Source organism: Lepidochelys kempii, chromosome 6 (assembly GCF_965140265.1).
Source record: "Lepidochelys kempii isolate rLepKem1 chromosome 6, rLepKem1.hap2, whole genome shotgun sequence".
Lineage (NCBI taxonomy): Eukaryota > Metazoa > Chordata > Testudines > Cheloniidae > Lepidochelys > Lepidochelys kempii.
In genome coordinates this window covers 18,709,219-18,781,307 of record NC_133261.1, presented here as the reverse complement: position 1 = coordinate 18,781,307, position 72,089 = coordinate 18,709,219, and the positions used below count along the sequence as shown (strand labels likewise).

At 47.3% G+C, this 72,089-nt stretch overlaps 1 pseudogene; it reads left to right on the top strand.

The window, feature by feature from the left end:
* Nucleotides 1–33,795: 33,795 nt before the first annotated feature.
* On the top strand, nucleotides 33,796–37,056 carry LOC140913582 (up-regulator of cell proliferation-like; annotated as a pseudogene).
* The last annotated feature ends 35,033 nt before the right edge of the window (nucleotides 37,057–72,089 follow it).

The window sequence follows — 72,089 nt, the reverse complement described above, 5'->3', positions numbered from 1 at the left end:
ACCTCCCTCTCTGGATTTGACGTAAGTGACCTTTGACCCCAGCATCCTGCAGAGCCAGGGCTTGAGTCAAGTTCCTCATCCCCTGGTTAAGTGGTCCCCCCTGGCTCCGTAAGGGACTGCGACATTCCATAGGCCACTGGCTGGCAGGGTCGTGCCTGGCCTCAGTGCCCTTGTTACTCTGGAGAAGCCTGGCAGCTGGTGCTCATAGAGGGCCCAGGCCGTGGGTCCCTTTGCTTCAAGCTCCCTTGGGGGCAGAGAGAAAGAGGGCTCTAGTTCCTCTCCCCCAGTGCCTCCTGCAGATGGATGGGAGCAGAGCTCTAGCCCAGGAGAGCTGGGGAGCTGAAGGCAGAATGTTGATGGATTCCCCCCTTCTCCTCCTCCACCAGACCTCCTCCGATTTCCCCAAGGCGGGCAACTTTGTGCTGCGGCTGGGTCTCTACATCTCTGACCCAGCCGATGACATCAGCCGGCAAGCCAGGGATGGGATCTATTGGCTGCAGAGGCTCCTGCTGCAGAGGAGGGGTAAGAAACCCAGCTGGGCAATGGGACCCCATAGAAATGAGTCCCTTGGAGACTAGCTCCAGCTGGCCATTGGGACACCAATAGAACTAAGGCCTCTGCTCTTAGACCACCTGCAGCAGGGCAGAGGGCCCCCAATGGAAAGAAGGCCCCTGTTTTGGGCCCCCCACTTACTGGCCAAGGGACCCTACAGAAAGAAGCTCCCTCCTCTGAGACTGACCCCAGCTTAGATGATGACTCACACTCATCTCCCTAATTCAGGGAGAGAGGAAGGGGACAAAGATGCCAGGGAAGTTGGCTGCTTTACCTCATAGCCTGGCTCTGCCCTCCAGTCCAGAGAAATCAGCCCCCCCCAGGGGGCTGCCAGCTGGTGGGGGGACAGGAACGGACCTATTGAGACACATGGAGGGAAAGAGCCCATCATGAAGGCAGGGGCAGGGACCACAGGGGATGGACACAAAGCTTGTAGAATGTCACCAGTTGGGTAGCTAGGGCCAGATCCTGAAGTCAGTGGCTGTGGGGCGTTTTCAGCATTAGCAGCCACCATTAACAGGCACCCATGCCCAGAGCACAATGACCCTAAGGGTCACCTGATTACTGTGATGAATGAGACAAATCCCCCTTCAGGTACTAAACCACCTGGTGGGGACCCTGCGAGTCCATTGGGCCGTGGATGCCATGAGAACCCCAGCCAGTGTTCACCCAGCAAAGGGAACAGAAGGAAACAGGCACTAAAGCCAGATGCCAAACCTCCCCAATGGGTGTGTCTTTCTCCCCCAGGGCTGAACATCAGAGAGGAGAGCGATCTGTGGTGTCGGGACGGGCTCCAGGACACCGAGCGCCTGGCGTACAGGAACATGGCCAGGGTGGGGGAGGTAAGGACTCTCCGCCAGGGCATTGCAGTAGCTCAGGTGTGGAGCTGTCTCCCCCTGCAGTGAGTGTGTCCTGTAGGGGGAGGGATAGCTCAGTGGTTTGAGCATTGGCCTGCTAAACCTAGGGTTATGAGTTCAATCCTTGAGGGGGCTATTTAGGGACCTGGGACAAAAATCTGTTGGATGATTTAGTTGGGGATTGGTCCTGCTTTGAGCAGGGGGTTGGACTAGATGAACTCCTGAGGTCCCATCCAAACCTGATATTCTATGATACTTATTTCCAGCAGACAGTGTTTGGCTGCAAGAGGCCGAGGAGCCTGGGCTGGACCCGTGCGAACGGTCCAGGCTTGTGTGTGTTGCATGGATCCATGGTTACATGGCATAAAAGGGATCCTCTGGTGGGTTGAGTTAATGAAGGATTGTATCTCCAGGAATCTGGCTCTGCTCACTGCCTCCCTGGCTGACACCCTGGTGCCTGAGAGGTGAGCCCCTGGGTCAGTGAGTTGGGAAGCTCACACCAGCAATTGCTGGACCAGATCCTTGTTGGATTCCCTGCACCTCTGGAAGCACAGGCAGGGTGTGGGGTTTGCCGAGCACCAGGGCGAGTCAGGAAGCAGAACCTGCCCCTGCCCTGGGCGTTGTGTGAGGGACACTGAGCTTCTTTCCTGGGCTGAGTCACTGCAGCATATGTGACGCTCGTGGGATTGTCGGTGGGATGGGGAGCAGGAACGGAAGAAGATGGAAAAGGCCCCTAACCTCTAGCGGGTGAGCTGCAGGAAATAGCGCTGCTGGGAGCAGTAGCGGGTCCTTTTTTGTCTTTGTGAGCTGGGTTCCAGAGCGCGCAGACACGTTCCCAGCATGTCATGGCACCTGTGGTGACTCCTGCTCCAGAAAGAGCTATTCCTCAGTGCCTGCAACCTCTTCCTGAAGGGGGTTCCTTGGTCCATGGGACCCCAAAAGTTGGCTGCCCCAGGACTCTTGTCCACCTTGTGAGATCCTAGAGGGATTTGGAGCCTGGTTCTGGACAATTGACAAGGGCTCTGGTGCTGTTGGTTTTAGGTCTTTGGAGAGATCTTCACGGAAGGCCAGAAAAGATCTTTCCTCCAGGCAGCGCTTCTGGCCATACATGACCCCCAGCTCCGTGTCAGCCAGGCTGGGCTTGTGCTGACATATTCTATCCTGGGGGAAGCCGGCCAGCTGATCGGGAATGAGGTAACCAAAGAAGGATCAATTGGGGAGGGACACCCAGGGCCTTTCACCTCCAGGCCATTGACAGTCACTCCCATCCCATCCCATCCCCTTGCACTGACCTGGGAGCAAGGAGAGGATGAACCCGGGCAGGTGCCATTGGTAGGTGTCAGCTTCTCCCCTGAGCAGCTCAAAACAGAGCAGACCCAGCTCAGCTATTTCCTAACAGGTGTCACATCAACATGACACGCTGCTATTGCTCATGCTCGGGGCTGCCAACTCCCACTGTTAGAGTTTCATACGCCTCCGGGCCTCAGGCTGCTTCCTAGGGCCCTAGTATCATGTTATCCCAGCCACCACCTGCTCTGGGAGAACTGGAGGAGTCAGTCAGCAGAGGCTGCTGAAGTGCCCCATTCCCCAGAGCTACTGTCCATGGCATCATCTTAATAACGGGGGGTGGGGGTCCCTTGAGAAAGGTTTCCACCTCCTCTCACCCCACAGCACTGCTGCCCAGAGCCTTCCAGCCCCTCAGCTGGAGCGGGAGAGGGTGGATAAGGGGATTCTGGGGAGTGGAGCTTAATCCCTGGCTGGGTTGGGAGGTAGAATAGCTCTCACAGGGGGACTGAGAGGAAGGGGACAGGAGTTCATTCCACAGTGGTGGGAGTGGGGTTGGAGGTCACTCGAGAGGAGACAAGATTTCGTCTCAGAGGGTTGGGTGCGGGTATCTGTCCCTTGAATGTGGGGAGGGGTGGGGAGGAAATGTTGCTGGCTCCCAGTGCCGTTCATGCCCTTCATTGCCATGGGTGTCGGAGGCTCTGACCGATCCTTGTTCCCTTGCAGCAGGAGGACGTGACAGCGGCGATCATGGCGCACCTGTTCTACATCCGGTGCTTGCGCCAGGTGCCCAAAGCGCTGCAGGGGCTGTGCTCCGTGGGACAGCCTTGAAGGGCCCCCCCTTCCCATGCCCAGAAGCTCCCACTCCCTGCCGCAGGTAATGCTCTTTCTTGCTGTGCCTGAGGGAGAAGGGCTAGGGGGAGGGGCCATAAACCCCACAGCACTGAGAGAAACCCAGGCCGAGCAGCTCGCTCTCACCAACCTGCCCCACTCTGACCCCTGGAGCTGGGGCCAGGCCACATACGGTCCCTGCCCCCATGCCCAGAGGCCAGTTTCAGAAGCATCAGGCTTTCAGGGCCATGGGACTGGCCCAGAAATGGGAGCATCCAGAGCCAGGGTTTATCCTCAGGAACCATTGCAGTCTGGGAGGGGTGGCCCGATGTGGAGCCCTCCCCTGTCGTCACTGCTCAGACCTCCACATAGCCCATGTTACCCCGTCGCAGTGAATGTCTGACCATCCCCCACCTGGCTCCCAAGCCACACACATGGTATCTGAACCCTTCCCAGACAGGAATGAAACTCCCCCCTAACACCCTGGGGCAAGGAAGGATCCTCCCCATCTGGCAGGTGGGGATTGAGACACAGAAGAAGGGCTGCGAACCTGGTCACACACTCCTGGGGGTAGATCTGGGAACTGGAGTGGATCCCAGGCTAGACCCTTTCCCCAAGAGGCAACTTCACTTTCTGCCCTTTATTCTCCCCTCCTGCTGGGGGGGGGCGGATCTCTGAGTGTGAAATGAACCAGGAGGGTGATGGGGTCCTGGCACAATGCTTGGGTGGGAGCTCCCCTTGGCTTGGAGCCCAGGGTCAGAGACATCTTTGTCATCTTGCTCTCCTTCTTTTATTCCTAGGAAGGGAGTCCCCCGATGAGGGGTCTCTAGGGATCCAGCTGGGCAGTGCCTAGGAGAACCTGTAAGTCATCCTGGTTCCCGCCTGCATGCACCACCCTGTCCTGCCCTGCCCTCCGGTTCTTCATTGTTGACTCTGGTTTGACCCTTGGCTCCGGTCTCTGATTATGACTTTGGCGTGACCCTTCTTGGCTCCAGATGTTGCCTGCCCACCTTGATTCCATATCTCCTTGCCCTTCTTTAGCCCCGCTCCAGGCCCTCCACTGACCCGCTCCAGCATTGCCGTCTCCTCCTGATCTTCCCCAACCACTCGGACGTTGACTACCCGGCTTTGACCCTCGGCCTGTATCTGGACTCTGGCTTGACATTGACTTGGCTGACCTTTGCTCTTTGACTACCCGGCTATGACCTTTGGCATGGATTTAGACTCTGGCCCTGGTTCTACTTCTGCTTTGTCGATGGACTCTGATCTCGGTTTTGACCCTGCTGTGTCCCTGGACCTTGATTCTAGTACCACTCTTAGCCTCGGCACAATCCTGCACCTTGCTGCGACCTGTGCTCCCACCCCTGGGCATCATTATCAGATGCAGTACGTGACATTAGGTGGTGCAACTTTTTGGAGAAAAGCAGGATCTCTGCAAGTCAGTGGCCTGTATGCAACAGGGACACACCACACCAGGTGTGAACCAGGGCCTCACTACATGAGCCTGGCCCGATGAGGTCCCTGCTGGAGCTGCACAATGGAAATGACTGAAAATAATGTCGGGGTTCCTTGAACCAGCCTCTGCCTCTGGACCTACTCCACCTTCTTGACTCGGACACCCGGCATTCCTGATCAATACCCGGATTACATGGATACCTTTGAAAGAAATGGGGACTCGTTGCCTCTGCACCCAGGACTATGACTGCCCTCTTGACCTGCAACCTTGGTTGAAAGTTGCCTTCACCAGTATTTACACATTGGTGGAACCAGAATTAGTGGCTCTCCCTGTGTACAGGCTTGAAAACCGGTCCTAAGAGTTTCTGAGCAAATTAGCGTTTCCCACGGGTGCCCAGGACCTTTTGGGGAAGAAGAAATGTGGGACTCTACTATGTCTCTCTTTAGACAATCAGCCCCTGAAAAAAAGGATCATTTGGAACCATAACCCCCTGTTGGGAATCCCACAATTGTTGGCTCGCAGGAAATCTGCAAAGTTGTTCATCAAACTTCATCTGTGAGGATTTCCAATCTAACACTCATTTGGGCAGGGGACAAATGGAAGGCAGATTTCAAAGCACACTATGGACATTTTAACTGTCAGACATGCCATTTGAGCTAACTAACGGTCCCCTGCCCTTGCAACACTTCATCAGTGATGTATTTGGGGCCATTGTGGATCTGCACAGTGTCATCTATTCAGGTGACAGACTTCTTTTTTTTGGAGAACCAAGAGCAGCATGCGCACCACACCTGAACCTGGAGAGGTTTCGGCAGCATGGTCTCAGCACAGAATTGGAAAAGCGTTCCTCCGTCCAACTCTCCGCAGAGTTTTTGGGGTACATCCTCTCCCCGGAAAATGTTACGATTGATCCAAATAAGGTGGAAGCCTTTCATAGATGGGACAAAGTTTGAAGTCCTCAAGAAGAGCAGCGCTTCCTTGACTTCACCCGCTTTACTGCTGCTTCGGCCCAGGGTTCTCAGAGCCAATAACCCCCACGAGAGCTCTCCTCCACATAATGGACACGTTTGTTTGGTCACCCAAGTTCCAAAAAGCCCACAAACAGCTCACAACTGCCTTCACTACTGCACCTATTTGGAGGCTCAGTGCTCATCCTGGAAGTAGACGCATCTACTATGACCACCAGGGCCTGCTTCATTTGCTGGTGCCAGATGTGGGCTGAAATTCAGACTTAGCTTGACTGATGTGACTTCTGCGCTTTCACCAAGGCACCACGCACCAAACTCCTTGGCATTTCAGGCCTCCGGAGACCCTGCCCCGGCCATGGGCAGCCATTGCCAGGAATTTTACCTAATCAAATGGCCACATGATGGAACTGACTCTCATAGATCACCTGACCATGATGGCGTGCTTCATCCTCTTCTGAACATGTACCGTTGATTGATAGGACAGATCAGTTCCAAATTTGCAAAGGCCAATGAAACCTTTATTTTGCTAAATGTAGATTTCCCACTGATTTCATGTCATGCTATAAATGACGTCTCCGAAATTCCCACCTATCGACCTGGGTCAACGAATCCATCACCTGCAAGAAGAATGAAGGGAGCCCCTTCAGGACACTTGGAAGGAGTTCAGATACTGCATGGACTGCTGATGACAAGAGGGAAGCCATTTGCTGAAGGGAGGTACAAAGTCCCTGGCACTGACCAAATCCCTAAGCTCTGTCCATGGCAGCAGTTCCTGGCCCATCCCCTTTGCTGACCTTCTGATAACATCTTCCTCCCCTGGGTCTAGGGAGCAAACTCTGGGTCCCTTCCCTCACTCTGGCACAATCTGTGCCCAGAGTGTCTGAGTCCCTCACCGAAAATGGGTCTCTCCTCCCTTCTCCTCCCTGTGTGTGGGGGGGGGGCGGACTTGTACCCCCATTTTACAGACAGGGAATGAAGGTGAGGAAGTAACCTCTCCAAGGTCACACCGAGCAATGTGGGGGAGAGCTGGGAACTGACTGGGCTCTACAGGAGTGCTCTCGCCACAGGAGCGGCTTCACTTTCTGCCCTTCGTCCTCTCCTTTCCTCTTGGCCCATCTTCGAAGGGGGCTCTGAAAGAGAAATGAGCAAGGGTTTCCTCCCCACTCTGTCTTCCAGGCTCTGGGATCTGTCCATGTCGCCAACAGCAATGCAGCCTGCAGCTGGCCCGGCTTGGGGAGCCATGACCTCATCCTGTGAAATCGAGAAGTACTGGCTCTCAGTGATGCTGAGATGGAAAACCACACACCCCACCCGGAGGTAGGAGCCACCCATTCCCAGGTTGTCCTGAGGAGCCACAATTCCTCCAGGAGCTGGGGAAGGGCACAGTGATCAGTTTATCAAAAGGTAGGGAAGGATCGTGTAAGAAGAAGGTCTAAGAGAGAAGGAGCATGAGCTACTCTCTGTATTTGGGCATGGCAGGGATCAAGAGAAGGGACAGGGGCTGTTAGAGGGCAATGGTGAGGTACAAGGGGTGTCAGAGGTGGGGGCAAGGCCTGAAAAGTTCAGATACATTAGAACAATTGTGCCAGAGAATCACCGGTTGAGGTGACTGAAAGCTCTGAACTAGGGCTGCCCAAAATCATCCTCCTCAGATGGGAACATCCCAAAAGTCTGCAGAAGCTCAGCCTCTGAGGTGAACGTTGTGGCCCCAACCTCTCTCTGCTCTGTACCTCACAGGATTCCCACTGGCTGTTCCAATCCAGGATGAAAACTATGCCACCGAAGACTCACAGCACCTGGGCAGTGAAGGGGCCACTTAAACCCACTGTGATGCACAGACCTTGCCCTGGCTGTCTGCACAGGGCTGAATTTCACCCATTCAGAGTGTAAGGAAATAATTGGCTGAAGGCCTTTTTCTGCTCGGATGTGGTTCTAGGGGGAAAGAACCATGGAGATTTTTAACCTGTATTGCTCCCGGGCTGGTGCTGCAGTGATGCAGAGAAGTGCTGATGCACTGGATTTTTTTGGATTCCCCCCCCCCACTATTAATCCACTCTCTTCCTCTCTTTTAACTGGTATTCTAAGGGCACCCCAGGCTTCATGTGGGTATTCTTGGGTGGGCAGATTGCATCAGACTTGCACCACAATAAATACTAGTGAATGACATATGCAGACACTAAAGTTCTGCAGCCAAATTCTCAGAAACTTACCTCTTCAGTGTAGAATCAGGATTTTGTTTTTAATTTATTTTTGAAGGTGCTAAGCAGATGCTACCCTGTAATAAGAGGAAACAGAAGCAAAAACTGAAAGAATGTTACTTAAACCAATGAACAGATGCAGAGAGTGGAAACACAGGAAAGCAAATGAATGAATCCTGTGAGTAAATAACCTGGAAGCAAATGGGGGAGAAAACTTCATCCGGATAATTGTGGTTCTTGGGAGAAAGATCAGGTTCCTGGTGTGTAATCTGGCTGAGATCCTGCCTTTTCCCTGGATCCCAGACCTGGGCTTCACACGTCATTCTCCTTATTTTATTCTGAGGGAAAAGGATCCCCAAAGGAGGTGTGAGGATCTTCGACTCTAATGTCTGCAAGAAGCTTCAGCCACCTTCACTGGTAGAAGTCACTTTCTTTCCTACAAAGCCACTAGTGCCCTTTCTGCTCTCCAGGCCTGCTCCCTGCAGCAGGACAGAGACACCCCTTAACTCCCCGATTCCTGATTTCCTGCCATTCAAGGGGCTGGGGGATTGCATTTCCCCCCCTCCCCCGCCATCAGATACTTTTCCGATGGGAATCTCCCTAGAGCAGGAGAGAAATCTGTTCTTCCCTTAGAACCAGTCTGCTCAGTAAGTCAAGCCACACTGACCTCATCTTGGCTGCTTTGTTTATCCACGATTAGTGGTATCTTTGGAAATTCCTTCGCGTGCGGGGGAGTGAGGTGGAGTGGGGGACACGGGAGCTCCAGCAGATTCCCCTGAAGAACACCACCCTGTCTTTCTCTGGTCAGGGTCGGACTAGCCGTCCATTGCAGAAGTGAAGACCAGATGGGAGCTGCTGGATTGACCTTGATATGCCATGTCCTTGTGTGGATGAAGGACCTACATCTCAGGGATGGCCAGCAGCAGATGTACCATGTGTCCAGGAATAGTCTGAACAACCTACACTGACAGGTAAGTAAAGTCATGGCCACATGCAGTGGTGAGCTGGAGCCGGTTCGCACGAACCGGTTGTTACATTTTGAAGCCATTTTAGAACCAGTTGTTAACCCGCTTCCCTGCAGGGGGCGCTGAGGCTTTGATGGGCTCCGGCCGGGAAGTGATGTAATTCCTCCTCCGGCCGCCGGGGGCGCTGCACTGTGGGAGCCATGTAGGCTGCCGCCTGGCCCTGGGCACGAGCCCTGGGGCTGCTGATGCTCCCCTGGCCCTGGGGCTCCCACTACTGCCTGCTGGGTCCCTGGCTGCTCTGCTGGGCCTGGGCTACGTCCTGCTGCTCTCCCTGTGAACACCCACCACCCTGCCCACAGCCAGGCCCTGCCTGCAGCCACCCCCTGCCGCACCCCCTGCTTGCAGCCACCCCCTGCCGCACCCCCTGCCCGCAGCCAGCCCCTGTCTCCAGCCACCCCCTGCTGATCCCACCCCACATCCACTGGTGCCCTGCTGTTCCCAGGGCAGTAACCCTGCACACCTGCTTCAATGAGGGGGGCAGGGAGCAGCTGGGACCCACACATGTGCACACCCTAGGGTGACCAGACAGCAAGTGTGAAAAATCAGGACATGGGGTGGGGGGTAATAGGAGCCTATATAAGTAAAAGACCTCAAAATCGGGACTGTCCCTATAAAATCAGGACATCTGGTCACCCTAGCACACCCCCAGGGAGTGGCGGGGACCCGCACATGTGAAATGGAGCTCATTTCTAGTACAGGCCCATCTTTTTTAAAAAAGAACTTTACGCAGGGTTAATATAAATCCATATTTTCCCAGACAGGTCAGGCTTTTTGGTTCTGAAATCGCCGTCTAGGAGGAATTTTTAAATTTTAAAAATTAGTCCCGGGAAAATACAGACATTTGGTAACCCTGCTGGTACAAAAAATGCATACTGGGGCACATCCCTTAAATCAGAACTTTTTATAGGGAACCGGTTGTTAAGATTTTGGCAGCTCATCACTGGCCACATGTAACCAGGGTCCTTCAGCACAAGCTCTGCTCACTCATTGTCAACCAATCCAGCTCTACCCACTAGACCTCGCCCCCCTTCCAGAGTCACAGAATCCAGGAGCCCTAAGTCTCAGATCCATGCCTCACATCACAAGGCCAAACCTCTGTAGAAGGGTACCATCCGCAGAGACCCCTCTACATTCCCCATCAGAGACTGCAGCCACGGGTGACCAGTGAATGAGCAGAGATCTCCCCTGTGGGAATCAGAGGGGCTGCACATTTGGGGTTTCACAGGGAAGGCGTCTGGCAGCCATTAACAGAGTGACCCTGTGAAGAGATTTTCCATCTCTAACAAAGGGTTTCTGTTCCCCCAGATCTCAGCCGCTCAGCAGAATGCAGGCGAGCTGAGTGCTGATGGGCTAGAGGGGTCACAGGAGTCACCGTGCAGCAGCTGTGGTGTCTACAGTCAGCATGGGCCAAACCCTGTACTCCAGGCTGTTTCTCTGGATTGCGAAGGGGAGTTTGGCTTGGGGAATCGGTTGCTGGTGCCTGTGTCCACAACTGGGATGTTTTCAGGAGGCTACTCAATGGTCCATGAAGCGCCATCCAAGCAAGTGGAGAGTGGACATTAAAGAGCAAGGCTGGGACCTCCGCAGAGCTGCTGCAGTCCAGCATCCACAGCCCGAAGAGAGACAATGGGAAAGGTACTGAGATGGCTGGCCACAGCAGTAGCCGCCATCTCATAAACCTCTGCTCATGCTCTACACAACAGAGGCAGGACAAAAAGCCACACAGTGAGAGCTTGGGTTGCAATGAGCAATACATGGTTTTTCAGTAGATTATGCTGCCCTGACAGTCTACTGCCTGTAATGTGCACATCCAGCCTCCCAGGCTGACCTCAGTGGGAGTTAGGTGCTCTGTGCCCACAGGAGGTGGACTTACTAGGAGGTGAACTGAGGTGGCCGCCTCAGGTGCCAGACTGTGGGAGGCGCCACTAGGACCCAGAGTGTAGAAAAGTGTGTCTGCTGCTGGCGCATGTGGATTCTCTCTGCTCGAGATGCACAGAGAGGGTGGAGTGCTGTGCTGGAGGAAGGAGGGCACAAGAGACATAACAGGCAGGCAGGAGAAAAGGTGCGAGAGAATGACAGCAAGCAGCAGGAGCTGCAGGGAGACAGAGGAGGAGGAGCCTCTTATGTACCTCTCTAGCATCCCCAGGAGCCTGGACTGATTAACCCCAGCTTCTCAGGGAGCTTCCTGTTTCCTGCTGCTTCCCTGAACCCACCTGAGGAGAACAGGAAGTCAGCTAAGGTAGTAGGAGCCAGTTAGGCCCTTAAGACGCTGATATCTTCCTTCACTCAGGCCCTGCTACCAGCCTGCTTATTTGTCCCCTTCCACTGAGTGTTGAGAGCCACTATAGCTGGTACAGAACAGCAGTCGTGAGTGAAAGAAGAAAACGTCCCTCTGAGGCAGCATTCAGAAAAAGAGAAATGCTTCTTTTGCTTTCTTCATCGAAGCAGGAAGGAGCTCTCCTGAGATACGTAGACACAAATGTTCACGGTGAGCCTTCCAGCCCAGTGAGGATGTGAGTGGTGAGGAGATGCCTGATCTTCCAGTTAGTCAGTGTGCAGGTGACCTGGCAGTTACTGCAGCATCCATATCTGCATCTCCAATGGATGTAACCATGCACGTTCCTGAAGAAAAGTGTAGATCAGAGAAGAGTGTGCTGGAGGCGCAAGAAACTGCTGCTGCTGAGTTGAATTCCTTGAGTCTAGATGATCCAGGACTGTGGACCCACTTGAGCAGTAGCCTGAGGGACTTCCTTGTACTGCATGGGCCACAGCAAGTGAAAAACTTCATGTTCCCCAAAGACAATGAAAAGAGTAGTTCCCATCCAACACATTACTGGCGTGAAATCCCCAATGGTGAGAAAGTGGAGAGGCCACGGCTTATGTATTCAAAAATTGAGAATACTGCATTCTAATGTTCCAGCCTCTTTGGGCTCTACAGAAACAAAGGACTGGAAAAATCTGGCTAGAAATCTGGCATGCCATGAGAAGGCAGCAAATCACCAGAGAGCATTCCATAGGTGGAAAGAGCTTGAGATGAGACTAAGGTTAAAGGCCTCCATAGATGATCAGCATCAAGAGAAGATTGCATCAGAGTCTCTTTCCTGGCAAAATGTTCGGAAAAGGCTCCTTGCCATTGTGAGAATGCTTGCTACCCAAAACCTAGCACTGCGTGGCATTTCAGATCAGCTGTATGTGCCAAACAATGGAAACTTCCTTAAAATTGTGGAGCTGATGGCTGAGTTTGGTGCTGTACTCCAGGAGCTTCTAAGAAGTGTCATCACCCAAGAAATGTATACACACTACTACCTTGGAAAACCATTCAAAATGAGATCATTCAGTTACTGGCAACAAAAGTCAAATGGATGATTGTGGGAGATCTTACGGCAGCAAGATATTACCCTGTTATTCTGGACTGCACACCTGACATCAGCCACACGGAACACACGCCTTTAATGGCGAGTGTTGTGTGCAGGCCACAGAATCTCACCCACCCACTCCCACAAGAAACCTCTCACCTGTGTCTGAGCTATTGAAGTCCTCAAATCATGGTTTAAAGACTTCAAGGTGCAGAGAATCCTCCAGCAAGTGACCCGTGCCCTATGCTGCAGAGGAAGGCAAAAGAACCCCAGAGCTTCTGCCAGTCTGCCCTGGGGGAAAATTCCTTCCTGACCCCAAATATGGCAATCAGCTGAACCCTGAGCATGTGGGCAAGATTCACCAGCCAGATACTACAGAGAATTCTTTTCTGGGTAACTCAGATCCCATTCCATCCAACATCCCGTCCCAGGCCACTAGGCCCCATCTACCACAAATAGTCAAAGATCAATTAATTGCCAAAATCATGTTAACCCATCATACTATCTCCTCCACAAATTTGTCAAGCTTAATCTTGAAACCAGCTAGGTCTTTTGCCCCCACTGCTTCCCTTGGAAGGCTGTTCCAGAACTTCACTCCTCTGATGGTTAGAAACCTTCATCTAATTTCAAGTCTAAACTTCCTGTGGAAGTAACAAAAAGGGATTTAAGTGCAGCCATCTTAGTTCTGTTGAAAAGAAAGCAAAAGTCAGGCTAACTCTAATGCAAAACTTGTAAAGGCAAAACTGGTAAGCGTATAAAAATTGCAAAGCAAAGCTGGTTTTAACCTTGCCTTACAAGAACAATAAAATGTAATTGTTTAACATTTTTTGCTACAAATAAAATATAAAAAAGTATAAACAAAACAAAGCTTTATTATTACATAAATAATAAAAAGCTATAAATACTTGCTTTACATTTTTTATACTTTAAAAATTTGCGTAAGGACACTCTGTCCAAACAGACGTCTTCCTTCTTGCAATTGGCTAAAAATAAAACGGTCTCTAACTTGTTGCATCCAAACTAAAAGTAAGAACTTGTTTTCTTCCACAATTTGGTGCCGTGACTCGGATAACGATGCGCGGCTAAAACAGCAGCAACTACTGCAAACCTTTCCCCTTCAAAGCCCAAAGCACCAAACAAAAGGTAAAAAAAAACCTATAAAAATCGATACTGGGGTATCAAAAAAAAAAAATCCTAACCATGGGACTGTCTGTCCCTTTGGGCTCACGCCATGCAAACTTATTTATTATGCAACAAGGCCAAATGCAAAGTGGTGCTGAAAAACTTTTTTCTGCACCCCCAATATGAGGTTGAGGTCAAACCTCATCAAAGCTAAAAATTTTTGCTGCCTCAATAAGGGTGTATTACGTCCAAACATAAAACATTAAGGTTATAGATTAAAAAAATGCATCTAAAGATAAAAGTAAATAAAATAAAAGTAAATAATAAATGTGTAAAAAGTAAGTGCCGTTATCGAGGTCTGGGACTTAAGCTAACTTCAGGCACACCAGGGCCCTCACTCTCTAAGTTAAAAAGTTCTAAACATAAGGGGGGAGGGGTCAGCCAAACCTCATGACCCAGCAAACAGTGCAAAAAAGTAAAAGCCTTTCCTACTTATAAGCTGCTACCCCGCAAACCCTTTCCCTAAAGTATTTAAAAATCTTTTTCGCTTTTAAGCAGCTAACACAGCAAACAAAATAAACTGGGGAAACTATTTGATAAGCCGCTAAGTGAACAAAATACTCCCTTGTGTAATTAAAATTTTTACATAATAATCCCTCTAAACAATTCCCACTAAAAGGTACCTTCAATTTAAATAAAATCATACACGTCAAAAAAAAAAAAAGCTACAAAAACCTCCATAAGTATCAAGTGCAAAAGCCAAAAAACTCCCTCCCCAAATTAAAAACTCAAGTACAAAATTTAAAAACTAAATGTAATGCAACCAAATGCCTCCCTACCCAAACTATATTGTTAACCCTCTCAGCTCTTTCATATCCCCAATTAGTTAAAGCTAAATGAAAAAAAAATAAAGGGGGGGAGGGTTAATTTAAAAGTCAGTTTGGCATAAAAATAAAAAAAGCTGCCCTGCATTCAAAAATCAAAAAACAGAGACCAAGCCAAGTAGAAAAAAACTGCTTTCACACCCAGCTGGCTGTAAAAAAAATATAAACACACATAAAACAAAAAGCAAATAAGTTGCAAAACTAAAATTACATTTGCAAAGATTGGCTGCCCGGTAAAACCCAACAGTCTGCCTTTGCAACCCTAAAGCCAGAATGGTTTGAAAACGCTAAAAAGGCCACAAACAGCCGGCCTAAACTAAAATACCAAGCAAAGATCCCTAAAAGGAACGCCCCAAAAAAACCAGGGCATAAAAATCCCTCCCCAAAGGAAAAGCAAGTTACAAAATTTTGCAGCGTACCTCTAAACAATCTATACACAAAACAACCTACCATCACCTCTCTCTCTCTATCTCTCTCTCTCCTACCCCCAAGGCTGGCTAGCCCGGGCAGCGTGTGTACATGTATAAAAGTGGGTCAAGGTTTAAGTATTAACATTTTTTCTTCCTTTAAGTAATGTAAAAGCAGTTTCTACACTCACCACTGTGTTAGTTTATTAATAAAGATTTAAAATTCAGTCACATGGTGTGTGCTCTTCATCTCTGCCCCTGCGATCCTGTGGTCTTAGCCTAATTAACTAAGGCACAGGCAAATTGGTAACAAAAAATCGGAGACAGTTTAAGAAAAAATTGCAAAGGGAAAAAGCCCTGAACAGTGCACACCATCTATCTGTTTTATCCTTGTTATTTTACGTTTGCTTTGTTTGGCACTGTTGGTATTATAGGTTAAAAATTGCATAATTAAAAATAAGCCCCACTCTCCATTGTAGTATGCCTAAAAACCAAAAAATGGTTTAGCATTCCTCTCTCCACCCCGGGCTGCAAACAAAGGGTGCAGGTGGGTCTACCCCAAGTCATAGCAAAACTAAGCAATAAAAAAAAATTAAAAAATATGTGTACCCAACAGCTCAAAAAATGAAGCAACTAAAAGCATAAATCACTCTCCAAGCAGCAACTCAAACCTCCGCCCAAAACAAGTTGCAAGCCTAAAAACAAAACTTCCAGGCAAAAAAAGCGGAACGCACACGCCTGAAGCCCTGGCTAAGCAAGTACCAGCCCTTCAGGAACATGTGAAAATTTAACCATGTGTGCTCAGCATATGCTGCAATGGCCGTGTGTCTGCCGTAAAAAACATGAAACAGTGAGAACGCCAATTGGCCATGCATTCTGCCCAGGTGGCCAGCCTCACACGCCACCACCCGGGTAGCCCTTGGAAATAAAAATGTTTCCAAAAAAATAACCCAAAGGGGTGGGGGCTAGTTAAAAAGCCCACCCTCCTTGCTAAAGTGGTAATAAAACAAGGATTGTACCCATAAAAAGGAACGGTTCCGCAAAAAAAGCAAAATCGGGCCCAAGCAAGCAACACACAATTTTTTTTTAAAGTTAAAAACTTTAAAAGCATAGCTAATTACAAGCATCAAAAATTTAAATCCCTAAAACAATTAATTAACTTAGATTTTACTATTTTAAGTGTCATTTTAAAAAATAAGTAATTTAAAAAAAACTAAAGTTAACTCTATAATTGCTAAAAAAATTAAGTAGTTAAATTTTACAAAATGCTGGGAAAAAAAAGAAATTCTTGGTTTCTTTGCAGCCAGTCAAAAGGAAAAAAAAGGGCCCTTTTCCAAAAAAAGGTCTGCAAATAAATCCAGGCAAAAAAATGATTTAATTAAAATCATTTGGCCATAAACATTTTAGTCAAATGAGCTAAAAATACATAAGGTGTTTTATTAAAACCTAACTGCCCCAAGAAAAAAACAGGGGCTTAAAATGGGTCCAAGCAGCCGTAAAATCTGCAGAACACTGCCAGGCATTAATAAAATGTGTTAGGTCTCTGTAGTCACAGGTAAGACAAGTCCTGCTCCAAGAAACCTCAACCAACCTGCCATTGGTTAAAAAACAGGTAACTGGGTCTACGTACAGGTCCATCAACACAAAACTGCTCTGGCCCCACACTAAAAAGGCCCTTAGCAAGTCCTGCTAACTACCAACACTGCTGTAAAGTGCCAAGAGCTCACTGCCTGAACCCATGCTTCTTTCTGCAAAAAAGTCCCTCGGCCTCAAAATAACTCTACTTCAACTACTAATCAGCCTGTCCCTCCTTCTGGTATTGCTTTTCCTCCTTCTGGACAGCAAAACTAACAAACAAACAAACTGAAGTGCTAGTAACCGCTCACTTGTCCAGTAATGAAATTACCACACAGCCAGCATTTGCCAAAAAAAACCCAGACCACTGCAGGGTAACGTGCTGGTCACTTCTCCCCTACATGGTACTAAACCACAACTGCTTCAAACAAAAAAACCCCGCTCTCTCTGCTAAAACTGCCAAAGTCCAAAAATTCCTAACTACAAAAAATATTAAAAACTAACCCTGGTAAAAAAACAAAAAATTATACACTGGCCAAAAAAGCCTTGTAAAACCCATGCTTAACAAAGTGGTATTAATTAAACGTGGGGCTTTATTCCACAGGCTGCGCCCTGTGTTTTTAAATCAGTATCTTCAGCATGTATTGTCCTTTCTGATTGGCTGTTAAATAACAAATACCAGAAAAGCCTTGTTGCCACTGCCCCCGCCATTTTCTCCACTATACTATCCCCCCACTATACTATCAGTGCCATCTGATCTGTGGCCGTAAAAACAAACTTAAACGTTTTCAGGGTAAAGTTGCAGGCACTCGCAGTGCTCCTTCCAAGCCTACGGGCCGGTGAAAGGGGTGTGGGCTCCCACATACCAAATCCTGCAGGTCCGTAAAAAAAATGCATAGAACATGAAACAATTCACGGGAACATTAAAAAAATTCATTCCCCTGGTATGCCTAGCCAATTTATAGTCAGTGCTCCTAAAATAACACCTAATGTTTAAGTAAAAATAAAAAATTAATAAACACTTTGGCCTTTAAAGCTCCCACAGCTTCAGTGCGTACAAAAGCGAAAGCCAAAAAAAGTTGTCACTGTTTATAACAATGGTTGTTAAAAAGGTAGAAAACAGAAAACCATCCGAACAAAACACCTAATTTCCCAGTTAGTAACAGCCGTGTAAATGTTGAGGCCACCACTTTGTAAAATATACATTTTAATCTCATCACTGCTGCCAACAATTCCATTATTGGCCTGCAAATAAAGTCCTACAATTACATCTTAGCTTTCAAATACCTTTGAATTAAACTACCTTAATACCAAACCAATTCCAAAACCTACACTCACTCCCACCAAAGGTTCAAAAAATCTCTAAATTACAATGTCAAATTTATGTACTTCAAGTTATATTGTATTTATGTACTTCATTGATGTACATATATATTTATGTACTTCAAAGTATATTATATTATACTTCAAATTATATATTCAATTAAAAACCATGCATTCCACAGTTTATAAAGTGCCTATCATAATGTAATGTGTTATGTAACTAAGGCTATAAATCAACCCCAGCAGATTGTTACAATAAAAACAGTAATGTTTATATTGTTTTTCTGTAGTTTAAAAATATGTTGTTGTAAAAAATGTAATAACAAAAATACCTTTCATGTTCAAACAGTGTGCTTTGTTCTTATATCCAGTCACAGTTGATAAGGCTAACCATTTAATCTAAAATCAAAAATACAAAATCTAATAAAAATAAAAAATTTAAAATGGTAGTTGTGCTAAAAAATGCACAAAAGTGGGGGGGGGAGAGTGTAAAAACAAAATTAAAAAACATTAAATGTCGGCCTCTCAGTTGATTGAAAAACAAAGCAACAGTCAGGCTAACGCAGAACCATAATAACGCAAAATTTGTAAAGGCAGACCTGGTAAAGCGTATAAAAAACTGCAAGCAAAGCTGTTTAACCTTGCCTTAAAATAAAAATAAAATGTAATTGTTAACAAAAAATTTGAAAAACAAATAAAATCTCAAAAAAAGTATAAACAAAGACACCATCTTATATAATAAAAGGGTATAAATACTGCTTTATATTGTTTATACTTTAAAAAACCACTAAGGCAAAAGGTATTCTCCGTCCATTATATTTCTTCCCTTGCAATTGCTTAAAAATAAACGCTTTTTGGCTTGTTGCATTCAAACTAAAAATATAAATATATTTTTTTTCCACAGTACTAAACCACAATTGCTCCAAACCAACCAACCAAACAAAGCCGCTCACTCTGCTAAAACCGCCAAAGTCCAAAAATTCCTAACTACAAAGAACATTAAAAACTGGCCCTGGTAAACAAGGCGTAGCGTTATACACTGGCAAAAAAAAACCCTTGTAAAATCCATGCTTAAAAGTGTGGTATTAATTGGGTTTGGGGGTTTATTCCAAGGCTGCGCCCTGTGTTTTTCAATAAGTACCTTCAGCATGTATTGCCCTCCCTACTTCGCTTTCAAATAACAAATACCAAAGGTGCCTTGTTGCCGATGCCCCCGCCATTCCCTCCATGATGCTTCTACCCCCGTAACGCATCCAAATACAAACAACACCAGATATTCTAATAAAACCCAATGGCCAAGGCCTTCACATTTTAATAATGTCTTTAAATATTGTTTAAAAAATTAGGTTTAAGGTTCAAAATATCCTATCTAAGAAAACAATTAAATAAAAAACAAACTAGTCCATAAAAAGAAAAGTATACAATATCACTACAAATAAGCCTCAAGAATCTAACATTAAAATTAGTGGATTTTATAGCGGGGTTAATATAAAAGCCATCTTAGGGGTCTATAATATGTCATAAAAAAGGTCCTTACTGGTTTTGGTTGCCCAATTAGTAAATAATCAAATTCATATTTAAAAAAGGGTGTGTTCTGCCACCAAAAATTTACCTGTACTAAAATAGTCCCAGTAATTAATAACCTAATCTGTACCATATTGCAATATACCCCTCCTATGCTATTCATGTCAATGCTTCTTAAAAGTATTTTAAACTATATAAACAACAAATGTGGTATGGTACTTTACTAAAAGAAATGTGTTAAAGGAATAGTAATTAATGCTATATTAAAAATGATCAAATTTACCCTCGCCCTATTTAGCTTTCAGGTCACGTATATCTATCCCAACTGCTCCAAAAAAGCTGCCATTCGGTTAGCAGAGCAAAGCGCCCATGTCTCCTCTAAAAAAAGATTTGGTCAAACACCTGTCAAGTGGGGCCAATAGTGCAGCAGCAATTGAAAACATTTATAAAAGCCAACAACATAATAAAAAATCAGGGCAGCTAAAAAAGGCCACTAGTCTTATTACTAAAGCACAGTTAACCCAAGTGCAAGCTGAAATGGGTAAATTACATGTTATCTCCGCCCTTAGGTTAATAACCCAAAAGCTGTTAATAAAAATGGTATTAAATATCACTAAGGCAAAAAAAATTGCAGTAAAATCTGGCATGTTCAAAATTTCCTAAATAACCAGCTAACGGCCATTCACAGTGACCTTAAGCACCAGGCCTGGCCCACTGCCCTTACTAGTGCTTCCAAAGTGCCATCTGATCTGTGGCCGTAAAAATAAACTTAAACGTTTTCAGGGTAAAGTTGCAGGCACTCACAGTGCTCCTTCCAAGCCTACGGGCCGGTGAAAGGGGTGTGGGCTCCCACATACCAAATCCTGCAGGTCCGTAAAAAAAATGCATAGAACATGAAACAATTCACGGTAATATTAAAAAAATTAATTCCCCTGGTATGCCTAGCCAATTTATAGTCAGTGCTCCTAAAATAACACCCAATGTTTACACAAAAATAAAAAGCCAATAAACATTTTTGGCCTTTAAAGCCCCCACAGCCTCCATGCATACAAAAGCTAAAGCCAAAATAAAATGTGTCACTGTTTCTAACAGCATTTGTCAAAAAAGTAGAAAACAAACACCGACCCTAACAAAACACCTGTTCTTCCAAGCTAGTTACAGCTGTGTAAACGTTAAGGTCACCATTTGCAAAACATACATTTTAATTTCACCATTGCTGCAAAAAATCCTTATCTATTGGCCTGCAAATAAAATCCTATAATTAAATCTTAGGCTTCAAATACCCTTTAATTAAACCACCTTAATACCCGACCAATTCCAAAACCTACACTCACTCCTACCAAAGGTTCAAAAAATCTCTAAATTACAAGGCCAAATCTATGTGCTTCAAAATATATATCAAATTAAAAAACATGCCTTTCATACCATCTATAAAGCATTTATCTTATGGACTAATTATAATTATATTGTGCTATGTAACTAAGGCTACAAAATAACTCCAGCATATTATTACACTAAACACATTAATGTTTGTATTGTTTTTGTTTAATTAAAAAATATGGTATTGTTGTTATAAAAAACAGAATAACAAAAATACTTTTCATGTTCATACTAATTATGCATTATCGCTACATCCAACCAAAAGTTATGGGGCTGATCCTTTTAATCTAATATCAAAAATACAAGCTCTAATAAAAATAAAAGTTTAAAAATGATGGTTGTGCTCAAAGCACTGAAGAGGGGAGTGGGAAAGTAAAAAAGGGCATTGAAGTGCAGCCATCTTAGTTCTGTTTAAAAAAAAAAAAAAAAAGCAAAAGTTAGGCTAACTCTAACCCCTAAGAACTCAAAACTTCTAAAGTCAAAACAGGTGTAAGCGTACAAAAATTGCAAAGCAAAAACCTTACCTTAAAATAACAATAAAATGTAATTGTAGCAAAAACATGTTACAAACAAATAAAATATAAAAAATGTATAGACAAAGCAGAGCTTTATGTAAAAAAAAGGTATAAATACTTGCTTTACATTGTTTATACTTTAAAAATTTGCATAAAAACAGACACCCTGTCCAAACGGCTGTCTTCCTTCTTGCAATTGCCTAAAAATAAAACTGTATCTAACTTGTTGCATGCAAACTAAAAGTAAGAACTTGTCTTCTTCCACAGTATCCATTTGTTCTTGTTTCCACATTGGTACTGAGCTTAAAGAATTCCTCTCCCTCCATGGTATTTATCCCTCTGATGTATTTCTAGAGAGCAATCACATGTTCCCTCAGCCTTCTTTTGGTTAGGCTAAAGAAGCTAAGCTCCTTGAGTCTCCTTTCATAAGACAGGTTTTCCATTTCTCGGATCATCCTAGTAGCTCTTCTCTGTACCTGTTCCTGTATCCTTCTTAAACGTGGGAGACCAGAACTGCACACAGTCTTCCAGATGAGGTCTCACCAGTGCCTTGCAGAACGGTACTAACACCTCCTTATCTCTACTGGAAATACCTCACCTGATGCATGCCAAAACCGCATTAGCTTTCTTCACGGCCATATCACATTGGTGGCCATAGTCATCCTGCGGTAAACCAATCCTCCAAGGTCCTTCTCCTCCTCTGTTACTTCCAATTGATGCATCTCCAGCTTATAACTAGAATTCTTGTTATTAATCCCTAAATGCATGACCTTACACTTCTCACTATTAATTTTCATCCTATTACTATTACCCCAGTTTACAAGGTCATTCAGGTCTTCCTGTATGATATCCCGGTCCTTCTCTGAATTGGCAATACCTCCCAGCTTTGTGTCATACACAAACATTATTAGTGTACACTCACTTTTTGTGCCGAGGTCAGTAATAAAAAGATTAAATAAGATTGCTCCCAAAACCGATCCCTGAGGAACTCCACTGGTAACCTCCCTCCAGCCTGACAGTTCACCTTTCAGTAGGACCCTCTGTAATAATTTGTATTCTTGAACTAATAATTCCCCATGTGGCACCGTAACAAACGCCTTACTGGAATCTAGCTAAATTAGATCCACTGTGTTTCCTTTGTCTAAAAAATCTGTTACTGTCTCAAGGAAGGAGATCAGGTTGGTTTTGGCACGACCTACCTTTTGTAAAACCATGTTGTAATTTGTCCCATTTACCATTGACCTCAATGTCCTTAACTACTTTCTCCTTCAAAATTTTTTTCTATACTACAGATGTCAAACTAACAGGCCTGTAGTTACCCGGATCACTTGTTTTCCTTTCTTAAAAATAGGAACTATGTTAGCAATTCTCCAGTCATGTGGTACAACCCCTGCGTTTACAAATTCATTAAAAATTCTTGCTAATGGGCTTGCAATTTCATGTGCCAATTCCTTTAATATTCTTGGATGAAGATTATCTGGGCCCCCCATTTAGTCCCATTCAGCTGTACAAGTTTGGCTTCTATCTCGGATATGGTAATCTCTACCTCCATAGCCTCATTCCCATTTGTCATGCTACCATTACCCTAAGATCCACATTAGCCTCATTAAAGACAAAGGCAAAGTACTTGTTTAGATATTGGGCCATGCCTAGATATTCTAGGATTCTATGATTCTCCTTAACTTCCACTCAGTCCTCAGTGTTTAACTGTCCCACTTCTTCTTTCTTTGTTTTCTTCTTATTTATATGGCTATAGAACCTTTTTACTATTTGTTTTAATTCCCTTTGCAAGGTCCAACTCTACATGGCTTTTAGCCTTTCTCACTTTATCCTGACATGTTCTAACCTCAATAAGGTAGCTTTCCTTGCTGATCCCTCCCATCTTCCACTCCCTGTATACTTTCTGCTTTGTCTTAATCACCTCTCTGAGATGCTTGCTCATCCAGCTTGGTCTACAAGTCCTGCCTATGAATTTTTTCCCCCTTTCTTGGGATGCAGGCTTCTGACACCTTCTGCAACTTTGACTTGCAGGAATCCCAGGCCTCCTCTGCCTTTAGATCCATAAGTTCTTCAGTCCAATCCACTTCCCTAACTAATGTCCTTAATTTTTTTAAAGTTAGCCCTTTTGAAATCAAAAACCCTACTCACAGATCTATTTTTTGTTATCCTTCCCTTCAGGTTAAGGTGAATTAGCTCATGATCACTGGAACCAAGGGTGTCCCCTACAACCATTTCTTCTAGGAGGTTCTCACAACTTACCAAAACCAAATCTAAAATGACATCCCCACTTGTTGGTTCAGCAACTACTTGATGAAGGAAATTCATCAGCTATCGCATCTATTAAAATCTGAGCCCTATTCTTATTACTAGCACTTGTCCTCCAGTCTATATCTGGGAAGTTAAAGTCTCCCATGAGCACACAGTTCCCATGAGTATTTACTTCATTAAAAACATTAAAGATGTCTCTATCCATAGTGTGGAAGAAAACATGAGGTTTTCATTGTGTCCTTCACGGCTTGGGTCACCACCACTGCTGCCTCTGTGTCTGTCTTTGCCTTCTCACCTCAGTCCTTCTCCTCCAGCAGAACTCCCCCTCAAACTCCCCTGTCTCCAGCTCTGTTGGCTGGCTCCTCTGCCGCTGCAGCCACCTACACTCCTTCCGGCCAGATGAGGGGTTTCAAAACATTCTGAAGAGTGCGCAGAAATGGGTAGAGGAGCTTCACACTGAAGCTATTTCCCCACCCATTCAAGAGTCACCGAAGAAGACGACATTTTGTATATGAGGCACGGGATAATCTCATAAGAGGCCCCAAACAACAATTCAAAGCTGAATTCTTTAACCGGGTGCTAGACTGTGTGATACAATCAGTTGCAGAAAGTTTCATGCCGCTCAAGGATCACAGCAGCATATTTGGGATGTTGTAGGATGTTCCCAAACTCCTCACTGTACCTGAAGAAGACCTAAACCAGCAATGCAGGGCACTAGAGACCGTGTTGACACATGATGACATGTGCGATATTGATGCAAGTGATATAGGTGATGAACTGAAAGCCCTTTTCAGATACATTCAACAGGATCAACTCCAAAGGCTGTTCTGGAATATACATGCACAAATAAGATGACCACCCTCTTTCCAAATTCTTTTGTTGCTCTGTGCATACTTCTAACACTTCCTGTAACAGCTGCCAGTGGAGAACACAGCTTCTCCAAGCTGAAATTAGTAAAAACACATCTACGCTCCACAATGACCCAGGAGAGGCTAGTCGGCCTTGCAACCATCTCAATAGAGTATGAGTTGGCCCAGACTGTGGACCTTCAGGAAGCAGAAGCAGTTCAAGTCTCTGCAACCAAGAAGGCACGGAAGCACCACTTTGATTATTCAAACATCAAAATGCCAGTGTTAACTTTCAAATGCCTGAACAGCAAATGTAACTTTTCTTGTCTGCATAGTAAAGTGTACTGACAATTTTTGAACAAGGCATTTAAAGTTGTTAGTTCTCCTTTATTGGGGTAGGTAGCAGAGCAGTACCATGGGCGGAGTAGAACGGAAAGAAGGCAGAATTGAGACCTTTCAAAGTTTTGGCCCAAGCAAGGGGGCATGGGGGTGTCATTTGAGCTCCGCGCCTGATAGGGTGACCAGACAGCAAATGTGAAAAATCAGGACAGGGGGTGGGGGGTAATAGGAACCCATATAAGAAAAAGACCCAAAAGTCGGCACTGGCCCTATAAAGTTGGGACATCTGGTCCCCCTAATGCCTGAGGTGCCAAAATGTTGTGGGCCGGCCCTGGCAGCAGGTGCAGTGTATTGAATAAAACAAACACATACAAAACAGGATGTGATTGAAGAGAATTAGTCATTAAACAACTTATTTCTCTTCTGTTTATCTTGATGGAGGTATTAAATCAGGAATCACAGACTCTGCGAGCCCCAAAGCTGTGGGAGAAAGGTGGCATAAATCCCGAGTTGGAATTAGACTTTCAACAAACCAGAGAGCCGGAGGAGACAGACCTTCCCCAAGACAATGTCCTCTTATCGCCCTTTGTTCTATAGTGGCAGTGAACATGGTTAGAAGAGATTGGCACTGCCAGGTGTGAATGGGGCATGTGAGAGTGAAGTATTTTCATTGTATTCTGCAGATAATATTGTTCAGATTCAAAAGGAGATGCCGAGTTAACTCGAGCTACACCTTATGCATTGCCCTAACTTGACTCCTGTCCACACAGAAAAACCCTTAAGATGTGCTGCTTATAACTCAAGTGAGCTGGCCCCTCGGGGCACAGGCTAAAGACTAAGTTAGCACAACTCACCAGCTAACATGATCTTTCTGTAGTATGGATGCAAGCTAGCTGCACTTGAGTGCTTCTAATTCTCCAATGCCTTCCCACTCTTCCCCCTGTGTCCCAAGAAAGGACAGACAAGTTCTCCCACCATCCACTGGGAAAGAATCCATAGAGGGGCTCAGCTCACTGCTGTGCAAAGAGCCTTGGGATGAGCTCCTAAAAGTCTTAGTGCCCCACCTGAGTGAGTGCAGTGCCAGTTTGGACCCAGCAGGACCTTTGTTTATTCACAGTGTGGCTCTTCTCATGTGAGAGAGGCTGACTCAAGCACAGTAACGGAGTGTAGAAAACTCAAGACAAAGCCTCAGCTCTTTCGGCTGACAGGGATCTATTCTACCACAGTGGTTCTCAACTGGGGGGTCTGTGGCCCTGTGGGTGACGGGTGTCACAAGCAGGCTTCAGAGGATCTGCCCAAATAAACCAGAGAGCATGGCTGGCCTTTGACTCGGAGGCTTCTCTATCAAGCCTTAAAACCCACAGATTGTGTTAATCACTCTTATTGATGGACCTGGCGATTCCACAGGCTACTGCCCACTACCTCCAACTGTAAGACAAACTTTAACTGTGACATCAGCAACATTAACATAAGCTTTCTAGAAATGTGAAGATACATGATCTATTCTTTTCGTGCGGGGGAAGTATGAATTCAGAGATAAGGTTTTGTGTTGCAGTTCAAGCTAAAGGCATTTTTTGTGTGTACTGTATTTCTTTATAGTGTTGCCTCTAGGCCCAAGTGGTTAGCAGTATTCGGGGCCTCTCCAGGTTGTTTCCATTAAGAGGAGAAATTGATTATAAATGTCCCATATTTCTTGGTACAATCTTGTTTACTTAAGAAGAAGGTGCACACAGCTCTGTTTCCCTGAACACAGTAGAAATGCAAACTTGCTTGTAGCCAGTCCTGTGCCCTAACAAAGGCCTTTTTCTTGGCTTCCTCCACAGCCACATTACCAAGGCTTCTCTGGGTTTCTGCTGGCTTCCTTATTCCTTTCGATAGTTATCTGCAACATAAATCCATTCCCCAGCCCCTGCATTTTTGCAATCAGTACTAGGGTTCTCCTCAGCCTGCTTGTCTCACCTACTACTCAGGCCATGCTGGTCCATGCCTTGGGTGGTGGGTTCTGTTGTTTTTGCTCCCACTAAACCGTGGGGTATTTAATTGCTCCCATATTTAGCCTAACTGAAAGGGTGCTTTGTCCACACCTGAACTTCAAAGGTGGCTATCAATGGACGGGATATATTTGACCTCCTTGTAGGAGGTGGAGAGAAGAAGAAACTGCCGTTGTAGGTGGGGAGGGAGAAAGAGCACAGATCCTAGCTCAGCTGCAAAGGCCTCCTTTGCCTTTCACAAAGATCATCAGTGATGGGGATCCCCAGTGATTGAACAAAGAATCGCTTGTACCATGGGCCAATCATCAGGGAGAGAACTCCTGACTAAGGATGCGTGACATTAATGATGGGGGCATTTACAGAGGTTATAGCTGCCCCCACCATTCCTTCTCTCCCATGGTCCTCCCAGATATTCCTGCTCCCCCAGTCCTTCCATAGCATAGGCCAGAAGGGCCTCTCCTTGTCCCCCAGTAACCTCCCTTTGCAGCTGGGGAGGTGTCCCATCAGCACTGGCCCCTCAGAGCAGGACATCCCTGCCCACAAGCCGCAGGAGAAGCTCTCGGAGAGCAGAACTGGCACCTGAGCTCTGGAAACCGCTTCAGGGACAAGTTTCCTCTCTCTCAATTTGACAAGGGGGCAGGAAGAAGAGGCATAAATCCCTGGAGCTGTGTCAAGAGCTGGAGGAAAGGACTGTGTGTCCATGGCTGAAGGTGGGAGGAGAATGGATGGAGATGTGGTTCTCTGCTCTCTCACACAGAACATGTCAGCCAGCACAGCTGAGCCATCGTGGGGTTCTATTAATTTTCTGCTGTTAGATGCCTGCCCTAAATTACTGCCTCCCATCTGAATGAAGGCAAAGCAAGAGGGGCACTGTGCCCTCACCCTTGTCTGGACTTAGGGGATGTCTTCACGACCAAGCGTGGCAATGCTTTAACGTGGCTGTGTAGTCGCAGCACCAGCACTGGAAAAGAGCTCTCCCAGTGCTGCAAAAAAACCCACCATGACCAGGGGAGTAGCTGCTAGTGCTGGGAGCATTTCCCCACCCTTGTGTCCCACCCAGCTACCAAGTGGCGGGAACTTTTACCAGCAGCGGAGGGTGGGGAACCCTGGTGGGCCAGCTTATATTCCATCTTAGTTCTGTTGAAGACTTGCCACTTTTAGGTCTGGAATCGAGTGACCAGAGAGATTGAAGTGTTCTCCAACCAGTTTTTGAATGTTATAATTCTTGACATCTGATTTGTGTCCATTTATCTTTTATGTAGAGACTGTCCAGTTTGGCCAATGTACACGGCAGAGGGGCATTGCTGGCACATGATGGCATATATCACATTGGTAGACGTGCAGATAAAGGAGCCTCTGATAGTGTGGCTGATGTGATTAGGCCCTATGATGGTGTCCCCTGGATAGATATGTGGACACAGTTGGCAATGGGCTGTTGCAAGGATAGGTTCCTGGGTTAGTGGTTCTGTGGTGTGGTGTGTGGTTGCTGGTGAGTATTTGCCTCAGATTGGGAGACTGTCTGTAGGCAAGGACTGGCCTGTCTCCCAAGATTTGTGAGAGTGATGGGTCGTCCCTCAGGATAGGTTGTAGATCCTTGATGATACGTTGGAGAGGTTTTAGTTGGGGGCTGAAGATGATGGCTAGTGGCATTCTGTTATTTTCCTCATTGGGCCTGTCCTGTAGTAGGTGAAGTCTGGGTACTCTTCTGTCTCTGTCAATTTGTTTCTTCACTTCAGCAGGTGGGTATTGTAAGAATGCTTGGTAGAGATCTTGTAGGTGTTTGTCCCTGTCTGAGGGTTTGGAGCAAATACAGTTGTATTGTAGAGCTTGGCTGTAGACAATGGATCGTGTGGTGTGGTCTGGGTGAAAGCTGGAGGCATGTAGGTAGGAATAGCGGTCAGTAGGTTTCCGGTATAGGGTGGTGTTTATGTGACCATCGCTTATTAGCACCGGAGTGTCCAGGAAGTGGATCTCTTGTGTGGACTGGTCCAGGCTGAGGTTGATGGTGGGATGGAAATTGTTGAAATCATGGTGGACTTCCTCAAGGGCTACTTTTCCATGGGTCCAGATGATGAAGATGTCATCAATATAGCGCAAGTAGAGTAGGGGCAATAGGGGACGAGAGCTGAGGAAACATTGTTCTAAGTCAGCCATAAAAATGTTTGCATACTGAGGGGCCATGCGGGTACCCATAGCAGTGCCGCTGATCAGAAGGTATACATTGTCCCCAAATGTGAAATAGTTATGGGTGAGGACAAAGTCACAAAGTTCAGCCACCAGGTTGGCCGTGACATTATTGGGGATAATGTTCCTGACGGCTTGTAGTCCATCTTTGTGTGGAATGTTGGGGTTGAGGGCTTCTACATCCATAGTGGCCAGGATGGTGTTTTCAGGAAGATCACCGATGGATTGTAATTTCCTCAGGAAGTCAGTGGCGTCTCGAAGATAGCTGGGAGTGCTGGTAGCGTAGGGCCTGAGGAGGGAGTCTACATAGCCAGACAATCCTGCTGTCAGGGTGCCAATGCCTCAGATGATGGGGCTTCCAGGATTTCCAGTTTTATGGATCTTGGGTAGCAAATAGAATACCCCTGGTCGGGATTCCAGGGGTGTGTCTGTGCGGATTTGTTATTGTGCTTTTTCAGGGAGTTTCTTGAGCAAATGGTGTAGTTTCTTTTGGTAACTCTCAGTGGGATCAGAGGGTAATGGCTTGTAGAAAGTGGTGTTAGAGAGCTGCCGGGCAGCCTCTTGTTCATATTCAGACCTATTCATGATGACAACAGCACCTCCTTTGTCAGCCTTTTTGATTATGATGTCAGAGTTATTTCTGAGGCTGTGGATGGCATTGTGTTCTGCACGGCTGAGGTTATGGGGCAAGTGATGCTGCTTTTCAACAATTTCAGCCCATGCACGTCGGCAGAAGCACTCTATGTAGAAGTCCAGTCTGTTGTTTCGACCTTCAGGAGGAGTCCACCTAGAATCCTTCTTTTTGTAGAGTTGGTAGGAAGGTCTCTGTGGATTAGTATGTTGTTCAGAGGTGTGTTGGAAATATTCCTTGAGTCGGAGACGTTGAAAATAGGATTCTAGGTCACCGCAGAACTGTATCATGTTCGTGGGGGTGGAGGGGCAGAAGGAGAGGCCCCGAGATAGGACAGATTCTTCTGCTGGGCTAAGAGTATAATTGGATAGATTAACAATATTGCCGGGTGGGTTAAGGGAACCATTGCTGTGGCCCCTTGTGGCATGTAGTAGTTTAGATAGTTTAGTGACTTTTTTCTTTTGTAGACAAGCAAAGTGTGTGTTGTAAATGGCTTGTCTAGTTTTTGTAAATTCCAGCCACGAGGGAGTTTGTGTGGAGGGTTGTTTTTTTATGAGAGTATCCAGTTTTGAGAGCTCATTCTTAATCTTTCCCTCTTTGCTGTAGAGGATGTTGATCAGGTGCTTCCACAGTTTCTTTCAGAGCGTGTGGCACAAGCTGTCAGCATAGTCTGTGTGGTATATAGATTGTAATGGATTTTTTACCTTCAGTCCTTTTGGTATGATGTCCATCTGTCTGCATTTGGAAAGGAAGATGATGTCTGTCTGTATCTGTATGAGTTTTTTCATGAATTTCCGATCTTCCAGTTTTGGACAGTTATCAGCTATCTCACTCCCGTATATGTCAACATGTGATAGAATCCATTCCAAAGTTAATTTATTGCCTCTCTCTCTGATCCTCCAAACCTCTTTATGCATTGCATTGATGAGAGCATTCAGGTTTCTTCTAAAGGAACTGAGGATCGACACCTGTCAACAAAGATCACAACACTGGCCTCTATTTCTGCTCTGTTTATTTCTTGTGGTGCCATGAGTATGTTCTCCACTAGGGTCCTGGATGAAGACATTCTTCATCCACAGCCACCATTCTTAAAGGATTTATTTGATGAACCATCAGTGTACCGATGAATCTGTTTGCCTTGTGACTGATACTGTTCAATGGGCTTTTCTACAATTTTCTTTAGGGTGGCCAACTCCGTATGTTCCTTTGAGCAAGGTTCCCAAAGGGAGAGATATTTATTAAAGTAAATAGATTCATGTGGAGGGATTAGTGGGTGTACATGTTGCTTCACACACTCTACCCTCATAGCATCATCAAGTGTTTCTGTTTCTCCAGTAGCCTTTGTGCACTTCTGGAAACAAGAGGATCTTTTCAGCCTTAAGTTGGTTTTCCAGTTTCTGAACAGACCTGAACAGTGATGACATTCAGATAGGGAATGAGATAATTTCCATGCCAAAATAGCTATTCTTCTCTATGATTCTCAAGTGGTTGAACATCAAAAACTCTTTTTACAAATTGCTGTTGGAGTGGATCTTACACCTCCAGTTAGTGTGTGAATTGCAGATGACTGCACAACATTGATCTTGGCAAGGTTACTGAGAGCACTATGTGACCAGACAGGTAAGAGTTATTCAAGTATTGGATGAGATATTGAGCAGCATGTTGTTTTCAGTGTTCAAACATGTGAACCCCAGTTGGTACCTGCAATACATTATAGAAGAGCCAATCTCTTCTTTGCTTTGGCTGCCAACTTTTTGACCTGTGGTCCAAACATGAGTACAGTGTCAATGTCACTCTAAGGTATAGCAGATTTTTCTCAACAGCAATACCTTCTCCAGCCAGTGTGAAGATTGGACTGTAGTTGAACCTCCTATAATTATGGTAAAGTAGGTGGACTTTGTTTTTGCTGGATTGAGCTTGAATTTATGTTGCGTTGCCCATCTAGTTACGATTTCTAAGTCCTCATTCAATCCATTCTCCATATATCTTTTTCAAGACCCATGGTATGAAGTGCAACATCGTCTGCATAGGTGTATTCAAATCATTTCAGGTAGTCTGACAGACCAGAGGAGAGCAGCAAAAAAACACCAGGACTTAATACTGAGCCCTGAAGAAATCCTGGCCTCATGGTCTTTGAAGGAGTATAACTTAATCTTAGTGGGTTTTTTTCCTGTATGGTAGGAAACCTCTTATCCAGAGGTGCATTTTACCAAACTCCCATCTCACTGCCTATTATACCAGACTCCATTAAATGTTGCACTGAGTTTAAAACAGACTCCTGTTGATGACTGCGGTGGCTTTTTCTGGAAGCCATTGCTAAGAGGCTGCCAGAAGGCCACCAGCAAGTCTGTCATTGAGTGCAAAGGCCCATAAGCCATTTGGGTAGGTTCTACCTTTCCTTCTTTTAGAAGCCACCATAGAAGCCTTGACTGTACTGTTCTTTCCATTATATTGCAAAGGAGACTGATTAAAGATATAAGCCAATAGCTGCCTGGAAAAGAGGGATCCTTGCCGGATTTCAGAGAAACAGTAACTGGTGATTTCCATCAATTTAGGTACCTTCCTTTTTTATGCTTGAGTAATTTCTGATGTCCAACAACCTGGCTCTAGCCTTCTTCCCAAAGTGCTTTAGCTCATGGTCACAGATGGGGTCCAGCCCAGGGGAATTGCTTGGTTCAAGCTTCTCTATTGCATCTTCTCGCTCAGGTATGAGAAAGATCTCTCTGAAGCCATGGTACTGAATTCTATAGGCACATATTTAAATGATCTTCGCCTTTCTTCCCAAATACTCCATCTTGCATGTTTTTGCAATGGCTCTATCCTCATCACCATATATGAGCCTGGTCATCTTGGCATAATGTTCGAACAGTGTACTCACAGACTTTGTCATCGAATGCTTCTACACCTCTAGTGTTCAAGATATTGGTGTTATTTAAATTATACGCCTTTGTCTGTTTGTTCTCAATTTGCTTCAATATCATCCATCAATCTTTTCCTCTGTGAGGATCCAGTCTTATTAAACTAAGCCAGCCCTTCATTCAAGCAACTATTTACAGAGCTGCAGCACTTGGAGCTTAGCATTCGAGCCATGTGCACACAGACTGACCTGCTGGTGCTTTCTCCATACTCTTCCCTCCTGCAACTTGTGACCCTCCCTCTAAGTTCCATGCTGGTTGCTACAATTTCTAGTCATCATTCAGCCTTTGTAACATTTGCGGATCTGTCTCCTGGGTAGAATATGCTGCTAGTGTGGGCCAGTAAGCTGACTGCATATTCATCCTCACTTCCTGCCCTAGTGTGATGTACTGAGAAGAAAAGTGGTGACAAGAACACCATCAGGTGAAGTAGTAAACAAGGGAGGTGGAAAGAAGGAAGAATTTATGCATTGCCTGAAGGATTGCCTGCATTGCAACTGAGCAGAGCTGGATGAGTAAGTGTTTGTTTGGTTTGGTGGTGGTTCCAAAAAAAAAACTTTAAAAAACAATATTTAGTTTGCGTCAAACCAAATCTAAAATATTTTGAAATTTTTGGTGACTCAGAAAAGTTAATTTGGGACCTGTTTCAGAGCAGGATTTCAAACTTGGCTTTCCCACATCCACTGGGCTACATGTTATGGGAGGACTGGGGGAGGGAACAGCAGCACCACCTCCTCCTTCTTCTCTGGCCATTTTATGAATGGCTGAAACCTCTCATATCAAAATTGCAATAATTTTAGGCCAACCAAAACCACATTTCTAGTTGAATACATGACCTGTCTGAAAGAATTTCCATAGCTCTCCATAAGTGTGGCATTTCAGTTAGGATGACTGAGAGTGTGACAGTTGGGTCAAATCTGTGAAGGTTGCACCAGATAAATGGTGCTTCAGTACTCCAGCTACACGACCCCTCTAAGTGGTTGTCACTTATAAGGAGCATGCAGACCTCCATGATTTTTGTTTAATAATTGCAATTCCTTCACATTATGGCCCTAATACCAAAGTAAGAGTTCCACCTGAAAACATTTTCAGTTTATCAAAGTGTTTATGTTGTATTACCTTTCTGCAGAGAGACCAAAAGCCCTTCAGTACATCGAGTCAAAGTTAGAAAAGGAGAAATACAGAAGCAGGAAACTAAAGCTGAGAGATGTCCTGGAAATCACACCAGAAAGTCTAAAGAACTGCCCTCCTCAGACAACAGGAGATTTACCTTGGCATTTCCTCAGGAAGCTCATGGCTCTGAATGGGATGGCAAGAAGCACAAGCCTTGAGCACAGGGTACCCACTGATCAAACACTAACTATGGACAAAGAGGAGCTGGATATTCCTGAAGATTTTACTTTTCTCAGTGACACAGACACCAGTGATTCCGTGCACACCCTTGATGTTCTCTGTGCCATTCTGCTTTCCTCAGACAGTTTCCTACAGCAGGAGATCCTGTCCAAAATGTCCATGTGCCAGTTTGCTCTCCCTCTGCTGCTACCTGCCCTCGACACCCCCAAGTGCACCCTACTGCTGTGGGCCATGAGGGACATGGTGAGGAAGTGGAGGCCGCACTCCCTGTCAGAGAGTAGAGGGTTCAGAGAGGAGAGCCTGGTGCTCACGTCAATGCCAACCATTTCCTTTGTGCGGATGGGGAGCTGCAGCTTCTCCAAGTCCCACCTCCTCAATGAGGTTCTCAGCCCCTCCCAGCAGCACCAGGATTTCTTCATCCATCGAGACATGGAGTCTGGGAACATCCCTCGGGAAATCGCAGGTGGGCTGCTCGAGATTTCCTGGTATTTCCCTGCTGGGAGGGAGAATCTGGATCTTTTCCCAGAGCCTGTTGTGGTTGCAAACCTGCGGGGAGACATTGAGTTGCACTGGCTGCAGTTCAGCTTTTTAACAGAGGTCTCCTCAGCAGTGTTCATATTAACGGAGAGCATCAGTGAGAGAGAATGCACGCTGTTATCATCTCTGCAGGGATCAGCCACTAAATACTACTTCATCTTCAATTATCAGGCTGGGAAAGCCAAGCAAACGCTGGAATTCCTGAAAAAGTTAGCCTCGATGCTGAAACTGAACAAGTCACATGTGCTGTGGAAAGGAGGTACCACAAATAAGGCACAATTTGTAAAAGTTCTGCAGTCTGCAATAGCAGCCATAATGAAATCTTCTTCCAAGAGAGTGAGTATAGAAGCCATGGCTGAGACAGCACGTCAATTAGGCATCCAGGTAGATGAGGATAACAAGGAATGTCAGACCCCAAACACATATGCAAAGGAAATCACTGCACAAATCAAAGATGTGGCAAAGTACAAGAGGGAAAAGCTGAGACTCCAAGGGGAGACATGGAGAAACTTGGCTGAAGTGGATAAAGAGCTGTGCCGAATGAGAAAGCAAGGAGACACCCCACTGGAGAACTATAAATCTCAGCTGAAAAAGAAATTAATGGATTTATGTGCTCAGCAGAATAAACATGACCTTACTGATGGTTTGATTACATTTATTACTGGAATAGAACACCTACATCACAGGGAGAAACATTACTTCCTGAAATGGATGAAGTTTGGCCTGGATCCCACTGCTAGGGAGAATCTTTCTAAACTATGGGATCAATATAAAGAGAAATGCAAAAACTCAAAAGATGACCCCAAAATGTTTGCAGAGTTAGACAAATTAATCTCTGCCAGTTCCTTAGGAGTGCAGCATTTCATGCGTGAGTTGGGGCAGTTTTATGAAGCTGAATGCTCAATGGTTAAAGAAGGTAAAATGGCAGAAAGCCAAAGGCAATTCACCCATCTCCCAAGCATAGCAGCTGACCTCATGCTGAAAGGGTTTCCCATGGAGATCATTGATGGAGACATTTCCAACATCCCACTGCAGTGGGTAACAGATGTTCTGAGTCAGCTTGATGCCAAGCTGGGGGGAAGGTACAGAATGCTGGTTCTGATGGTGCTGGGAGTACAGAGCACTGGGAAATCCACCCTCCTCAACACCATGTTCGGCCTGCAGTTTGCAGTGAGCAGTGGCTGATGCACACGGGGAGCCTTCATGTTACTCATTAAAGTGGCAGGGAACTTTCAGCAGGAACTGGGCTGTGATTTCATCCTGGTGATAGACACAGAAGGCTTGAAAGCCCCCGAAATGGCCAAGCTGGAGGATAGTTATCAACATGACAATGAGCTGGCCACCCTGGTGACTGGACTGAGTGACATCACCATCGTTAACATGGCCATGGAGAATGCCACTGAAATGAAAGATGTTCTGCAAATTGTGGTCCATGCATTTCTCAGAATGGAGAAAATCGGGAAAAAAAACAACTGCCAGTTTGTGCATCAGAATGTCAGTGACGTGTCTGCACATGAACAAAACATGAGGGACAGGAAACACCTCCTGGAACAGCTGAATGAAATGACCAAAGTTGCAGCCAACATGGAAAAGAAATGCAAGGAGATGAATTTTTCTGATATTATGGATTATGATCTGGAAAAACACAATTGGTACATTCCTGCTTTGTGGCACGGACTCTCCCCCATGGCTCCAGTGAATTTGGGATACAGTCAAAAGGTTTATGAATTAAAGAAATATTTGTTTGAATTTCTGAAAGATTGTTCACAAGAGAGAACTCCCAAGGACATTCCCCAATTTCTTGAATGGGTGAGGAGCCTGTGGAATGCTGTAAAACATGAGAACTTCATTTTCAGCTTTAGAAACAGCCTTGTTGATGAAGCCTATAACCAGCTGTCTGTGAAGTATGCAGAGTGGGAATGGGGTTTCCGGAAGGAGATACCTTTCTGGGTATCTGAAAAGGAAACTTTCATCCAAAATCAGCCACCAGATAAACTAGACCCTAATCTTTCAATCAGACTAAAGAGTGAGGCACAGGAAAAACTGAGGCAAGAAGCAGAGAAGATTTTGAATCATTTACAACAGTATTTTGAAAGTGGAGCAGCAAATCTGCACCTGATAGAAAAGTACAAAGAAGATTTTAGAAGAAGTGCCAATAGTCTCAGGAATGAACTGGAGAGTTATTCATTCAGCAAGTGGCAAGAAGCGATTCATATTAAAAAAGGCCAACACAAAACAGACTCTGTCCTGTCAGAGTACAAGAGAAAAATTGAAGAGAAAGTGGATGGGCTTCTGAACCATTGCAGGAAAAGCAACTGTAAATTAAATAATGATGAACTGGAGAAGGAATTGGAGAACATGTGGAGAGAGACATTGTCAGAATTATCACTCATTCCTTTACAGAGACGCAACATATTTGAAGATGTGGAGTTCTAGCTGAGAAGAGACCTAGCGGATAGGGGCAGTGCAGTCTGGAAGATGTTACGGGATGCCAAAAGCTTGTGTGCTTATAAAACACAAAATTTCAAAATGAAAAAGGAATACTTAGACTTAAAAGTGTTCAGAGGTTACACACTATCAATATCAGGTGTGAAAGAATTCTTGACACAGGAATGCTGGCATAAAACAGAGGCTTTAGCTAAATCCTTAATAGAAGAGTGCAATAGTTACACTGATGGAAAAGTAAATGGCAAAGCAGATTATGATGAAACTTATTGCAGAGAGTTGTTCTAAAGAGCCTAAAGGAAGCCTTTACATTGAAATCAAAAACAGGCTGAGAAACTCTTTTGTGAATGGAGAATTACAGAAGTTAATTCCCTTAAATGTAATGGTGATTCTCTTTTAATATCAGACACAGGTTGCAGCTTCCAAACAGATAAAGAAACAATGCTATTTCACATTTCACATCCCATCACATTTCACATCACATATCGATGTATGGCAAAATTAAAGAAGGAGGGAAAGACCCAAATGTGGAGATTCTGCACCTCTGTCTTAAGGAGCAAATCGCCAAAATCCCAATTTGTCCTCACCACTGCATTTTGCTGATACAGTGGTACCATCCAGTGACCTGCAAACCTTTCCCACATGAGTGTTCCCTCCAAGAGCCCCCGAATACGAACCATCCACTTCTGCTACTTAGAGGATCAATATCCTGTGCTTTTATGGCTAATCTGACACCAAACAGCCTGGCCCTGATGCTCGCCTTCTCTGGGGTAACACATGGGAGGGGGAAAGTACTTCAGAAACACCAATGAGGGAGGTTTGCAGCATAATGTAATGGGGAAAGGAGGGATGCAGCCAGCAACCCCAAAAGACCCTGAGGTTTCAAAGGGAATCCCCACAAACCCAACAGACACCAAGGCTCCATGGGAAACCCACCCCATCCCTGGGAATGGTCTTTCCCTCTGCTCTGCTCACTGCCCCGCACACATCTCTCATCCAGGGTAGTAAAGCTAAGAAGCCATGGTGCATTGGCTATTTGCCCTGTGATTGCCTGCTACCCTTCTGCATGGGGGTGCTGTGGGGAGAAGCCAGGGAAGGCAGTTAGTGGTGCTAAGAAATCTGTGGTCCCAGCTAGAAGGTCACATACTGCCATTTTGGCTAATACTTGCCTGGGTTTCCTCCCCCCTGCTCGCATGGCATGGTTTGGCCCAGCTCTGTCTGTAACATCCAAATGGATCCTTCTGGATGAAAGTGTCTATAAAGATGTGAATGAACATTTCAGTAATTCCTGTTGTATCCAAACGTGATTTTAAAATTGCTTTAAGTGAGCTGTGGCAGCCAAGGTTGAGCTTCACTGCCCTGACTTTCACTGATGTATAAATGCCGATGATTTGACTATTTACTGTCCTACAATTTTTGCCTGATCTCATTTGCTTGTTAGCCAGATACTGTATAAGCCCCAGTTCAGGCCAACCAGGAGCTTTATAAAATGAAATTCTAAAATGCCATGTTTGACTGATGTTGATTTATTTTGTGTATAAATGATCAAGAATTTTCAAAGAAAATTAAATGAGAAATGGTTTACAGGAGAGTGAGACGAGGTTTTGAGAGAGGAACATCCTGAGTACAATTTTTTTTCCTATTGATTTTCTGTGAATAAATGTTGGCCCAGGTAGCTGCCAGAGATAAAGTTTAAAACTGATCTGTGTATATTTTTATTCTCCTTTTGAGGATAACATGGATAAAAGAGACATTTAAGTGTGCATTGTTAGACAAATAAATATGTACGTGTGCCCACAAGATATATAGCACAGCCCTCCACATTTCTGTCTAGCCCCGCTAAGTTCCCACCATGGGGAAGAGGCTGCCCCTGTGCATCTGTACTGAGATTTGCTGGCTATTGATGAGAGAAATTTTCTCCATTTACGCTGGGGGGATGGGCGAGGAAGGGAAGTGGTGGATGCTGCCCTCTCCAAGGGATTAAAAAAAAGCCTAGAAATGTCACTTTTTGGCCAGGCATGCGATGCCCTTACACTCCGCTTGGTGCCATTTCTCTGTCTGTCTCTCTGTCTGTAATGGGATAGCTTTTAAATGCCTCATCTGATCAATTTCAAAATTTCAGGTGGTGCCCTGGGCACCAATGGCCAGAACCCTTTTGATTTGAGGGGAAATCAGTCAACTGAATATGAGGGAGAAATGAAGCTCCTGGCATCCCAGTGGAGTTTAAGATGTTGGCCACCTGAATGACTCATCTCCCAGAAAAAAACAACATGGAGGAGGGATGGAAGAGGGAATGGGGATGTATCGATGGGAGAATAGGGGCATGCACACAGCCCATGGCATGGGGGGAGAATGCAGGACCCTGGTGTGAAGGGCTCACATAACTCCTGGTGGCAGGTGTGATGCTGACAAAGCCAGGCCAGAGCCATAGGCCCATTCACTTGTGTGTGACTATCAAAGGAGTTAAATGTATTAGTATATATTCAGGCCAATTCACAAGTGTGTTAATAGAGATCAAAGGAGATGTTAATTGCATTGTTTTTGCCTAACTAGATCTTGTTGTTTACTATTACATTACATTTACATTAAGCATGCCTGGTAATTAAATAGACCTAGATCAAAGTGTGTGTTAATCTAAGAGTGTATTCAGATGTTAGAACTTCATGAAACGAATGGAATGTTACTTGTATTCTTTTCATGTATCTATTCTTATTATAATGTAAAGGCAGGCAGTTATATTATGTCTAAGCGTGTAATTAAATAGCTCATTGAATGCAAATGAAGAGTGCTAAATTCAAAGCAATTGGCCATTGTGTGAGTAAGAACATGTCTCTGACTGTTGTGTGGAGAAGAAGCTATAAGTACTGATTCAAAGGAAGATCCTTTATCTCTGGACTGTTTGGATTCTAACAGGGTGGAATAACTAAACAAGAAGACGGAGATCCCCAGAGCTATTCTGGGTGGCCCTGAACTGGCAGATTACTACATCCCTGTTATCCTTTGGGGTTCACAAACTTTGACTCACCTGTTAATGTAATGTACCTGCTTTAACCTCTCAATAACACATTTATTTTTCTCAGCTAATAAACCTATAGTTAGTTAACTATAGCATTGGCTACCAGTGTTGTCCTTGGTGTAAGATCCAGAGTACCAACTGATGAGGGGGAAGTGACTGGTTTCTTGGAACTGGGAAGAACCTGATGTGGTGTGATTTTTGGTTTATGTGACCATTATCACTAAGTGCAGTTTGTTTGCGTGGTGAGATGGGCTGGAGAGCTTAAGGAGACTGTCTGTAACTCCATGGTAAGACTAGTCCAGTGATCCAGGAATTTATATTTGTTGCTGGTTTGGTGAAATGTAATTATAAATAGGGTGACCAGATGTCCAGTTTTTAAAGGGACAATCCCATATTTAAGCTGTCCTGACTTTTTCTTAAAAATGGGCAAACTATCCCATATTTTCAGTCTCCCCGCATGCATCAGTACTAATGAGTCCTGCTGCTGGCCGGATCCTTGCTCGCGAGCCATCCTCCCACCAGTGCGGGGGGGGGTGGGGGGGGGTCCAGTGACCAATGATGGGGGTGGGGATCCATAGCTGGTGGCAGGGATAAGATGCAGTGCGCAGGGCCAGCTGCTCCCCCTGCTGGTCTGTCAGCGCAGCCCCTGCTGGAAGCCGGCTTTCGACCAGCAGGGCCCTGCTCCCGGTCCCGTTTCTGGCCAGCCCTAGCTGTGTGCTGTGAGCTGCAGTGGCTAGAGAGTGAGGGCAGGTACCAGGCAGTGGCTGATTATAGGTCACTTCTGCTGCCCACCCATCGGCCCTTTACATGCTCCTCCTCTCACTGTCCTCTCCCTGCTTTGCCCCTTCACCTCCACAAGTCCTGTTGCTCCTCTCTATCACCCCATCCCCCCCCAGCAGGACACATCCCATTGCCAGCGCTGTGCGGAGAACCAGCTCCTGTTTGGAATACTACACTTATCAATAGTCTGGCCGGTAGACTCCTTCCTTCCCCCACTGCCTCTGGCTGGGCCAGCACCCCGGGAAAGCCCAAGACCCTCCGGCCCGGGACGCTGGCCAGGAGGAGCCGAGCCCTGCATGTGCCAAAGCCCTGGGCAATGCATGCATGGGGAAGCCGCTAAGCTCTGGACTGGGGTGGGAAACAATTTCCAGCCTGTTCCCAACCTGACCCTGCAGGCTTCACCGCAGCCCCCGGACAGGGGCTTAGTACCCTCTTTGCCCACCCCACCCCATGCGCTGGGTCCAGCCCCCAGGGAGCGTGGGGCTGCTCTGTCCCCTAGGCACCCTCCCCTGCTGAGCGACCTCTCTGGCGGGGTTCTCTGAAGCCTCTGCAATCAGGTTACCTGGGCCCTGGTGCACAGTGCATTCTTAAGGCTTAACCCCTTCCTTCCCACGCTGTAGCCGGGGGGGACAGAAGGCATCTAGGTTATGTTGGTGGCCAGCAGAAGCATGGAGGTCTTAGCTGATTTATGATACTGTGTGGGCAGGAAGGGACAAGCTGCTTCCAGCCACGGTGGGGGGAACAAGATGAGATGAGGTCTGCAAAGACAAGGGCCAGGTCATCACTTCCCCTCTACTCCTCCCCTGTGGCTGGAAGCAGCTCCTGTCCCTTCCCTCCTGCACAGTGCCAAAAGGCTGCTGGTGGCCACATGCCACATTCTGGTATAAGCCCTGGTAGAAATGGGGGGAGGCATGTGACCCTGCGTGCCCCCATCCATGTGTTGCCTTGGTAAGATGTGGAACCAGGTACCAGGAGAGGCAGGTCTGACCCAGGGGCCCAGCCAGGCATGGAGGGCAAAGAGCACCAGGCAGGGAAAGGGTCGAGTCCGTCAGTCACACACACACATAAACCCATGTGAGAGAGGTGTATGGGCATGTGTGCATGGGAAAAGAGGCACTTCAGTCTGCTGAGTGTTAGGATATAGATATTCAGGCCTGTCTGTAAAGGCCTATACTCTAAGAATTTAGGTGTATTCTTATCACTTGGCTAGTGATAGAGGTATAAAAGAAAGAATCAAAACCACTGTCTGCCAGTGTAACGGCCTTCTCTTACTGTGACAGTCTGAGGCCCTGTTCTTAGGCTAAGGCCTTTGGCTAAGCAGCAGAGGCAGCCATAAGCTGGGAAGCGAACAGTCACATCCTCACATTCCAAACTAGTCACATTGAAATAAGGTGCTATTGGGCTGTTAGGCACTATCAGGACAGGATTGTATTCCTATCACCTCCAGAGAAAGGGAAGTGCCTAGAAAATGTAAAAGGAAACTTAGTTTGATAGCATCCTGTCTGGCAAGAACTCACTTATCAATAGCTGGGATGTGAAATCCTCACTTCTGTATTGTTTTGTCATTATAGTTCCCACTTTGCTGTTGTTTGTCTGTATAATCTCTGTCTGGTTCTGTGATTGTTCCTGTCTGCTGTATAATTAATTTTGCTGGGTGTAAACTAATTGAGGTGGTGGGATATCATTGGTTACATAATCATGTTACAATATGTTAGGATTGGTTAGTTAAATTTCAGGAAAATGATTGGTTAAGGTATAGCTAAGCAGAACTCAAGTTTTACTATATAATCTGTAGTCAATGAGGAAGTGACGGGGTGTGGGTGTGGGTGGGGGTGGGCATGTGGGTGTGTGAGATGGGAACAGGGAATGGGGGTAAGAAAATTGGAATCATGTTTTGCTAAAGGGGGAGATGGGAACAGGGAATGGGGGTAAGAAAATTGGAATCATGTTTTGCTAAAGGGGGAAATGGGAACAGGGAATGGGAGTAAGGAAGTTGGAATCATGTTTGGCTAAGGGCAGGAATGGGAACAGGGACACAGGTGTAAGGCTTTGTGGTGTCAGAGCTGGGAAGGAGGATAGTAAGGAAGGAAACTGGAATCATGCTTGCTGGAAGTTCACCCCAATAAACATCGAATTGTTTGCACCTTTGGACTTCGGGTATTGTTGCTCTCTGTTCATGTGAGAAGGACCAGGGAAGTAAGTGGGTGAAGGAATAAGCCCCCTAACATGTGTCACCTCACCCTGCAGGTGTGGGAGGGTGTGTGGGGGGGTGTCACACACCCCTAAATGGGAACCCTAAAGCCTTCAAGATAAGAAGGTAAATAAAAAGAATCCAACTAGGCAGTATTTCTTTTTAATGGAGGCTCAGTCAACTTGATGTTAATTTGAAGGTTTGTACTGCATAGTTCTGATTGATTGCCAGTGAACTCACGAGTAATTTTACGAGGTGTTCATATCCAGCATAGGGAAATATGGTCACCCTAATTATAAAACACACCACCATGTTGGTCTCTCTGCCCTATTTTCTGACAGTCTGCCCTGAGATTAACCCACAGTTGTGAGCCACTCCAGACAGCATGAAATTAGGAGAACCTGGTATAGGGGGAAGGGGGCACATAGAACCCCTAGCATGGAGGGAAGTTGGGAATGGGGGGCAGACAGAGCTCCTGGACTGAGAGTGAAGGGGGGCCCTGGTTTAGAGGGAGGGAGTAATGGAGGGCACACAGAGCTCCTGGTGGGGGGAAGATTAGGGAACCCTGGTATGGAAGGAGTGAAGGAGAATGCGTGGGGGGGTAGGGGAATGGGAGCACATTCAGAACTCCTGCTATTGGGGGAGGAATGGGGGGAGTGAGGAATGGGGTACACAAAGCCCCTGGTATGGGGGGAATGGGAGTCACACAGAGCTGCTGTCATTGGAGGGGAAAACGGGGGGGGTTAGTATGGGAGGAGGAGGGACTTTGGGGGGGCACACAGAGCCCCTGAAATTGAGGGGCATGGGAGCGTGGCATGCAGGAAGCTTGTGGGTGGGAATGGAGGGATGTGAGGATCCTCTGGGGTGTGAAATAAGTTCACCCAACAGTAGCAACCTAGTGTGTGACCCCCTTCGACACATACACTAAACCCAGAACATAAAGTTTGCAACATCAGCCTTATCCACAGGCCTGTGTCGGGGTACTGCTATGGCAGGATGTATGAGGCTGCACAGGGTGACTGTTGAAAAAAATGAGAAAACTGAATGAGGTGATGGGGCTGGCTGCTTAGACAGGGAAAAATACCTTGGACAGAGCAGTGCTGGGGAAGTTTTGGGGGAGCTGGGGGAGTTTTGGCCTGACCAAGTCCCAGGCTGAGGGCCTGATACAGGGCCTTGAGGAGGTATTAGGGCTGAGGAGGGGCAGCCAGGGGAGAAAGAGGCAGCAGGTCTACCCCCTTGCTAATGATGAGTGGCCAGTTCAGACTGCAGTGTGGCCCTGAGGGAAGGGGCTAGGGTGAAGAACAGCAGTGGGTCACTGAGGCGAGTGGTGGGATTAGGGGTAGCCAGTTCCCTGGAGGGGCAGAACCCAGAGAGTGGGGCACCTCCAGAGGGCAGTATCCCAGGAAAGTACGCCATTGCCTGGGAGGGATGTAGGGCCTAATGTGGTGGAGCTTGGAAAAGGGCAGGTAATTGTGGGCAAGACACCACCTGCAGAGGGTGCTCCTGAGTGGCGAGAGCTAATTCCCTAGGTTGGCCAGCCTAGTATCTACCTCACAGTCTGTGTGAGAATCTAAAGAGATCCCATCCCCCAACGAAGTGTCTGTGTTATGCAGTGGATGCTTATAGTAAGTCAGACATTTCAATAAGTGTTTTGGGGAGAGCCGCTGGCCGGTGTCCCTCTGGGTTTACAGGAAATTGGCAGAAGAGAAGAAGTCACATCCCTAAAGAGCGCATATCATCCCCCTCTCCTGTGACCCTTGGCACCGTCACAGGCTCTATTTGTATCCAGTCATGAACCAAGAAGAAACTGAAAGGGTTTGAACTCAGGTTCAGACTGTCCTTCATCAGAGAGCGTGACTGGCAGGGCAAGAGCAGCTGCTTCGGGACACCGATATCTTTCTGCTCTCCCCCTGCTCCCAGGGACTTGCTCCCAGCCAGGATGCTGGTATGGCAGGGCCATGTCACTACTGAGCTGTGACTGAGTCTACAGAATTAACAGTGGTGATCTGATTGTGTCTGGCGAAACTGAACTGAGTTTATCAGACCAGGTTCAATCCAGATTTAGGCCAATCACATCACTCCTTTTCCCCTCAGGCACAGCCCTGGATCAGTTATTATCAATCAGGTTAAAGTCCCACTTTGGGGAGGGGAGTCATTTATTAGCCTAGTCAGTCACTAGGGTTGCCAATTGTGGTTGGATGTATTCCTGGAGGTAGCCTCCTCATGTTACATCATCTTTAATTCAAGATTAATCTTGAATTCTTGGAGACTCCAGGGCAATCCTGGAGCGCTGGCAACCCTATCAGTCACTCTGTAGCTATAAGGTGCTGACACACCTAAGAGATGTGAGGAGTGTTTGTTGCCCATATTTCTAGTCACATGCCATCATGCGGGGAGGCAGAGAGTCCTCCTTACTCTGGCAGTTTTCAATAAATGACCTGTTCTTTTATCACTCAGATTTAAACTTCTTCCCCTTTGTTATTAATCGTGTGTGTTACAGTCGTACCTATTTGAAGGGTTAATGTTTAGCTATTCCACCTGGAAGCAGGCGGGGCACACCATGACTGTTTCCTAGAAGCAATGCACACATTGCTCTATCCAAGGACAAGGGCTAGATATGAACCCTGAGAACTTGATTGTTTGGACAGCAACTGTGGGAGGCTTTTTTAGCCTGGGCTCAAGGCCTGAGAACCAGGATTGTAGCAGATAGAGGATGGTAACTCAGCATACGAATCAACGTCATACATTCCTTTGTGTAGCAGTGTGTAATGCTTAGGGGGAGAAATATAATAAAAGGAGAAGGTGGAAGGCGGGGGGGCAGAACAGCCCATCTCCGCTGACCAGCCTGTTTGCTTGCATAAAGCTGTGTTCTGTCTCATCACTGAACCGCCACACCTATTGGCCAACCAAGATCGGGGCCCCGTTGTACTGGGAACTATACAAATAGAGGGTGGTAGACAGTGCTGGTCTGAGGAGCAATTCTAAATAGACCAGACAAACACAGGGTCGGGGGAAGGGATATAACTCACAAACAGAACCATCTGGGGAGTGGGGTACATGAGTAGGACTTAGATTTGCTCTCTAGCTAACACCTATACTATACATTTTTATTGGAGGTTGTTGGGCTTCTTCACAACCAATATTATCACAAGCAGTAAGGTATAAACCTTTATAACTGTTAAAAAATCTTCCTCTCCAGTCACGCACAAGGGAGAAAGCTTGGAAGCTATACAGGGTAAAATGGATTTATTTGTGGCTTGGACCCCACTGAGAGCTGGGCATCTAAGTTCTGGAGACAGGAGCACTTCTTAAGCAGTTTTCAGTTACTCCTGCAGTTTTTGGGGGACGTAGTTCAGAACTAGGTCTGTGTTTGTAGCAGGCTAGCGTGTCTGGCTTAAACCAGGCAGGGCACTGAAGTCCCGAGTTGTCAGGGAAAACGGGCTCAGAGGTAGTCTCGGCACATCAAAGGGCAGTCCCAAAAGGGGGTTTCCGTGATCCAACCCCTCACACCCTCCCTCTGAGCACCACATGCTTCCCAGCTCGGGTAGACAGTGTCCAGGGGTTCGGGGTGGGTCTATACTCTGGTGACCAGCTTAAGCCGCTACCAGTCTACCCTCTGCGATGCTGCTATTTTTAGCATGATAGCTCCAGCAGAGCTAGCACGTCTGTCTCCATAAGCTGGCAAGCTTGCTCCCAGCTCCAGTGTACATGTATCCATACGGGGAGCAGCAGGGACTGAGGGGAGCTCCTGTTTCCAGATAGGGCCCAGCTCTGCTCCTAGCTCCCTATCCCAGGAGCCCCCAACTCCTGTCCTCCCCTTGTGGCTGGCTCTAGGCACCGCAACCTCATGCTGCCCCTGAGTCCCCAGCATCTACCTGGGGCAGTCTCCCCCTGCCACTGCCTGGGGCCCTGCCTGCTCTGTGACTGGGCACGAACCCCTCCCCAACCCTGTAGCCAGGGCACCCAGCACAGGCACCGCCCTGCCCAGGGGTCTGCGTGCCCTGAGGCCTGGGGAGCCCTTCATAGCCTCTCCCAGCCCCCAGTCTGGTCCGTGATTGGCTACTCCAGCCTTCTCTAGGCAAATGAGCCTCCACCCCCTTCCACTAAGGTTAACGAGGGCCCAAGAGGCCCCAAAGGGGAGAGGAGCTCAGAGTGTCCCTGGGGTGACAGTTAAACCAACAAATAGTGTCACCTCTGTGAATGCAGATGGGGAAGAATTAGGAGGCAGTAATAGAAAGTCATTTCACCCATTTGCTGCATTCCGCGCCAATCAGGTGTTTACACCTCTGTTCCAGTACTTAATTCTTACCATCACTTCATTTGTAAGTTGCTAGGATCACTTTATGTAAGTGTTTCTGTGCAACTGCCAATCACACCATCAGAGCCCATGGTCATTTACACCTCCTATCACATTTGACGGATTTGTTCTTCACAAGTGCTTCTCGGCATACCAGTTGAATGTATTACCTTCATTAGTATAAAACAGACACCTTGTTACAACTTGAACTGTTAGTTTGATCTGTACCTGTGTCGAATATCAGCATTTTGGAGAGAGGCAAGAAGTGATACATAAACAGCTAAACATAGATAATGTATGTTCCTTATAAGTACATATGGACACTTCTCTCTCTCCTAGAACACTTCATGTTCAGATGCTCAACACTGTCACCAATTACCATATTAAAGGCTGAGGAAAACTTCTAAGTAGTGTAGTCACTGAAAAGGAGCTGTTGCACAATTAGATAGGGAAACGTGTAAATACATCTGTTTGGCTATGGGTAGGTTAGTATGAACTCAGAGTTAAGCCGTCCCCTCTGGACGTTGTGACATGTTCATTTACCTGCCACTTGCAGAAGAATCTTTCCAGTACTCACATCCTCAACTTCCATTATACACCTGTACATCCCGCTGTCTGAAGGTCTCATGTTGCTGACAGTCAGAAGTTGCCCCTAGACTGAGCTGCTGGAGAAAGAGCTGAGTTCAACCTTTGAACTCTTCTTTCAGGTCCTCTGGTCTGTCTGATCCATTGTAGTAACAGTGCACTCTGGCTCTCTTTTCATGTCTGAATAGGAGCCAGACAAACGGTTGTGTCTAGCTAGGTGCAGACAACTACAGCAGTCTGAGTCTGTAAGTTTGCTCCTAGGAGGTTCCTTAAGTCTTGGGTCCACAAACTATAGGACTCAGGAGTCACCACAAGAAAGGGAGGAGACAGGACGGTGAGTGGGAGAAGGAAAGGATGAATGGGAGCTCTGAAAGAGAGGGGGAAAGAAACCTTACCTTTGCTGTTATTAGGCTTCCTGAGTTTTCCTCACAGGGGTTCAGGTACAGAAAGAGCCTCATTTTCTGGAGCTCAAAGCTACAGTAATCTTGAATCTGCAGTCAAGGGTGACATCCCCTCCAATTTTTGAGTCAAGCTCTTGCCTTTCACTAATCAGAAGAGGAGCAGCTGAGAAAAAGGCTTCAACTCAGCCTCTGGAAACTTGGATTCAGGCTCAAGCAGGTCATGGATAGACCACAACAAGTTTAGAATTTCAAATTGCCAGCAGCAATGCCCACCAAGCTAGCTGGGGTATCTTTGGAGAGGGTGCATTCTCATGAAAATTGGAGCGACAGCGTCTGTTCAGAAGAAAAATATAAATTCTCCGTTCAATGGAGGACAGATAAAAGTAGACAAATGCTCCTCTTTCTAATTTATTTTTAAATGCTGTTTGTTTAAAGCGCTATGTTTGCAGTATTAGGATGCAGGTAACAGATTGTTGCAAATATTCATTTGCGAATGCATTTGTTCCTTGTGATTACAGCGAGTCAGAAAATGGGGGGAAGCCACTAACATTTTCAAAAATAGCTTTTTGTATGAGGCTGCTCTGTTGATTGTCTCAGTTCTCCCCCTCCCCATGTCTTTGGATGTCCTTCAGGGACCTTCCTCTCCTTCCCACACAAACTTTAGGGAGCTTGTTCATTTCCAACACATTAAAATGGGATGGTCAGCCACGCAACAGACTTAAAAAGGGTCAGTCTCACAGCAGTCCTAACTAAGCTGTGGCCAAAAGAGCTAATGTGATCCGGGGAAACATGACCAGGCCAATCTCGAGTAGGAGCAGAGAGGTTATTTTAGCTCTGTATTTGGCACTGATGCGACCACTGCTGGAATCCTGTGTCCAGTTCTGGTGCCCACAATTCCAAAAGGATGTTGGTAAGTTGAAAAAGGTTCAGAGAAGCGCCATGTGAATGATTAGAAAACATGCCTTAGAGTGATTTAGCTTAACAAAGACAAGGTGAAGGGGTGACTTGATTACAGTCTATAAGTATCTAAATGGGGAACAAATATTTACTCTATCGGAGATGGTATAACACACTCCAATGCATGGAAGTGGAAGCTACACAAATTCAGACTGGGAATAAGTTGTACATTTTTAACAGTGAGGGTAAATAGCCATTGGAACAGTATACCAAGGGTCGTGGTGGATTCTCTATCACTGATCATTTTTAATTCAAGTTTGGCCATTTTAAAAAAAAATCTGCTCTATGAATTATTATGGGGCAGTCCTCTGGCCTGTGTTATACAGGAGGTCAGACTAGACTAGATGATCACGATTGTCCCTTCTGGCCTTGGAATCAATGAATAAGCCCTTCAGGAACTGACCAAATACTTAAGTTCCTGGGCAGAGTAAAGGGATGTGCAGTAGGGAGAGGGCTGATGGGAGTTGTTGTGCCCTTATTAGCAAACCCATCATACTTGCAAAATATCCTTTCCCCGTGTGCATCTTTCACAGTTCCATTAAAATTCTCCACATCTCCTTGCTGATGAAGAATGTAAGCCATACTTACAGGATGGGGGACTCTATCCTGGGAAGGGTACCAATATCCCACCTTCATTAAATAAGTCATTATTGACCAGAGCCTAAGCTACGTACAGTTTTACTTAGGGTACATCTACACTTCAAGCTGGGGTCTGATTCCCAGCTCAGGTAGAGATACACACACTAGCTCTGATCCAGGTTGGGCACTAAAAATAACGTTGCTGCAGCAGCGTGACTGACAGGAGAGACTAGCTGCCGGAGGATGTGGCTAGCATCGTAGATGGGTGTTTACACCTAGCCACTTGTGCCCCTATGACTACACTCTGTTTTTAGTGCACTAGAATGGGTTAGTGACACCGTGGTTCAGGGCTCCCTGGAGCCTTTTTACTGCCCCAGCACCCCCGTCCCCTGTGCTGAGCTGCTCTGAGAGTGCAAACCTTTCCCCTAGACTGGATGGATGTTCTTCAAACTGTTATTAACATGAGAGATCAGTGAACTGAGGCTGTGTCTGTGTCTCTCCAGCCTCTCGCTCTCCAATACAGAAGACTGTATGTTTCTGTGCGTGTCTCCTCTTAGTTCGGAGAGGTTCCTTCATATTCCCAGGCCAGGCCGTGTCGGTAGCAGACAGAGGGATGGGGGTCGATGGCAGCAGGAGAGGACGGCTCTCTTTCACTGGATCAGAATGTGGGAGGCTTGCAACCCATGAAACAAAGAGCTAAATATAATGAGGTGTTTTATGAAAGGAGCCCCTGCTGTTACCCCAGCATTATGACTGAGACTGGGGTATGAATGAAGCCCAGTTTGTCCTCCCTTACAGGGTGGATCCCAAGCGTGTGACAAATGGCTCCAGACCTCTCCCCCAGAGCCCCACAGAGGGGGAGCTGCAGTGACTAGGGCCTCTTGTACCCAGTTCTTGCCCCACCCTGCGCAGCACCAGAGCCTCCCGCTTCCCCTACCGGCTCTGGGGCTGGGCCCAGACCCCTCCCTGACCCTGCAGCCCAGGCTCCCAGCGCAGCCACAGCCATGCCCAGGGGTCCACAAGCCCTGAGGAGTCCTTTATAGCCCCCCCGTCACCCAGGCCAGCCCCTGATTGGCTGCTCCATTATCCTCTGTGCAAATTAGCTCCCACCCCCGAAGCTAATGAGGGCCCAGGTGGCTGTAAGGGGGGAAGGGAGCTTGGCATATCCTGGGGTGACAGTTAAACCGACACAGCAGAGTCACCCTGTGGAGCTGGGGGTCACTAGGGAAGGGAGGGGGTAGTTCAGGGGGGCTGAGGTGCAGGAGGGGCTGCAGGGGTCATGAGGTGGGTTCAGGGGAGCAGAGGGGGTTGGGGGTTCAGACAGGGCTCATTAGGTGGACTGAGGAGGGGGCCAGGAGGGGGAGGGGCAGGGTCCAGGCATGGGGTAGATTTGGGGGGCAGAGTTGAGGGGATTGTTGAGGAGGGGGAAGTTCAGGGCAGTTTACAGGGGTCAGTGTTGGGGGGAGGTTGGGGAGGGGGAGAAGTTCAGACTGACCCCCTCCCTCCCAAAGCAGGGCTGCAGGGCACAAACTGGCTTTATTAGCTAGCAAGGACTTTCTCCTCCTCCCAGCCCCATGCGGTTTGGGACTGGGGGCACAGAGGTTGGAGCAGGGGAGGGGCGTTATCAAGCCAAAGGGTGGGGGGTTGTTTGCTTCAGGGAAGGGAGCAGAATGGGGGGGGCGCCGTTCAAAGGGCAAGCGAAGGAGATGGAAGCAGGAGGTGGCAGGTGGCAATTCAGGGGGCACAAGGGGCAGGAGGGGGAAAAGGCTTTTGGGGGGGGACTGAAGGGCAGGAGGTGCAGGGCGAGGCAGGGTGTCAGGAGGCAGAGGAAGGGGAGCAGAGAGGATTTGGGGGCGTTAGTAGAAGACCCATGGGGAGATTTGTGGGGGGAGGGTGTGGGAAAGGTCAGATTACAGGAACTGCAGCTGCTTCCCCCTGCCCCCCCCCTGGGGTGGGGAACTCGCAGGATGGGGCTGCTTGCACTGCAGCCTCAGCCCCTGCTAGGGTGCCCAGATAGCAAGTATGAAAAATCGGGACACTGTGTGTGTGGGGGGGGTAATAGGCACCTAGACAAGAAAAAGCCCTGAATATCGCAACATCTGGTCACCCTAGCCCCTGCAGCATCCCTGCCCCAGGAGACCTGCTGCCCCATCGCCCCCAGGCCAAGCTGTGGGGAGGGAGCCCTGAGCCACCCAAAGGAGGGAGGCCGGAGAGCCTCAGTGCAGCAGCAGCAGGGGAGAAGAGCCCAGTGCTGGGAGCAGTGGAGAGACAGAGCCCGTATATGCGGTATAAGAATTGGATGGGGAGAGGTGGGAATTAATGATCACCTGGAGAGGGGGAGGCCCTGAGTGGCAATACTAGGATTGGTCATGTTCTGTATGTTTATTATTGACCTGGAATAATGGACTAAAAACACGAGATAGGAAAACTTGCCCAGGCCACTGAATTCTTTTGTTTGGGTGGATTGTGAGGAATTTCAGAAAGAGCTTGATCATGTCAGGCAACATTCAATGTGTCTGTGCAAGGTGCTGCCTTTCAAGAAGGCTGACTTAAGAAAATTCAGAGAGTTGGTAGGTAAGATCCCAGGGTAGCAAGTGTAAAGGGAAAAACAGATCAAGAGTTTGCAATTTTTCAGAGACATTATTATGTGCCTGTAGCAAGGTGAAGGCTCACCGGCACAGCGCCTCCTGCTGGTCATCTTGGAAGTTAGCTCTTCAGCACTGGGAGCGCCCTCTGCAGGCTGGTGTCTTGCCTGTCTTAGGGCCCGCATATCCCTCCGGACCTTGGTACCCTTTTACCTTGCGGTGCTGCCCCCTGGCTGTACCGCCACACTCTGGGTCTCCCCTCCCAGGGGAACTCCCAACCCTCTAAACCCACCTTGCCTCAGTGGCTACTGCCAGTCATCATCTAGCCCCTGCTCACTGGGGCAGACTGCAGTCTGTAATGGCCACTCATCATTGGCAAGGGGGTAGGACCTGCTGCCTTTGCCTATCCCCAGGCTGCCCCTCTGCCTCCCCCGTACCTTTCTGAGGCCTTCAACAAGGCCTCAGCCTGGGGATTTACCAGGCTGCTGCTCCCCATCTCTCTTTGCCCTTCCCCGGCACTGCTCCACTTCAGATACATCACTCCCAGACAGCTAGCCCTTCTACCTCCAGAACTAGAGTGACACTCCTCTCACTTCTGGCCCCAAGCCCTCTTATAAGGGCCAGCTGGACCCTGATTGAGCTGGCCACAGCTGTGGCTGCTTCCCGAATCAGCCTAGCCCAGCCACAGCCCTCTCCAGGGATGCTTTTAACCCCTGTTTTACTGGAGTGGGGCAGTTGCCCCACTACAGGGCCTAAAAGCAAACTATTCCACTGCATAGGAAAGATAGGAAGTATAGCCAGAGACCATGCTGGCTTAACCAGGAGATCTTCAATGATCTAAAAATCAAAACATCGTTGTACGTAAAGTGGAAACTAGGTCAAATTACAACAAAGGATGAACATAAATAGCACAAGTTTCTAAGGACAAAATTAGAAAGGCCAAGGAACAAAACAGATCATAGCTAGAGACATAAAGGGTGACAAGAAAACATTCTACAAATACATAAGAAGCAAGAGGAAGATCAAGGACAGGGTAGGCCCATTACTCAATGAAGAGGGAAAAAACAACAACAGAAAATGTGGAAATGGCAGAGGTGCTTAATGACTTCTTTGTTTCAGTGTTCAAGAAGAGGGTGAGTGGTAATTGGACATCTAGCATACTGAACGCCAGTGAAAATGAGGTGGGATCTGAGGATAAAATAGGAAAAGAACAAGTAAACAATTATTTAGACCAATTAGATGTCTTCAGGTCACCAGGGCCTGATGAAATGCATCCTAGAATACTCAAGAAGCTGACTGAGGAGATATCTGAGCCATTAGTGATTATCTTTGAATAGTCATGGAAAACGGGAGAGATTCCAGAAGACTGGAAAAGGGCATGTAAAAAAAGGGAAATAAGGACAACCTGGGGAAATACAGACCAGTCAGCTTAACTTCTGTACCTGGAAAGATAATGGAGCAAATAATTAAGCTCTAAATTTACAAACATCTGGAAGATAATAAGGTGATAAGTAATAGTCAGCATGGATTTGTCAAGAACAAATGGTGTCAAACCAACCTGATAGCTTTCTTTGACAGGGTAACGAGCCTTGTGGATGGGGAGAAGCAGTAGATGTGGTATATGTTGACGGTAGTAAGGCTTTTGATGCAGTCATAGAATATCAGGGTTGGAAGGGACCCCTGAAGGTCATCTAGTCCAACCCCCTGCTGGAAGCAGGACCAATTCCCAGTTAAATCAGTCCCAGTCTCACCTGACCTTCTCCTAAACAAACTAGGGAAAGACAACTTAGATGGAGCTACTATAAGATGCATGCAAAACCATTCCCAGAGAGTAGCTATCAATGGCTAACTTCCTGTCAGGGTGGTTAAGCACTGAAATAAATTGCCTGAGGGGTTCTGGAATCTCCATCAGTGGAGATTTTTAAGAGTAGGTTAGACAAACACTTGTCAGGGATGATCTAGATAATGCTTCGTCATGCCATGAGTGCAGAGGACTGGATTAGGTCAGTGGTTCTCAGCCGGGGGTCAGTGACCCCTTTCCGGGGGGCCGTGGAGCCCCACGGCTGAAACCTGGAGCTCCCCCTTCCTCCTAAGCCAGGAGCAGTGCGGGTCTGAAGCCAGTGGGCCCCCTGCCCTAGTTAGGAGCAGCACGGGGCTGAAGCCCGCGGTGCCCTCCCCATCCCCCCCAAGCCGGGAGTGGCGCAGCCAGAAGCTAGGTGGGGCTGAAGCTGGCAGGGTCCCCACATCCCCTCCAAGCCAGGAGCAACGCAGTGCTCAAGCCAGCAAACCTCCCCTCCCCCACAAGCCAGGAGCAGCAGGGAGGCTGAAGCCGGGAGTCCCAGTGCCTTGCCCCTGAAGCTGGGCATTGCACTGGAAGCCCCCCTGCCTGCATACAGCCCATAGCTACCCCCTGCCCATACACAGCCCTTAGCTATCCCCTCCCTGTACCCTGAGCTACTCCCCTCATTTCACACAGCCCCTAACTAACCTCCTGCCCGCACCTGAGCGGTTTTCAAACTTTTTGAACTGAGTTCCCCCTTTCAGTTATATTTTTGGTTGCATCCCCCCAGAACCCAGACAAGCTGGGTGCCCTCCTGAGTGAGTCAGGGGGTAGAGATGGCACATCCTCCCTGGACCCTGCTGTGTGGAGCTGGGATAAGCCATGCCAGGCCTTCCTCACCCCCACCCCCGCACGAAAAAAAAAATAGAAGTAAAACTATGCCTATGCCCAAGTGTGTCCCCCTGGCCTGGAACCCACGCTTCCCCCCTGCCGGGCCCTGTTGTTTTTATAGGATGTTTTTATAGGGGCCTCAGCAGGAAAAAGGTTGAGAACCCCTGGATTTGATGATCTCTCAAGGTCCCTGTCAAGGTTCCTCCCCCACTCTGAACTCTAGGGTACAGATGTGGGGACCTGCATGAAAAACCTCCGAAGCTTATCTTTACCAGCTTAGGTCAAAACTTCCCCAAGGTACAAAATATTCCACCCGTTGTCCTTGGACTGGCCGCAACCACCACCAAACTAATACTGGTTACTGGGGAAGAGCTGTTTGGACGCGTCCTTCCCCCCAAAATACTTCCCAAAACCTTGCACCCCACTTCCTGGACAAGGTTTGGTCAAAAGCCTCACCAATTTGCCTAGGTGACTACAGACCCAGACCCTTGAATCTTAAGAACAATGAAAAATCCTCCCAACACTTGCACCCCCCCCCATTTCCTGGGAAATGTTGGATAAAAAGCCTCACCAATTTGCATAGGTGACCACAGACCCAAACCCTTGGATCTGAGAACAATGAAAAAGCATTCAGTTTTCTTACAAGAAGACTTTTAATAAAAATAGAAGTAAATAGAAATAAAGAAATCCCCCCTGTAAAATCAGGATGGTAGAGATCTTACAGGGTAAGTAGATTCAAAAACATAGAGAACCCCGCTAGGCAAAACCTTAAGTTACAAAAAAGATACACAGACAGAAATAGTTAGTCTAATCAGCACAACTCTTTTCTCAGCCATTTAAAGAAATCATAATCTAACACATACCTAGCTAGATTACTTACTAAAAGTTCTAAGACCCAATTCCTGGTCTCTCCCCAACAAAGACAGACTCTAGACAGACACACAGACCCCTTGTTTCTCTCCCTCCTCCCAGCTTTTGAAAGTATCTTGTCTCCTCATTGGTCATTTTGGTCAGGTGCCAGCGAGGTTACCTTTAGCTTCTTAACCCTTTACAGGTGAGAGGAGCTTTCCCCTGGCCAGGAGGAATTTCAAAGGGGTTTACCCTTCCCTTTATATTTATGACAGTCCCTTCCAGTCCTATGATTCTATGTGGAAAGGAACAATTGAAACCGGGTGACATGGGCAAATCCACTGAGCAGCTGGGCTGACAGATAGAGTACGGCAACTGCGTGGCATGTGGCAATGAAGAGAAGAGATTCCCCCGTGGGACAATAGACGGAGCCACTGCCCAATCCAGCTACACTCACAGCCCCACTGTCGAGAAGGGACACAGAGAGGGAGTGTCACGGGTTGGGGTCACTGCAGAGAGTTTGGGCCATCAATGTTGTTACTGGGGATTTCTAACCCTACGTATTTCAGTCTGTTTTTGTGTGTGTGTATATAGTTATCTAATTTCCCTTGTAACTGTGGAAAATCCAGTCTTTGGGTTGGGGTTTAACTGCTTCACCTGGGGGTTGCTCCATTGACTCCAGATCTGGCCCCATGAAATTTTCTCACTGTTTAAATGAGAAAACAAAGCCCATTTTTCATGAGGTCAGTCATTCTTATCAGCATCAGGCCTCTCAGAAGGGCTCATTTAAATGTTAAGGGGTCCTGTATCGCTTGGGATCTTGGGTTTGTACTTTGGAAGCATCACATCTCCTGAAATGTTTGCTGACCTCACCCACTATCCTTCCTCTCAGGGCTAAATAAAACAAAAAGTTTCAAGGCAACATTTCAAAATAAATAAGCCACCATAAAAAAGTCTGTTCCCAAGTTTATTTTGTTTAACTGTAAATGGTTTTCTGTTGCTTCTTATGCGTGATTACATTAAAACAAGAATACTACTTTCTTAATGCACAATAGGGAGAGTAAATGACAGTCATGCTCTAAATATAGCAGTTTAATTGTCTTCAACGGATTCTTATTTGGGGGGGAGAGACTCAGTTTAAACACTCAACATACATGCCAATCATTTATCTGTGTTTACAGCCTATTCTAAAGTAATTACTTCCTACTATGTAATACTCAGGTCCTGAATCTGCCCTTGTCTTGAATAAAGAAAGTTTCACTGGTGTAACTTAGGCTATGTCTACACTGTCAGATGTACAGCGCCAGGAGCTGCAGTGCCCCTCAGAGAGCGCTGCAGGGAAAGCGCTGCTGTGTGTTCACACTGCCAGCACAACGGCAGCTCTTGCAATGGCCACAGAGAGCAGTGCATTGTGGTAGCTATCCCAGCATGCAAGTGGCTGCAACATTCTTTTCAAATGGGGTGGTGTTGGGTGGAGTGTGACAGGGAGTGTGTTGTGTGTATGTGGGGGGAGAGAGAGTGGGTTTTGGGGGGGCTGAGAGCATGTCAGATTTCCTAAAGAAACCTACAACATAACACCGAATGCACATTAGTGATTGTTCCACACACTTGCTAATTAGTAGCTGAAATTGGATTCAAAGTCCCGATGGCAAGTTTAGAAACCAGTGTTCCAAAACAAGGAGAGACCTTGTAAAACAGAAAATTTGGATGCTCTGGTGTATTTGTGGTTGTGTTAAAATTGAATACTGCGACTTTACATTTTGAGCACGGTTCCTGGACCTACTTGCATGCTAAGCAGCTCAGTGGGGGTGTAGCAGCAGTCAGTCAGCAGGTACCCAGTGAATTGTGCCTCTCTGTTATAGGCAGAAGCTGACATTCTCTCCTTCTGATTTTGGGGTTCTTATGTGTTTTTGTTCTGGTCTTAAGAAACAAATTAGCGAGACATTGCAAACTTCCAGCAAGAATCATTTATGTTTTTCTCTAACTTCTCTGCTTGTGTGCCAGAAAACCTAAAAGACACAATCTCATAAAAAAATGAAATAAAATTCTGCAGCCAAAAGTCCTAACTTCCCCCATACTAATTTCCCCCTATTCTTACTGAAACCTTCTGGTCAACTGTTTGAAATGGGCCACCCTCATTGCCACGACAAAAGTGATTTTTCCTCCTCTGGTATCCTACTCTTAATTGAATTGTCTCGTTGGAACATGTCCATCTCAATGATATTTCATTTGCTGGAAGTCCCAACCAAAGTGGGATAGTGGGGGAGTTCAGAGGTTGTTGTAGGGGAGTTACAGCATTGCCACGCTCACTTCCGTGCTACCTTCAGACCTGGGCTCTGAGGGCAGCTGCCAAGAATCTTTCTGAAGTTAGAGGAGGTTCTAAGATGTGCGGATGGGTCCCTGCTGCTGAGAGCACCTCAGCTGGGGTCTCCTACCTACTAGTCCCCTGGCAAATTAACGCAAAGACCAATTTGGGGGCATCCTTAAAAATGAACCCCTGAGCCCCAGAAGGAACTGCAAGGGAAGCCCTGAGCCCCAGCTGCAGATGCCGGGCAGACACCCAGAGTGCCGAGAGCAGTGGGGAGGGGCATGAAAGTCCTGAGCTCAGCACCCCAGGCTTGGCTGCAGTCACGGGGGTCAGAAGCCCTGAGCCCAGACACCCAGAGACATGGCTGGAGCAGAAGTTGCCAAGGCCAAACCCCTGAGCCCAACGCCAGGCTGATGCAGTGCATTCACTTCTGCATGCCTCTGGTGCATCTGATATCCCCAGCCCAGCAGACAAACAGCTAGGAGGCCCCGACTGGGTTCTCCTGGCTGGAGGGATCCCAGCAGGACAGGGAGATCGGATTTCACGGGGCAGGGCTAATTCGATCTCGCCCAGAAAGGCACAACAAGAACCAACAGCTGTCAGTTGAAGCCAGAGAAATTCAAATGAGAAGTAAGGCACACCTTTTTGACAGTGAGGGAGACTAACCACTGGAACACACAGAAAAGGACTTGTGGCACCTTAGAGACCAACACATTTATTTGAGCATAAGCTTTCATGAGCTACAGCTCACTTCATTGGATGCATTCAGTGGAAAATACATTGGGGAGATTTATATGCACAGAGAACATGAAACAATGGGTGTTACCATATGCACTGTAAGGAGAGTGATCAGGTAAGGTGAGCTATTACCAGCAGGAGAGCGGGGGAGAAAAAATCTTTTGTAGTGATAATCAAGGTGGGCCATTTCCAGCAGTTGACAAGACCCTCTGAGGAAGAGCGGGTGGTGGCGGTGGGATAAACATGGGGAAATAGTTTTACTTTGTGTAATGACCCATCCACTCCCAGGCTATATTCAAGCCTAAATTAATTGTATCCAGTTTGCAAATTAATTCCAATTCAGCAGTCTCTCACTGGAGTCTGTTTTTGAAGTTTTTTTGTTGAAGACTTGCCACTTTTAGGTCTGTAATCGAGTGACCAAAAAGATTGAAGTGTTCTTCAACCAGTTGTTGAATGTTATAATTCTTGACATCTGATTTGTGTCCATTTATTCTTTTACATAGAGACTGTCCAGTTTGGCCAATGTACATGGCAGAGGGGCATTGCTGGCACATGATGGCATATATCACGTCGGTAGATGTGCAGGTGAACGAGCCTCTGATAATGTGGCTGATGTGATGAGGCCCTATGATCGTGTCCCCTGAATAGATATGTGGACACAGTTGGCAACGGGCTTTGTTGGAAGGATAGGTTCCTGGGTTAGTGGTTCTGTGGTGTGGTGTGTAGTTGCTGGTGAGTATTTGCTTCAGGTTGGGGGCCTGTCTGTAAGCAAGGACTGGCCTGTCTCCCAAGATCTGTGAGAGTGATGGGTCATTCTTAAAGATAGGATGTAGATCCTTGATGATGCGTTGGAGAGGTTTTAGTTGGGGGCTGAAGGTGATGGCTAGTGGCATTCTGTTATTTTCTTTGTTGGGCCTGTCCTGTAGTAGGTAACTTCTGGGTACTCTTCTGGTTCTGTCAATCTGTTTCTTCAGTTCAGCAGGTTGGTATTGTAGTTGTAAGAATGCTTGATAGAGATCTTGTAGGTGTTTGTCTCTGTGTGAGGGGTTGGAGCAAATGCAGTTGTATCGTAGAGCTTGGCTGTAGATAATGGATTGTGTGGTGTGGTCTGGATGAAAGCTGGAGGCATGTAGGTAAGCATGGCGGTCAGTAGGTTTCCGGTATAGGGTGGTGTTTATGTGACCATCCCTTCTTAGCACCATAGTGTCCAGGAAGTAGATCTATTGTGCGGACTGGTCCAGGCTGAGGTTGATGGTGGGATGGAAATTGTTGAAATCATGGTGGAATTCCTAAAGGGCTTCTTTTCCATGGGTCCAGATGATGAAGATGTCATTCGTGTAGCGCAAGTAGAGTAGGGGCATTAGGGGATGAGAGCTGAGGAAGCATTGTTCTAAGTCAGCCATAAAAATGTTGGCATACTGTCGGGCCATGCGGATACCCATGGCAGTGCCGCTGATTTGAAGGTATATATTGTCCCAAATGTGAAATAGTTATAGGTGAGGACAAAGACAAAGTTCAGCCACCAGGTTTGCCATGACATTATCGGTGATACTGTTCCTGATGGCTTGTAGTCCATCTTTGTGTGGAATGTTGGTGTTGAGGGCTTCTACATCCATAGTGGCCAGGATGGCCTTTTCTGGAAGATCACCGATGGATTGTAGTTTCCGCAGGATGTCGGTGGTGTCTCGAAGATAGCTGGGAGTGCTGGTAGCGTAGGGCCTGGGGAAGAGGTGGATTCTCTGTTTCCTGGTATCCTCCCATCACAACTGGTTATCATTCTGGAAGGTGCCATGGCACCTTTTTGTGAATTACAAGCAATTGGGCTTAATATGGTGGTAAGCGTGTGCAATGTCATAGCCAGTGAAATAGAGGCTGGATTAGGAGATCAAATAGTTTCACAACCGATGCCTCTATGAAAAACTCAGTGTGGGGTGAGGCATAGACTCTGCTGTTTTACTGGGTGGCCTGCTTGCTCCCCAGAATCAATAATGAGCAAGTGGGGTGATCCAGGGTGCAGCTGAAACATCCAGCCGGGCTGGCCAGGGGCAGACATCAGGCCTGCAAGGGAAAGGTGAGTGTGGCAGTGACTTCACAAAGGCCTTTGGCAGGAACTCAGCCTATTGGGCAAAGATGATGAGGCGGGTGTGACCCCACAGAGCTCCCTTGACAACAGCCCGGCAGGACAGGGGTGCGGGGCAGGGGGAACCTCGGAGACCCCTGTAGCCTTGCTGCAGCAAGCCTCCATCTCGCGGTCTCTCAGTGGGGACCAAGAGACGGTTGGTGTGGAGGAGATTCTCGGGATTATTTTTATTACTGTATTGATTGTGTGGAAAGAAATCGTCATCTGTGTAGAAGGTAAGAAAAAATATAGGCTCTAAGTAGAAGATGGGGGACCCTATCCTAGCAGATTCAAAGGCATCCCCACCCTCCCAGTGAAAAACTTTTTCCTAATATCCAAGCCTTCCACACTGCAACTTGAGATCAATGCTCCTTGTTCTGTCGTCTGCCAGCTCTATGAATGTCATGAGAATCAATCTTTCATTAGGAAAATAATTCAAAAATACAAAGACAAAAAACGTGAAGTGAAATCAATCCATCCTGTTCTTCAGTGTCTGGGGGGTGTGGGCCTCGGAGGCCAGACTGAGACCCTCATTGGCTAGGGACACCCAGGAAGCCAGTAAAAAAATTCCAGTCCTCTTTGCAACCAAGCCTCCATAATCCAAGGAACACCTGAGGGCTGCGGGAGATAGAGGAGTGCTGAGAATGTCTAACTCATGATTGAAAATACAGAGATGTGTTATTGGCTTTGGATGGGGGACAAGTATCAAATCCGTTGGGGTTCTTGCCCCAAACAACAATCACCCATTGTCCTTTAGAGCACAAGGGCTCTCACACGCCTGACGTGCTCAAATCTCTTGCCTGCTAGGACTTAGAGAATTTTCTCCATCTCCATGATAGAGAGGGAAAGAGAAAAGAAGTGACCTCTCTTTGGTCACAAACCACGGTCATGCTGGAGCTAGAAAGAGAAGCATAAGAAAAAAGTTGTATGAAAATGTTTTGCATTTAAAACTGATTTCTTAAACAAAGGAAATTTGAAGTGTGGTTAGTGAACTAAAATGATACGTTCTGGTTTTCACATGTTTCTAGATTTATGAACTAGTATATCCATCCCCTCACACCTAGTTTTTATCCATAGATTGAGGGAGGAAAAGAAGCTTGCCTGTTTTGTGAACTCTCAATGGCTTTCTTGAATTTCAACGAACGAGTCATTGAACTGAACTCTTTGAATAAACTGAAAAGAAGACAATAGTTTCTGCACCTTCCAAGGAAGCTATTGCTGTCCAAAGCTGGCTTAGCATTTCAGCTAAGTTTGCTTCCAGGGCTTTAGCTATCATGTCAGTGGTGTGACTCTCTCCAAAACTTGGCAGTGAACATGTTCGATTTCATGTTATTGTTTCCTCTTCTCTTTAGATTATTGAAGAGATTTTCATAAATTTTGTCCTTAATTTAAAATAGATGATTTTTTTTGTCAAGCTGGGCCTTACAAATCTCTAAGGATGAAGATTCCACCACCTCCATAGGTCACACTCCGGGCCAGGGAGGCTGGGAATTGAAGAAAATCACCAGTGAAAGCCAGGAGTCCAGATTCCCACCCCTCTGCCTCGGTCACAACAACAAGTCACACTCAGAGCCAGGGAGACTGGGAATCGAGTCCCGCTGGCACTTCCCAGCTCTGGAAGGGAGTGTTCCTCTAGTGGTTAGTGCGGGAGCCTGGACAAAGGCTCCATCTCCGGCTCTATCCCTGAGTCCCTCGGTGACCCTGGGGCAGTGGCTTCTCCTGCCCAGGCCTCTGTTTCCCTCACTGGGGCTGGGGACACTCCCCTACAGCCCTTGGGTCATCACGCTTCAGGAATGTGCTTGAGGTACGAGGAGACCTGGAGATGGGAGGTGTGCTGCTGGCCATAGGTCAGTGTTGTAAACCCCCGGTTGCTAGGCTGAGTTTATCCATCCCCTGACAATAAAACGTCATCTTGTTTTCACAGCCACTTTCAATCTGCAGGCTTCTACTCCCTGCTCTGCTGGCAGGGCGTTGGGCAGCACCCTTTCCAGCCCACCTTGGTGCAGGAGATCAAGGAGGAGGGCAAGAGACTAGGCCTCGGTGAGTATCTGCCACCCAGCGCTTTCCCATCTAGAGCAAGTGAGTGGAGTTCTCCAGAGCCATCCCCAGTGTGGTGGGAATGGGCCAGCAAGAGGGCTCCCAGCCCTTCCCTTGCAGGAGATTTTTCCCCACGTCGAGAGTCTTTGGGGAGGGCAGAACCTGCCAGGTGCTGAACACCCACAACCGCAATCAGTGAAATCAGTGGGAACTGAGGGCGACTCCTCCCTCCCAGCATTGGCACCTTGTGAACTTTTGCTGGGGACTGTCCGGGTGCTGCTCTTTCCCTGGCATGGGAGGGAGCGGGGCCTTCTGGGGTGGAGGGAGCTGCTTGTCCAAACTAACAGAGAGCCCCACTGCTCTGAAAGGATGAGACTCCCCTGGTGTCACAGGGCCCCAGGGATGAGGGGGAACGTTGGGAGCAGCCTGTGCTGGGAGCTGCTGCCAGTGGGTGTGGACGGCAGCCCCCATGCCCTGGGGTGGGGTGTGTGGTGAGGAGAAATTGTCTCAGCGGAGGGGAGGTGGATGGAGGAACAGGCAGGCACATTAATGAGAGGCTGCCTTGAACCCAGACTCATGGCTGCTCCCCACTCATTCCCAGGATGCAGCGGCTGAGGCAAATTCTGAGGAGGAAGGCCGGGCTGGTGGCTCCGGAGCCGGTAGGGAGCAGCGTCCGGCTTTCCCAGGAGGAGAGCGGCCCCTCTGTCCCCGCGGGCGGGGAAGAGGCCAGTGGCCAGGCGAGGAGGAGGAGCTCCCTGGCTTTCTGGAGGAGGAGGAAGACACCAGCTCCCTTAGCATGCCCTGAGGCCCCTTCTGGTCCCAAATGGAGGTGGCCCAGGGTGATGCTCTGTAGGAGGGACCCAGGAGAGGGTGGGAGCCTGGGAAGGTGGCTCTGCAGCTTCCTTTACAGGAAGCAGAGGAGCCAGGAGCCGCACCCCAGTGCTCAACCGGAGCCATCCAACAGCCTGGCCACTGAGGAGCTCCCAGCCAGCCCAGAGCAGGAGCTGGGCGACTCTGGCACGGGGACCAGCAGCTCCTCCTTCTCCCGAGGGGCCAGCAGCCCCTCCATGGGGTCTGAGAGCCCTGAGGCTGAAGGCTCCCTCTGTGCAGGTGAGGGGAGACCCACGGGACAGGGGGGAGGACAGGGGCAGCGGGGGACTAGTAACACCCTGTCAAGATTTCTTCCCTACTCTGAACTTTATGGTACAGAGGTAGGGACCTGCCTGAAAGACCCCTAAGCTTATTTTTACCAGCTTAGGTTAAAAAAACTTTCCCAAGGTATAAACTTTGCCTTGTCCTTGAACAGTCTGCTGCCACCACGAAGCATTAAACAAAGAAAAGGGAAAGAGACCACTTGGAGACGTTTTCCCCAAAAATATTTCCCCCAGCCCTACACCCCCTTTCCTGGGGAAGGCTTCATAATAATTTTTACCAATTGGTACAGGTGAACACAGACCCAAAGTCTTGGATTTTAAGAACAATGAAAAATTAATTAGGTGTTTAAAAGAAGAATTTTAATTAAAGAAAAGAATCACCTATGTAAAGTTAGGATGGTAAATACCTTACAGGGTAATTAGATTTAAAACAGAGAATTTCTTGAGGCAAAACCTTAAGTTACAAAAAGACACAAAAACAGGAATATACATTTCCTTCAAAGTTAGTAACAGCCCGTTTGTTGAGCCATTTATGAAACAGATTTGTTATTTGGTTTACATAAGCCACATTAGGTCAGGCCTTTTTTTAAGGGTTTGAAATTTTACTTTGTAAGTTTTAGGTGTAAATTGAAATTGGCAATTTGGCTGTATTGCGCTACAAATGGCCTGTAATATCTGGCCAAGCCTAAAAAGGATTGGACCAGTTTTGGTTTTTTTTTAACTTTGGGACAGGCCACTTTTGGATAGCATTCACTTTGGTCTGTAGGGGGTTGATAGTTTCTTGACCCACCTGATGTTCAAGGTAAGCTACTCTGTTTAGGCCTATTTGACACTTTTTAGTCTTAACAGTTAGTTTTGCCTCCCTTATGCGCTTGAAGACTTTTTGTAGGTGTTCCAGGTGTTTTGCCCAGGATTCCAAAAATATGGCCACATCATCAAGGTCTGCGATTGCACATTTTTCCAATTCCGCTAGGAGACCATCGACAAGTTTTTGGAAGGTGGCGGGTGCATTCTGCAGCCTGAAAGAGAGCACATTAAATTCATACAGCCCGACATGTGTGATGAAGGCTGACCTTTTCTTGGCGGATTTATTTAGCGGTACCTGCCAGTACCCCTGGGTTAAGTCCAAGATTGGGATGAACCGGGCCCGTCCCAGTTTCTTCACTAGTTTATTTGTTCGTGGCATTGGATAGTTGTTTGGGAGCGTTACAGCATTTAGCTTATGATAGTCCATGCAAAAACGTATTTCCCCATTTGGGTTGGGAACTAGAACCACTGGAGATGCCCATGCACTGCCAGAGGGGCGGATTATACCCATCTGTAACATATCCTGATCTCCCGTTCTATAGCAGTTTTAGCTTGAGAAGACACCCGGTAAGGTTGGGCTCTAATTGGGTGAGCATTACCTGTGTCAATGGAGTTGTATGCCCGTTCAGTCAGTCCTGGGTGGCTGAGAACGTCGGCGTGTAGCTAGTGCACAGCTCCTTGATTTGCTGTCGCTGCATATGCCCAAGGGTCATGGAGAGGTTTACCTTTTCCACACCACCGTCACTTTTTCCTTTGTAGTAGACACCTTTAGGCCACTCAGCGTTATCTCCTCCCTGGGCTGTAAACTGACAAATCTTTAATTCTCTGGAATAAAAGGGCTTTAGAGAATTAATATGGTACACCTTAAGCTTTCGGTTGGAGGTGGGGAATGCTATGAGAAAATTAACAGCTCCCAGGAGCTCTTGGACCATTAATGGCCCTTCCCACAATGCTTTTATTATGTGGGCCTAGAGTGCCTTCAAGACCAGGACCTGGTCCCCTACACTGAAGGAACGCTTTCTGGCATGTTTATCATACCAGGCTTTTGGCTCTTTTTGAGCATCCTGTACGTTTTCTTTAGCAAGGGCTAAAGAGCTTTGGCAGGTGTTTTGCAGGTTAGTTACAAAGTTCAGAATGTTAGTTCCTGGAGAAGGTGTAAACCCTTCCCATTGCTGCTTTACCAACTGTAATGGCCCCTTAACCTCGTGGCCATATACAAGTTCCAATGGTGAAAACCCTAAACTGGGATGTGGTACAGCTTTGTAGGCAAAGAGCAACTGCTGCAACACTAGGTCCCAATTATTGGAGTGCTTATTTACAAATTGACATATTATGGCCCCCAAAGTTTCATTAAACTTCTCCACCAGGCCATTTGTTTGATGGTGGTAAGGAGTGGCAACCAAGTGGTTCACCCCATGAGCTTCCCAAAGGCATTCCATTGTTCCTGCCAGGAAATTAGTTCCTGCATCTGTAAGGATGTCGGAGGGCCAACGTAATTACACTGGCAAAAATGTCTGCTAGTGCCTGGCACACACTTTTAGCCCTGGTGTTGCTTACAGCGACTGCTTCTGGCCATCGGGTGGCAAAATCCATGAAAGTCAGTATGTACTGCTTTCCTCTGGCTGTCTTTTTTGGAAAAGGAGCCAGAATATTTACAGCTACTTGCTGAAATGGAACCTCAATGATGGGGAGTGGCTGGAGAGGGGCTTTGACCTGGTCTTGGGGTTTTCCCACTCTGTGGCACACCTCACAAGACCGGACATGGGAAGAAACATTCTTGCCCATTCCCTCCCAGTGGAACGACTTTCCCAAATGGTTTTTGGTTCTGTTCACCCCAGCATGGCCACTAGGATGATCGCGGGCTAAGCTTAATAGCATTACCTGGTACTTAGTGGAACTACCAACTGTCTCTGAGGATGCCAGTTTTCCTCGTATCCACCAGAAAGAGTTTGCTTGTATCAAAGTCCTTTTTTTACAACAAGCCTGGATTGATTCAAAGAGTTGAGAGGCGGTGGGTTGTTGCGTGCCGCCGTCCAAGCTCTCTGGAAGCTTTGATCTGCTTTCTGTTTGGTCTGGAACTGTTCCCTTGATGCTGGAGACGTAAGTTCCTGATTGGATTGTGGACCTGGGCTTGGACCCTCTGGAAGCGATGCAGGTGATGGGGCTGTTTTAGTTGACTGTGAACCGCTCTTGGCTGGTGCACTATGTTGGGGTTTAGGCTCTGGCTGAGCCTCTTGTGTAGGGTTATTTGCTGCTGCCAGTGCAGTTGGGTGGGGCCCTCTGGTGTTGGGGTTGCAAGTACTGGATTCAGTGCTGGCATTGGTTCTGGTGCTGTTTTTTTTGCCAGTTCCAGTTCTGGGACTGACTCTGTCTGGGTCTCTGTGACTGGATTCACTACTGCTGTGGCAGACGTTTGTATGGGGTCCGGTTCCAACATCTTTGAGTGGGTCCTGGTAGAAGTCTCCGGAACAGAGCTAGGTGTGACAGCTTGCTTAGCCTGGCTGCGGGTGACTATTCCCACCTTCTTGGCTACCTCCACATGATTGGCCAAGTCTTCCCTCAACAGCATGGGGATGGGATAATTATCATAGACTGCAAAAGTCCACGTTCCTGACCAGCCCTTGTACCGAACAGACAACTTGTCTGTAGGCAAGTCAAAACAGTTGGACTTGAAGGGTTGAATCGTTACTTGGAACTCTGGGTCAATTAAATTGGGGTCCACTAAGGAAGCATGGATAGCCAACACTCCGGTGTCCCTCCATTTTGTGACCTTCTTCCTGCCCACACTCACAGTTTCCCTCCGCTCTGAGGGTGTCTGGGAGGCATCTGGGCCTGAGGACCTCTGGTGTGATTTTGGTGCAATGAACTGTAATTTCCAGGGGTTCTTGGGGCAGTTGGCCTTTACATGTCCCGGCTTGTTACATTTAAAACTTTGCCCAGCTGACTGGTCACTGGGGCGAGGTGGGTTGCTGGAGAACGATGTGGTGGGACGACAAGGTGTCTGGAGTGTTCCTTGGAGTATAGTTGGGGCCATGGGCTGCCCCTGGTAGTAGGGTGTGGTCTGAGGGTGTCCCTTCTGGTATCCGCTCCAACTGTGACCAGGGTTGTTCCTCTCTCCTCCCTCCACCCGTTTTGTTCCAGTTTGCCCCGCCTCTCTGGCAGTCTGGGACTGCTTGTATTGATCAGCATAAAAAGCAAGACTTCCTGCTGAGTCCATTATTTTTATCCCATAAACACTGCTTTCTATCATCCTTGGACATATTCAGGAATTGCTCCTGTATTATCAAATCCCATCTTCCTCCAAAGCTAGTTACATCCTGTCCATTGAGCCATTTCTCAAACAGATCTGTTCTCTGGTTTACATAAGCCACATTACTTAGTCCAGGTCCCCTCTTAAGGGATTTCACTTTTACTCTGTAAGTTTCAGGTGTAACTTGAAATTGTTTTAAAACCAAACCCTTGGATTTATTATAGTTCAAAGCCTCCTCAATCGGCATCTTATTGAATATGTCCAGAGCTCTTCCAGGCAATTTTGCAGCCGATCTGGTCATCTTGTGAGCTTCAGGGATTTGATAGAGTGTGCACAGTCTCTCAAAGGTGAGAAAATAATCAGCAATATCACTGGATTCATTATACTGTGGACATAGTGTAATGGATTGTTGGGGAAGGATTGTTAGGGTTATTTGGTATATTCTGCCGAGCCTTTGCCTTCTCCATCTCCAGTGTATGCTTCCTCTCTTTTTCCTTCTTCTCCTCTGCAAGCTTCCGTTCTTTTTTCCTCTCTTCCATTTCTTTTTCTTTTGCCTTCATTTTCTCTGTCTGAGTTCGACCCATCTTTTATGTTCCTTTTGTTTTTCCTCAGCCTCAAATCTGGCTAATTGCAGCTTCTGTTGAACATAGCATTCTGTCCTCCTAACCTCTCTGTTTTTAACTCACTTTACACCCAAGAGTTAGAAATAAAGCAAAAAAACCAAAAACCCTGACTTGTAAAATGTTGCTGTGCTGTAACCTGATACCTTTCTTCTTTGATAGCTGTTCTCAGCCTACAGAAAACTCCTACAGAAAAATTAATTAGGTTTTTAAAAGAATTTTAATTAAAGTAAAGGTAAAAGAATTACCTCTGTAAAATCAGGATGGTAAATACCTTACAGGGTAATCGGATTTAAAACATAGAGAATCCTTCTAGGCAAAACCTTGAGTTACAAAAAGACACAAAAACAGGAATATACATTCCCTCCAACACAAGCTTATTTTACCAGCCATTAAACAAAAGAAAATCTAACACATTTGCTAATTAGATGACTTACTAAGTTAACAGGAGTTGGAAGGCTTGCATTTCTGATTTGTCCCCAGCAACAGCATTACACAGACAGACAGAACCCTTTATTAGCCCCCCGCCCTCCTCCAGATTTGAAAGTATTTTGTTCCCTCATTGGTCATTTTGGGTTAGGTGCCAGCGAGGTTATCTTAGCTTCTTAACCCTTTAGAGGTGAAAGGGTTTTGCCTCTGGCCAGGAGGGATTTTATAGCACTGTATACACAAAGGTGGTTACCCTTCCCTTGATATTTATGACACACCCTGTGCCCATTGGCTCACCAAGGTGCAAGGACTGAGCCACGGGAGCCCCACTGACACCAGTGGGAGTGGCCCAGCCACACTCCATGGCAGGAGATGCTGGGCAGAGTTGGGGGAGCTCCAGCCTCCCCTGATAATGTTGGGCGGGGGCTGATGGCCACGGGGCCCTGAGGCTGATGGGGCTGAGGTCATCTCTGGGAAGGGCAGGCTGGGGACCTCGATGCCATGGGGTTCCTTGTTGAGGATGGGGGACATTGAGCCATTTCTCTACCCTGCATTCTCACAGCAGTAGCATAAATGATGCTTTTCTCCTTCTCTCCCTGGTGCAGAGACCCTCAGTGCCCAGCTGGAGGAGGAGGAGGAGGAGGAGAAGGATGTGTCCCCTGAACAAGACACCATCAGGGTCATCCAGCAGCACCTCCAGGGCAGAGTTGAGGTACAAAAATCTTCCAGCTGCACTGCCCCCAAGTCTGTCATGCCCCTTGTTCCATCCCCACCCACATTCGGGGTCTTGTCCCAGAGAATCCATCACCCGCAATGGGGGGCACTTCTCCCCTGTTACCTGGCACCCCAAAGTGGGGGTGTTCATCTCATGCAGGCCAAGGTGTCTGCTCCCCGCAGACACTGCCCCAGTTACAACCCCAGTCTGTGCAGTGTGACACTGGTTTTGGGAAGAGGGGCGGCTTTCCCTGTCCAATTCCAGGGAGGTCCTGAGACCTGGAGCTTTTGTAGGTGGGTTGGGAAGGTCCCTACCTGACCATCTCTCTCTCTCTCTATCTCCCCCAACCCCACTCTTAGTGGGTGGAGGACAGGGCCAAACAGCTCCGCTTCCTCCACGCTGTCCCCCGTCTGTGCTTCTCGGCACAGCAGCAGGGGTGGGACACTCTGGAGCCGCACTTCTCCAAAGCGGCCCTTGTGGAGAGCATTGCGGTGAGTGGGACCCCGTGCCCGGCTCCTGGGGTGAGGGAGCCCAACATGGGAGGAAGAGTTAGTGGGGCTGGAGGGGGAAGCAGAGGACAGGGCTTCCTGGGGCTGAGGGCTGGGGAGCAGGGAAAGAGGAAATTCTGACACTGATGGGGAACTGGCAGTGGGGAAATTGTAAGGCCGGAGGGGCAGCTGAGGCTGAGGGGAGGGAAGAATTGGGTGGGAGAGGGGGAAGGAAAGAGTAAGTTTGATGGATGGGAGGAATGGGGAGGCCAGCTGGTTGGGGGTGGGGGTGCCACTGACTGTTTCTGCAGAGCACTTTGGCCTCCTCCCTGGGAAGCGCCTGTGGGTCTACAGGGCCTGAATCTCACATGCAATTTTATCTCCTTGGGGTCTCTCAGGAGCTGATTGAAGATCTGCCCATGGTGTCTGAGCCGAGCTCCATCATCTCCAGCTCCATGGCCGCGGTTTGCAGCCTCAGGTACCAGGACCCTCCCATCCAGCTGCCCTAACCCTGGTGCAGATCCTCTTGGGCCTAGATTAACCCCAGCCGTGGCTGTTTGCATCCCCCAGCAGAGGAGGTGGGAAGATCCCCTATTTCCTGGCTGGGGGTGATTTCACTCCCGTAACGTGACAGTGGCCATAGGGAGGGATCATTGCAGGGGAGGAGGGTCATGTGCATGACGCTGCCAGCGCCACTCCGGTGCTGCCAAGCATAACACGGGCTCCTCTCTCCCGCCAGCAAACTGAAGCCACCACTTGCCCTGGAGCTGGAGTCACGCCTCCTGCGGGCTCTACTCTACACCATTTTCACCATGGGCACGGGGCAGGACACCATCCACTTCCAGGTAGGTCATGATCCTACTTCTCTGTCCCAGGAGCAGGAGCGGCCTCTGGTCCCTGCTCCCTCGCTTTGATGGAGCTGCTGAGAATAGGGGAGGGGTGAGCGGAGCGGGGGGCAAGCCCGGGCAGGGCGTGTGGGTTGGGGGGGGATGACACAAACTGCAAGGGAGGGCCCCTTCCTGCCAGTGAGGATTGCGTTACCCCTCTGTGGCTGATCCCAGCCTTCCCTCTTCTCCTCATTCTGTGCTCTGCTGCCTGGACTTTTCCAGGGATCCTACCTCCCACCCATTGCGGTTTGGCTTTTCCATATTCTGCTGGGTACCAGGCCCTGCGCAGAGAACTGCTAAGGGCAAGGATTGAAGAGCCAGCAGGCATCCAGCCATGAACTCTTGCTAAGTGTCCCTGCAGTGATGTGAATGGCAGAGGCCAGGATGTACCTTTTGGGTCTGGCCAGGGCTCCCCAGAGAACCCTCCTGGTCCCCTGAGAGGGGTAGCCCCATGTCCCATGACTGACGGGTGCTCCCTCTTCTTGCAGGCTGTCAAGGTTCCTTCCCCACTCTGAACTCTAGGGTACAGTTGTGGGGACCTGCATGAAAACCTCCTAAGCTTACTTTTACCAGCTTAGGTTAAAACTCCCCCAAGGTACAAACTATTTTACCCTTGGATTTCCACTACCCCCACCACTACACTTTATCTGGGTTTACTGGGAAAACGTAGTTTGGACACACCTTTCCCCCCAAAATCCTCCCAACCCTTGCACCCCACTTCCTGGGGAAGGTTTGGTAAAAATTCTCACCAATGTGCATAGGTGACCACAGACCCAAGCCCTTGGATCTGAGAAGAATAAAAGAGCATTCAGTTTCCTTACAAGAAGACTTTTAATAGAAGTAAAAAGAAAAGAATTA